General features: G+C 35.8%; 1 long non-coding RNA gene across 1 annotated transcript; it reads left to right on the top strand.

Moving 5' to 3' along the window:
- The first annotated feature begins 30,459 nt into the window (after positions 1–30,459).
- Positions 30,460–48,782, top strand: LOC140511390 (uncharacterized). The gene is made up of 3 exons (XR_011969539.1): positions 30,460–30,587; positions 47,652–47,851; positions 48,281–48,782. It is a non-coding gene; the product is annotated as an uncharacterized lncRNA (long non-coding RNA).
- Positions 48,783–72,089: the final 23,307 nt, after the last annotated feature.

Below are 72,089 nucleotides of genomic sequence, written 5' to 3'. Positions count from 1 at the left end.
TTCAGATGTTAGGTGAATAGAAAGGCACAGAAGTAGTGGGAAATTTGTAGATGGAAGGATACCAAGCACTAGGGGTTCTTTGATTGTATTACAAGGTTGTATAACAATGCTAGGGGTATGGAGGGCATAGAAATAGGGCAGAGGATAAGACCTAAACAATGCAGGGCACATTGGCAGAACAAATGGAAAGCACCAATAGTTCTCCATCTCACTGGTTGGTGACTACCATCTCATTGAAGCCATGTAAGTAGACAGATAGTTTTTGAGAAGCCCAAGTCAAGGGACAATGGGAGGAAGGGCAGGCAGGGGTCAGCAGAGAAGGGTACTCCTAATGGAAGCAAGTCTTCCCTCTGTATGGCTAGCCCAGATTATACAAAATATATATACAAATAATACGTACAAAATATCTATGTATATACATAAACATAAAGATTTCATTGCTTCAGACATATGCCTATAATGTGTGTGTATATATGTATATATGTGTATATATGTATATACATACATGTATATACATATATGTACATATACATATACATATACATGTAGATGTAGACATAGATGTACAAGCATTAGATAAACTCCACATAGCAAGAACCTAAGAGGATTCCTTAGGGAAAACAGACCCTAATCTAAGGAAAAGTTCAAAGACTTGTGTTTTATCTTTCAGAAGGGAGCTGAGAAGATGACAAATTCTGTGGCACTGCTACATGGATTTATTTTTCAAATATAATTCCAAAGAGTTTTGACCAAATTATTTAAATGGTCTAAATGTGAGCCATTGAATTCAGCTGGCAAAGCTCTAGGTACTTTGCTTCTTCTAGGATCTGTTCCCTCAATCCTTAGGTCTGAGGATAAAGGGAAAAAACAAAGATGACAAAAAGCAAAGAGTCTTTATTAAGCATCTAGCAAGTTCCAGCCACTGCGTTTGATGCTCAAAATAACTCTATGAGCTAGGCACTATTATTATTCCTATTTCATATACCTATTATTATTCCTATTACAAGTATTTTATAGTTGAGGAATTTTGGGACATATTTTAAATGTCTTTTCCAGGGTCACATAGTTACTGTCTACGGACAGATATGAACCCAGGGCTTTCTGACACCAAACCCAGTATCTATGACCTACCTGCCTCATCTTTCCAGGCCTCAACAAATATTCCCCTTTCCATCTCCTCCCCAAAGGAGCTCTTCTTCACCATCTGAACTAGCCTAGAGAGGATACTATCTTTACTTCCTTGCTACATTAATAATAATGATCCTTCCCTTTGGAGCTTGCCCCACATTTTGCTCCCTAGAATATCATTCTTGTGCCTGAAATCATCAGTGCCTCCCTTAGTACCTAGAAATCACAAAAATTAAAGCTAAAAGAAATGTTAAAGGGTATCTTGCTCCTTTTGCTTGTTCTATAGGTAAGGAAACTTAATGAAGTTAAATTACTCATTCAGGAATAATGACTAGTGAGTGTTAGGATTGTCATTTTCCTATCACCATTTGTTAACCAAGCAGCAGATGCCCAAGTTATCAAGATTAAGGTACCCATCAAACAAAGTGACAATTGAGTAATGAGAAATAGTTCTTATGTACTTTTAAATGCCCTTGACCTCGTTAAAAAGACGGGAACCAATAGAATTGCTAGTCAGATGTTACAAACCCTGCAGGAAATATACAATGCTCTGACACTTCAAATGTCACCTGTAACATAATTTTCGTACATGGTGAAATGGACACAGTGCTGACCTTTGAGAGTCAGAAAGGCTCATCGTCCTGAGTTCAAATCTGACTTAAGCCACTTATTAGCTGAGTGACCATAGGAAAGACACTTAACCATGTTGGCTTCAGTTTCATCTGTAAAATGAACCAGAAATGGCAAACCACTCCAATATCTTAGTCAAAAATCCCTCACATGATCACAAAGAATTAGAAGTGACTAAAACACCTGAATCACAACAACTTTGCGCTCTCAGTTACCTAGGGGGCACTTTCTGTGTCTCCTCAGTTAGGAAAATTTGGGGCTCCAAAATTTTGTACTTTCTCATTTCTTCTTTCAATCACCAGATAATTTTTTGTTCTTTTGAATAATATTTTATTTTTTCCTATTTACATGCAAAAATAATTTTTTACATTTTTACATTCTCTCCCTCTCTTTCTCACTTCCCCCCTTCTTGATATGATAAACAATTTTATATAGGTCATACATGTTCAATCATGCAAAACATATTTCAATATTAGTCATTTTATGAAAGAAAAAACATTCCAAACATACACACAAATAAAGCAAACAATAGTATGCTTCAGTCTGCATTCAGACTCCATCAGCTCTTTCTCTGGAGGTTCATAGGTCATTGGGAGGACTTTGGACCATTGTCTTGCTGAGGATAACTAAACCATTCATAGGTGATCATCGAACAATATTGCCACTACTATGTGCAATGTACTCCTGTTTCTTTGCACTTTACTTTGCATCAGTTCATGTAAGTCTTTCCAGGTTTTCTGAAACCATCCTGCTTATCATTTCTTATAGCACCATAGCATTTCACTGCAATCATATACTACAACTTGTCCAACCATTACCCATTTGATGGACATCTGCTCAGTTTCCAGTTTTTTACCACCACAGAAAGAACTGCTGTACATATTTTTGTACAAAGAGATCCTTTCTCTCCCCGTTCTCCTACTTTTTAAAAAATTTCTTTAACCACTAGATAATGTTGTAGAAAGAGTCTGCTTTATCTTTTATCCAGTGGGGGAAATATGGACTTCAACCAAAAAAGTATTTATTACATGCTACCTATATGCTAAACACCCAGGTTAATAAGAGAGAGAGAGAGAGAGAGTTCCTTCTCTCAAAGAACTCATGCCCTAATTAAGGGATCATATTAAAAAAAAAATCAGATGAGATGGCTAGAAAGACCCTGAAGCACTGAGTGTACCAGCAGATTTGGCAAGGTCGGGGGTCCTTAGGTCATATCAGCAGGTCAAATGGTAGAGAGTAATCTGCAAAGCATAGTGGTAAAGCGTATGATAAGGCCTAAACCCTTGGGCATAAAGTGGCAAGGTAGATGGATAGGAAGGCATGATGGTCTTCTACCTCAACACAAGGAATATAGTTGTTGGTTATTCTCATACATCATCCTTGCCCTCCAGAAACTTTCAACCTAGATGAGAAAGAAAATTGTGTAAAGTTTCGTTCAATAACAGGAGGGTTCAGCAGGATAAGAAATTACACAAAGCTGTGTGTGATTAACTATCAAATGACTGACACCTCTAAGAGTTCAAAGGAGAAAGAAGGATTGCTGTGAGGACACTAGTGAAAGACAACTAGCAAAGGAGGGAATTAGCTACACTTTAAATAATGGATAGGTTTCACATAAGCAGACAGGAAGGAAAGGGCTTCTAATTTAAAAACACTTGCTATAAATAAAGCAACATTGTGTCAAGAGAAAAACACTGTATATCTTGAAGTCAGATGACGTGGCTTTATAGTACAACTCTACTATGTACTAGCTGTGTGTGTGTTTGTCCTTTGTTGCCAAAGAAGACCATGCCATCAGAGAAATGATGACATGACTTGCACTTGACTTCATTTTGAATGCGAGAGGGCTGTGCAGGTCACCAGCCTCACTTCCCCTCCAGAGCCATCTGAATCCAGTGACTAGATGTTCATCAGGATGACTGGAGATGACCCAGGATGAGGCAATTGGGGTTAAGTGTCTTGCCCAAGGTCATATAACTAGTGAGTATCAAGTGTCTGAGGTGAGGTTTGAACTCAGGTCCTCCTGACTCCTGCACTGGTGTTTTATCCACTGCACCACCTAGCTGCCCCGTACTAGCTGTATGACATTTGGCAAGTCACTTAACTTGTCTGCATTTAATTGTCCTATAAATGATAATAGTTCCCTCACAAGATGTTCATGAAGATTAAATGAGCTAATATATATGGAACATGAATTGGAAATTAGCAAAACTATAAAATATGTGAAATGATTATTTCATTGTAAGCTGGGGGAGCAGTGAGTAGGTGGTCAGGCTCAAGAAGAAGACTCCTTTCGGGAATAGAAAAACAAAATTAAAATGAAAATTCATGTAAGAATGTAGAGGGCCTTTTCTGGCTAAAGTGTTTCAAATTTAGATTAAGGATAAAAGAAGTCACTGAAGAGTAGAGAAATGAAAACTGTGTTTTGAAAATATTTGGGGATTCTTTGTTTTTTCCCCCGTGCTACATTGGCACTAAGTTTGAAAGGTAAGAATGCAAATAGTTGACAAGCGTCTGCAGCCAAGGGCAGGGCTGAGCTAGAGTGTAATTTCTGAACTAGACACTAGGTGATGCTGGAGACCCTGAGCTATCAGCCTGAGTCCTTTTGTTTGAGTGCAAATATAACTTGCTTGGCTTCCCCAGCTCCCAGAATTCCTTTAGTCAGGTCCACATTCTTTGTATAGGGTATAAAAATTCTAAAATGTCATAATTTATCAAAATGACTTGCTTCTCCCTATTTCTTACTGTTTTCTTATATCATTCTTAACCTTATATGACCCCAAAGGACTACACACTCACAATATAGAATACATTTATTGAATGAAATCAAAGTAAAAGAAACATTAAAAATCCCAAGTGACTGAGTCAGCCTCTCCTAGAAAGGTCTGAAATTTCACCTTCCCCAGAGCTGGAACTGCTCCTGTTAAGATCTGAGTTGTCTGCTTTATTTTCACCAAGGGAACTGATATGCCAGAGTCCTTTTGTGGAAGAAGGCTATGGAGCTTGTCCTGTCCTCAGTCACGCAAAGTCAGTGGAGGTGGGAGAGACCCCTCTCAGCTGTTGGTCTCAGGCAATTTTTCATCTGGACTTCTGTGGAGACAGCATTCTCTTCTTGGTAAATGACCTGGGGAAGAAAGAGTGAAAGCCAGGAGCGATTCTCAGGTTCCCTGTGGTTTTCCCCCAATGTCACAGCCATCATCCCAAGAACCTATACTGCAAGCTCTGTCCAGGCAGCATCTCTGTGTCGTGAATAGCTGTTTCCCCTGTGTCTTCTAGTTTCTTCTAGAATGTTTTCCCTAAAGCAAGAAACTCTTTATTTTAAATGTCCCAATGCAACACAACATTAAACAGACGACCAGTTTTTTTTATGTCAAAAGACCTGGGCAATTCAATTCCCATTCCATCTTCTCTTTGATGCCTAGAAATTGCAAGAAAATGAAGGGCAAAACAGAGCACCTGTGGCTCACAAAGGATTGCCACATTAGGTAATAACAAAAACAACAAGAATTCTAATATTTATATAATATATAAGAATTATGATATGTTATTATTATTATTACAACAGACCCTAATGATTTGAAAGGGACAGCTAGGTGGTTCAGGGGATAAAATGTCAGGCCTTGAAGTTAGGAGTTCAAATCAGGCTTCAGACAATCAGCTGCCTGTGTTGACCCAAGACATGTCTCTTAACCCTGCTTGCCTCAGTTTTCTCCTCTGTAAAATGAACTGGAGAAGAATAAAGAAAACTGCTCCATAGTATCTTTGCTAAGAAAATCCAAAAATGGGTCATTAAGAGTGGGACACAACTGAAAACAACTGAACAGCAACCATGCTTTGAAAAGAAACTAAATACGAGGAGAGCAGTTAAGCAACTATTAAAATAAGCCAGGAATTAATGGATGAGTCTAGACTAATCTAATAGGGGTAACAATGGAAAGGAAGTGGAAGATAAAAGAAAGTTTTAAGTATTTTGTTTTGTTTTGAAGCCTAGGTGACTGGAATAATTGTTCACAATCTTATCAGCTCTTTGGACTCTTCCAGCCTCAAAACTGGATTCCTGGTTTTCCTTAATCCGTCTTCTACAAAGGTGCCAATATCATCGTCCTTAAGCCAGGGTTGTTTGTATCACTCCCGGTCCATGAACTTTCAGCGATTTCTTTTTATCTCTAAGGTACAACAGTAGAAACAGTTCAAGTTCTCACATAAATTCCTTCACAATCTGGCTCCCACTTACCTTTACCAACCTATTACAATTTATTTACCTTTGCCTATTGTTTTTTCAGACAATATGGTTTACTTGCCTCTCCCTGTACTTAGCCTTAACTTCTTTCACGTCCATGCCTTTGCAAGGAATATATTCCACATGCCTGGAACACATTGATTCCTCATATCTACTCTTAGAATCCTTAGATTTCTACAGGATCCACTCATGCTTTCTTTTCTGGAAAGTCTTTCCTTATTGTTTTAGTTTTTAATGCCTTCTCTGTACCAAAATTATCATAAAAGTGCTAATCTGCTTGTTTAATGTTAGGTAAGCTCTTTGAGGAAAAGGACTTTAAAAAAAATTGGTCTTGTAATATAGTGCCTAGCAGATAGAGGTGCTTAATTAATGTGTGTGTGCATGCGTTTTTTTTTTTTTGATTTGATGTTCATATGATTATCAATTTTCTTTTTTTTATTTTTATTTTTTAATGTTTAACAATCACTGCCATACAATTGCGATTTTATCACCCCTCACCTACTCCCCACTCCCCCCCTCCCTCCCCACAACTGCATACAATTCTGTATAGATTCTACATATACTTTCCTATTGAGTATATTTTCACTATAGTCATGCTATGTAGTCAGACTAAGATAAATGAAAGAAATCGTATAACAAGTCAGAACATGATACACAAACACATACACATACACAAACATGATCTGCTACATTATGTGAGTGACTTCCATATTTCTCTCTCTGAGGGTGGAAGGCATTTTGCCTTGAGATCCACCATTGGGATTTTTTTTTTTTTTTGTAAGAAGTTCTTGTGTTATTACAAAAATCTAAGTCTACCAGAAAAAACTCTCACACACTGTGGTCGTTGCTGTGCATAAAGTTCTCCTGGTTCTGCTCCTTTCACTCAGCATCAGGTCATATAAGTCCTTCCAGGCCTCTCTGAAGTCTTCTTGTTCATCATTTCTTATGGCACAATAGTACTCCATTACATTCATATACCATAATTTATTCAGCCATTCCCCAATTGATGGACATCCCCTTGACTTCCAGTTTTGGGCAACTACATAGAGTGCTGCTACAAATATTTTTGTACATGTGGGACCCTTTCCCATTTTTATGATCTCTTGAGGATATAGTCCTAGTAGCGATATTGCTGGGTCAAAGGGTATGCACATTTTTGTAGCCCTTTGGGCGTAGTTCCAAATTGCTCTCCAGAATGGTTGGATGCACTTGCAGCTCCACCAACAATGAATTAGTGTTCCAACTCTCCCACATCCTCTCCAGCATTTATCATTTTCTTGTTCTGTCATGTTTGCCAATCTTATAGGTGTGATGTGGTACCTCAGAGTTGTTTTGATTTGCATCTCTCTAACCAATAGTGATTTAGAGCATTTTTTCATATGATTATAGATAGCTTTAATTTCTTCCTCTGAAAATTGCCTGTTCATATCCTTTGACCATTTATCAATTGGGGAATGACTTGTATGATTATACATTTGGGTCAGTTCTCTGTATATCCTAGAAATGAGGCCTTTATCCCCGAGCTTAGCTGTAAAAATTCTTTCCCAATTTACTATATCCCTCTGGATTTTGGTTGCATTGGGTTTGGTTGTGCAAAAACTTCTCAGTTTAATGTAATCAAAGTTATCCATTTTGCATTTCATAATGCTTTCTATCTCTCCTTTAGTAAAAAATTCTTCCCTTCTCCATAGATCTGATAAATACACTATTCCTTGCTTCTCCAGTTTATTCATGGTATCAATCTTTATACCTAAATCATGTACCCATTTGGACTTTATTCTTGTGTACGGTGTCAGGTATGGGTCTATGCCTAATTTCCGCCACACTGTTATCCAGTTTTCCCAGCAATTTTTGTCAAACAGTGAGTTCTTATCCCAGAAGCTGGGGTCCTTGGGTTTATCAAACAGAAGGTTGCTATATTCCTTGCCTACTGCGTCTTGAGTGCCAAGTCTATTCCACTTGTCTACCTCTCTGTTTCTTAGCCAATACCAAGTGGTTTTGATAATTGCTGCTTTATAGTACAGTTTGAGGTCTGGTAGCGCTAGGCCACCTTCCCAAGCATTTCTTTTCATTAGTCCCTTTGATATTCTGGACCTTTTGTTTTTCCAAATGAATTTTGATATTATTTTATCCAGCTCTAGAAAGTAATTGTCTGATAGTTTAATTGGTATGGCACTAAATAAGTATATTAACTTGGGTAGAATTGTCATTTTTATTGTATTAGCATGGCCTACCCATGAGCAACTAATGTTTTTCCACTTACTTAATCTGACTTTATTTGTGCAAAAAGTGTCTTGTAATTGTGTTCATATAATCCCTGGGTTTGTTTTGGCAGGTAGACTCCTAAGTATTTTATACTGTCTACCCTAGCTTTAAATGGGATTTCTCTTTCTATCTCTTGCTGTTGGACTTTGTTGCTAATATATAGGAATGCAGAAGATTTGTGTGGGTTTATTTTGTACCCTGCAACTTTGCCAAAGTTGTTTATTAATTCAAGTAATTTTTTACTTGAATCTCTGGGATTCTCTAGGTAAATCATCATATCATCTGCAAAGAGTGATAACTTAGTTTCTTCTTTGGCTATTCTTATTCCTTGAATATCTTTATCTTGTCTAATTGCTACAGCTAACATTTCTAGTACCATATTGAATAATAGTGGTGATAATGGACAACCTTGTTTCACCCCTGATCTTATTGGGAATGCATCTAGCTTATCCCCATTGCATATAATGCTTGCTGAAGGTTTTAGATAGATACTGCTTATTATTTTATGGAAAGTTCCCTTTATTCCTACGTTCTGCAGTGTTTTTAGTAGGAATGGGTGTTGTATTTTGTCAAAAGCTTTTTCTGCATCTATTGAGATAATCATGTGGTTTTTGTTAGCTTTGTTGTTGATGTGATTGATAATGCTAATAGTTTTCCTAATATTGAACCAGCCCTGTAATCCTGGTATGAATCCTACCTGATCATAATGTATTAATCTTGTGATAAGATGCTGTATTCGTTTTGCTAAAATCTTATTTAAAATTTTTGCATCTATATTCATTAGGGAAATTGGTCTATAATTTTCTTTCTCTGTTTTGTCTCTTCCTGGTTTGGGTATCAAAACCATATTTGTATCATAGAAAGAATTTGGGAGGACTCCTTCTTCCCCAATTTTCAAAAATAGTGTATGTAGTATTGGAATTAACTGTTCTTTAAATGTTTGATAGAATTCACTTGTGAATCCATCTGGCCCTGGAGATTTTTTCCTAGGGAGTTCATTGATGGCTTGTTCAATTTCTTTTTCTGAGATGGGGTTGTTTAAGTATTCAACTTCCTCTTCTGTTAATCTGGGCAATTTGTATTTTTTAAAATATTCATCCATCTCGTTTAGATTATCGAATTTGTGGGCATAAAGTTGGGCAAAGTAGTTTCTAATTATTGTTTTAATTTCCTCCTCATTGGAGATGAGTTCACCCCTTTCATTTTTAATATTAGTAATTTGGTTTTCTTCTTTCTTTTTTTTAATCAGATTGACCAAAGGTTTATCAATTTTATTAGTTTTTTCATAAAACCAACTATTGGTTTTATTTATTAATTCAATAGTTTTCTTAATTTCAATTTTATTAATCTCTCCTTTGGTTTTCAGTATTTATAATTTGGTATTTACTTGGGGATTTTCAATTTGTTCTTTTTCTAGCTTTTTCAACTGCAAGCCTAAGTCATTGATCTCCTCTTTCTCTATTTTATTTATGTAAACATTCAAAGATATAAAACTTCCCCTAATAACTGCTTTTGCAGTATCCCATAAGTTTTGGTATGTTGTCTCACTATTGTCATTCTCTTGAATGAAATTGTTGATTGTTTCTATGATTTCTTCTTTAACCCAAACGTTCTTTAGAATTAGATTATTTAGTTTCCAATTGATTTTTGGTTTCTCTTTCCATGGCCTTTTATTACATGTAATTTTTAATACATTATGATCTGAAAAGGATGCATTGATTATCTCTACCTTTCTGCACTGGATTGTGAGATTTTTATGTCCTAGTACATGGTCAATTTTTGTAAATGTTCCATGTACCACTGAGAAAAAGGTATATTCCTTTCTATTCCCATTTAATTTTCTCCAAAGATCTATCATATCTACCTTATCCAGAGTTTTATTTACCTCCTTAACCTCTTTCTTTTTTATTTTGAGGTTGGATTTATTGAGTTCAGAGAGGGGGAGGTTGAGGTCCCCCACTAGTATAGTTTTGCTATCAATTTCTTCCTTCAACTCCCCCAACCTCTCCTCTAAGAATTTGGATGCTATACCACTTGGAGCATACATGTTTAGTAATGATATTGCTTCATTGTCTATGGTGCCTTTTAGCAGGATATAGTTTCCATCCTTATCCCTTTTGATTAGATCTATTTCTGCTTTTGCTTTGTCTGAGATTAGGATTGCTACTCCTGCCTTTCTTATATGAGCTGAAGCACAATATATTCTGCTCCATCCTTTGACCTTTATCCTATGTGTATCCCCCCGTTTCAAATGTGTTTCTTGTAAGCAGCATATTGTTGGATTATGGCTTTTAATCCATTCTGCTATCCATTTCCACTTTATGGGAGAGTTCATTCCATTCACATTCACAGTTATGATTACAATCTGTGTATTTCCCTCCAACCTCTTTCCCACCATTTGTGCTTTTAGCTCTCCCATCTCCCTTCCCCTCCTCAATAGTATTCACTTTTCTCCCCCTCCTCCTGCAGCCTTCCCCTCCTTCTTTTAGCCCCCCTCTCTTTTACTCCCCTTTACTCTTATTGCTTCTTTCCTCCCTTTTAGCCACCCTCTCCTTTCTTCCCCCTTCCCCTCCTACTACCTATAGAGCTAGTTAGGATTATCTACTTAGGATTATTGTTCCCTCCTTTGAACAAATCAGATGAGAGTACCTCTCAAACAATGCTCATCTCCCTCCCCTCCTTCCCTCTACTATAGTTTTGTACTTCTTCCTGTGATATAATTTGCCATTTTCTGCTTCCCCCTTTCCACACCTCCTATTACATTCCCTTCTCATACTTAAATCATATTTTTGACATGACATCATTTACTTTATGCCCGTTCCCTCTACATATATCCCTCTTATCATAATAGCTGCACAGTTCTCAAGATTAACAGGTATCATCTTCCCTTATAGGGAGGTAAACAGTTTGCCCTAATTGAGTAGCAAGTTTTTGTTTTTGTTTTTTCCCCTCTGTTTACCTTTTTATGATTCTCTGGAGACCTGCATTTGAAGATCAAATTGTCTATTGAGTTCTGGTGTTTTGGTCAGGAAGCTCTGGAAATCCCTTATTTCGTTGAATGACTTTCTCCTTGCCTGAAATGTTATGCTGAACTTTGCTGGGTAGTTGATCCTTGGTTGAAGTCCCAACTCCTTTGCCTTACGGAATATTGGGTTCCAATTCTTTCGATCTTTTAATGTGGAAGCTGCAAGGTCCTCTGTGATCCTGACTGTGTGTCCTTGATATTTGAATTGTTTCTTTCTGGCTGCTTGTAGTATTTTCTCCTTCACTTGATAGCTCTGGAATTTGGCAACTATATTTCTTGGGGTTTTGAGTTTGGGATCCCTTTCGGGAGGGGAACGGTGGATTCTTTCGATGACTATTTTGCCCTCTGAATCTAGTACTTCTGGGCAGTTTTCCTTGATGATTTCCTGGAAGATATTGTCCAGACTCTTTTCTTCATCATGGGTTTCTGGCAGGCCAATAATTCTTAAATTTTCTCTCCTGGATCTATTTTCCAGGTCAGTTGTTTTTCCAATTAAATATTTTACATTTTCTTCTATCTTTTCATTCTTTAGATTTTGTTTGACCAATTCTTGTTGCCTCATTGAGTCATTAGTTTCTACTTGCCCAATTCTAATCTTCATTGTATTGTTTTCTTCAGTTAGGTTTTGCATCTCCTTTTCCATCTGACCAATTTTTCCCTTTAAGGAGCTATTTTCTCCATTTAATTTTTGTACTTCTTTTTCCATTCGACCAATTTTCCCAGTTAGGTTTTGTGTTTCCTTTTCCATTTGATCAATTTTCCCAATTAGGTTTTGGGTTTCCTTTTCCATTTGATTAACTCTTCCTTTTAGGGAATTATTTTCTTAAGTTAATTTTTGAACTTCCTTTTCTATTTCTTCAATTTTCTTTTTCAGAGTGATGTTCTCATCAGTGAATTCTTTTTTTATAATTTTAAAATCATTGGCCAGTTTTTCTTTTATATCCTTCTTCAGATGTTCCAGGTAATCTAGTTGTGCTTGTGAGAAATTCATAGTCCCATCTGAGGTTTCAGATGGAAGTACAGTCTCAGCTCTGACCTCTTTGGTGTTTGTGTTTTGGTCCTTATCCCCATAGAAAGATTCTATGGTTTTTTCACTTTTCGTCTGCTTTTTCTGATTCATGATGTTGACTGAGTGTTGTAGCTTTTGGTTCTTTCAGTCAGAAGATACAGATCTTTTAAGTTGAGTTGATGTGTGTCTAAGCTAAAAGCAGGCTTTTTTTGTTGTTGTTGTTGTTTCCCAGATCAACCCTGGGGTTAGTTTGTTAGGTGTGTGGGAGGGGTGGTCTGGTCTCAGGAGATCTCCTCAGCTGACTTGAGGCAAAGGCAAGGTCAGGGGATGGTGATCCCAGCTTCCCTATTGTCTTCCCTTTTCCCCTGGAGGGCTGGGGCACGCCTAGAAGCTAATGCGTGTTCCCGCCCCTCCTGGGGCTCGTCTCCTGGCGCTGAGGCTTGCCTGGGTCTCAGTGCGAATTTTCTCTTCCCTGGGTCATCTGTCCCTCCAGATCTCCTCCGCCACAGTAGGAAGAATCCCCCCTTGCCACTTTTCCAGCCTCTGGTGTTATGAGACCACCCGCCCCCTTCTGCTGTTCCCGCTGATCCAGGATTAATCTGGCGAAGAATTTTATAGTTCCCTCACGGTCATCAGCGGGGAGGAGAGAGCACTTACTGATCACTCCGCCATCCCAGCTCCTGGAAGTTCAAGTAGTTGACCCACCGAAGTCCAGTCTTCAGGCTGAAGGTTTCAAGGGCTGCTGCGCTGATATCTGGCGCTCAGCGGCTCTCATCGGCTCGGCCTGGCTTATCTCCTGCTCCGCTGGTCTCGCCTGCCACTCTCAGGCCCCTCAGGTCCCCTCCACCCTGCCATGCCGACCACGCTGCACTGTGCGCCAGGGTCTTACCCCCATGGAACAGATCCCTCCCGTGGACCCTCCAGTCCAACCTGGGCTCCGAATCCGTCAAAGTCCGTCACCCACTGGATTCTACACCTCCAAAATCTGGTCAGACTCTCCCCTCAGAGATATCCAGAGGAGTTTTTCCAGGAGCTTAGGTGAGTCGTTTCTTTCACTCCACCATCTTGGCTCCTCCCCATGCATGTGTTTTTTAATCCAAAATGTGCTTAATAAGTACTTCTTCTTATTGCCAGGAATCCAGAAAGGCTGAAATAGATCTCAGCTGGTATACATGAAAATACAGGAAAATATTAGAAAATTCTCATTTGTGCCTAGAGTGCACAAAACTGAAGTCTTTCCAGATGTGAAGGATGGAGCTAAGCTCTCTTTATTGGTTGTGATGACAAAACCATTTGTTCTTGGCTCATGACCGCAGTACTATTATAGAATCTAAAGATGAGCAGTTTATATGCAACGGACCTATTCACTGCCATGAAGGACTCTGCTTCTAGACATCCAAAAACCAAATTAATCAGAGAACCCCTATGCTCTAGGATTATCTCTACATTTTCTATTGCTTTTGTTTTAGAATTTCACATAATTCCTCTTCCCCAACCCACCACATTCAATTTCCCTTGCCCATCTGTGTCTCTATCTTGACCAAGCTGCCATGATATGTGGCACTGAATATTTTACTACTCTGGACTGTAACTCTTTACAATAGACAAAGGGAATAATGTACAGAAAGAGACAGTGCCTCTTCTCCCCATCCACCATCCTGAGTCTTACCATAATTCATTTTGTCTGTGGCTCTATATGCAACATGGGTGTTATTACCTACAACCGTACTCCCTTCTAAAGTAAGCAAACAAACATTTTTCAATTGGCTGTCAAATCCTTGGCTGGTTTGAGTAGGGAATTATATTGTCCATAGGTAGCAACCTAAACAGCAACTGCTTCCACAGCTGTCTTGGAACACTTTAAACATAGATTATCTGCACAAGTTTAAGGTGATTGGGCAATACTGGAGTGATAGATAGAGCCTTCCTCTCCTAGATGATTTAGACAAGCATATTACTATGCTCCTTGAGAACCAAGTAGGAAAAATAAATGAAAGGAAAAAAACATTCATTGAGTACCCACTATGTGCCTGGCATTGGTCTAGATGCCAAAGGTAGGAATTATTGAAGTAAAAGAGGACCTGCCTTCAAGGAGCTAGGTTTCTAATGGGAGGCACTAACACATAGCACTACATGGTCTGCAGTGACAAGAATTGTGAGGAGATCTACGGGACAGAAACAGATCTGGCACTATTGATTTCATTGTTGCTCCCAAGGCAAGAGCAAGAAGTCCAAAGGAGCAGAAGTGGGTGTTATGTGTGGGGACAGCCAGGAAGATAGCACAATGTCTGGACAGGTCCTGCTTTCCTGACACTAGATGGGATAAGAAACACCATTTAAGGACAGCTAAACATAGTCCCTTATGTGATTTTGAATTCAATTCCCAAATATGAAAGCTCAGCCCAAAGATGGAGTTCCAAATCCCAGTGGGCTATTTGAGAACTAGGGATCTTCTCCAGAGGGTGATTTTTTCTAGGAGGGGAAGGGGATAGATGCAAAGATGATGAAGTAGACCCTGGTTTCCTATCACAGTGCATGATGGTCACAAATGCATGTATTTGTTTTTTATTCATATATATCCATACTTAAAGGCAAATAGACAAATGCAAGGACATTTGTTAGTGTGTGTGTGGGGTGTGTGTGTGTGGGTGTGTGTGTGTGTGTGTGTGTGTGTGCATGTGTGGGTGTATGTATCGTGGTGGGGGGTTATTTAGGAAAGTACTAAACAAAGTTAAGTCAGAAAACTGTTTCCTATGATTGATTTCTCCTTTTGTTTTTTATTTTGGTCATTATTTGGTACCTTTTGAAAACAAAGGGCTGTAGAAGGGAGAGATTAAAAAAAAAAAAAAACTGGAGAAGCTTTTATGTGCACTTATTGTGGGTGAGGTACAGTGGATAGAGAGCACTGAGCCTAGAACCAGGAAGACCTGAGTTCATATTTGGCCTGGGTGACCCTGGACAAGTCACTTAACCCTGTTTGCCTTAGTTTCCTCCTTTGTAAAATGAACTAGAGAAGGAAATGGCAAACCACTCCAGTATCTTTTCCAAGAAAATCCCAAATGGGGTCATGAGAAGTTAGAAAGAATTGAATAATAAGTAGGCAAGTATGCTAATTTATTTTCTTGGTCTGTAAAGTAAGAATGTTGCCATTTAAACTCATAGAGTAGTTGTAAGGAAAATATTTTGTACATGAAGTAGATAAATATGAATATCATTGTTGTTCTACCTAATGTGGGTGTAAAGTGATTTTTATAATATTGGTTTTAATTTATTCCTTTTTTTCCCTCAGTATTCACTGATACACATTCCAGTAAGTTTGTCATATATTGAAAAACTCCTGGAACATCACACATTTCAACCTTGAATCAAAGTCTAAGAATTATGTAAGAAAGAATGCATGCCTCAACAAATTTTGACAATTATTCTCCTTTTTTCTTGACTCTGTGACTTGTTAATCTTGTATGTTCTTTTTCAACACAGTTCTTTCCAGCATTGCCTCAGAATATTACAATCTATTTAGAATTTAATATAGTTTTGAGTTTTACCTGGTATTGTATGGCTTGTCATTATGGTCTATTAAGCAATAATTATTTGTTCATCTTTTGTCTCCTATGGTAATTTAAAATTAATCATGATAAATTAGTATCATTTCAATGAGATATTAGCAAGCATTTTTAAACTTACAATATGTTCTCATTTTACAAATGAAATGGGAAAACATAGCAATTGGATGAGAGTCCTAAGTAACTGTAACAAACCTTTTAAAATTTGTCCACTTAAAGGGGAAATGCTTTCTAACCAAATGTTAATGTACTAAAAACAGTACTATTCTTTTGCACTCAAATAAATCATGAGATAACATACTGATAATGCAGCTTAAAGGCAGCAGTCAGCTCCACCTTCTCTCTCTGTGCTTTTTGTAGTATTCTTATTAGGAATAGATCAATACCAAAAAGTTTAAAGAATATGACCTTTTTCCCCACCCACCTCAGGCCATCTCAATAGCTTGGAATGTATATCCAAGGTTATATTCTTTTCCATGTTTCTGTACTATTCCTACATCTTAAACAGTCCATTCTCATTCTACACTGCTTCCATGAATACTATGCAATGAGCTCAAGTCATGAAGCTAAGGATGGAACTGCCCCAATCCTCCTAAACAATGGAACTCCACCTGATTCCGGTTGGGATATATAATTATCTGGTAGATATATAATTCCAGGCCAAGTTCAGCAGATTAGTAGGTGTGATGTCTGTTTACAGTTTGTTCTTGGCCTCATGATTTTGTTAACTAATAATTATGGCCTTCATTAGGGCAACTAATTTGTGATAGGAATGGCCCAACATGTAGACACAAAGGAAAAGATATTAACTCACAATATGAAAAAAATAAAGTAGGTGGTTATGTCAAAGAAAAAGGAATGTCAATTAATCTAATTTGACTTGTATGTCTCCTCCTCACATGTTCTACACTAGTTAAATTGAATTATATGCTTTTTCCTGAACACAGTCCACAATTTTTAACCTGGTCCATATACCTTTAAGGTCCTTCACCTCTACCACTCATCACCACCTGCTGTTCTACTCATTCTTCAAGATCCAACTAGGAGCAATCATTCTCAAATGCTTAATGTTTGTCTTCTGCACATGGTCTGTATAGAAAATTTCCCATATAGACTCAAAAAGTATAGATATCAAAGGATCTTTGAGATAATTTATCCCAAATGCTTCATTTCACAGGCAAGAAAATTGAAGACCAGAAAGTGAGTTGCCCAAAGTTAAGCAGTTAATAAGTGACAGAGCTGGAATTTGAACTCAGGTCTTCTGACTCTAAGTTTGGGGCTATATTGTCAATTCAGTTGTAGACCTCTTGACTATACAGCTGTCACTCATTGTTCCTTAAATCTTTTTTGAGCATCTGGTGCAGTGCACATCATACAAGAGTTAAATATTTGTTGAAATGAGATACAATGAAATGGAATGCCTGGCTCCCTAGAGGAGAAAAAAGAGGAAAGACAAGGAGAAGGGAGAAAGTACAGAGATGGGGGGAAAGGAAGCCTCAAACAAGTATGATTTTTTCCACAACTTTTCAGAGGGTCACTTCTGCTTTTTGAACTGAAAGTTCTCTGGTCATGGTAGTGCGTTATTAGTTCATTGCCACAGCTTAGTCACAGGCATCAGAGGAACAAGGAAGATAGCTGGAAGTAGAAGTGGCAAAAAGATAAGCAATATTAATAAGAGAAGAAAAAGTAGTAAAAGGAATCAGAATAGAGAATGAAGTAATAAAATAATTTCTTTTTGCAGATGGTATAATATTATCCTTGGAAAATCCCAAAGACTCAACTAAAAAGTTAGTTGAAACAATTAATAATTTTAGCAAATTAGAAGGATATAAAGTAAATCCACATAAATTATCAGCGTTCCTTTGTATTACAAACAACACCCTGCAAGAAGAGATATTAAGAAACATCCCATTTAAAATACTGTAGACAGTGTAAAATACCTAGGAGTACACCTGCCAAAACAAACCCAGGAACTATCTAAACAAAATTACAAGAAACTTTTTATACAAATAAAATAAGATTTAAATAATTGTAGAAATACCAATTGCTCATGGGTAGGTAGGGCCAATATAATGAAAATGACAATTTTACCTAAAATAATTTATATATTCAGGGTCATCCTAATTAAATTACCAAAAATTGTTTTACTGAGTTAGAAAAAATACAGTAACAAAATTTATTTGGAAGAAAAGTCAAGAATATAAAAAGAACTAATTTTAAAAACATAAAGGAAGGAAGTTTAGCAGTACCAGATCTTAACCTATATTACAAAGCAATAATTATCACAACTCTCTGGTACTGGCTAAGACGTAGAAAGGTAGATGAGTGAAATGTAGTAGAAATGTAATTCACAACAGTAAATAAATATAGTAACATTGTATTTGATAAGTGTAACAGGTTAAATTTTGGGGATAAGAACTTGTTATTTGGTAAAATGTGCTGTCAAAACTTAAAAGCAGCCTGGCAGAAATTGGATACACACCAATATTTTATCATTTACCACGATAAGATCAAAATGAATTCATGACATAGATATAGAGAGATATTACAAGAAAATTAGCACATAGAATATATTACTTATCAGACTTATGTATAGGCAAACAATTTATGAATAAACAAGAGACAAAGGATGGTGTGAGGCATAAAATGGATAATTTTAATTATGCAAAATTATACAAATAAAACAAAGGCAGCCAAGATCAGAAGAAAAACAGAAAATTTGGGGGAAATTATAGATAGATTCTCAGATAAAGATCTTACATCTCAAATATCTCAAAAAGAAGTTTGTAAAATCTATAAGAATATCAGTCATTCCCCAATTGATAAATGGTCAAAGGATCTGAACAGGTAGTTTTCCACTGAAGAAATCAAAACAATTTATAGTCACATTAAAAAATGTTCTAAATCATTATTGACTAGAGAAGTACAAATTTAAACAACCTTGAGATATCATTTTACACCTATCAGATTAGCTAAAATGATTGAAAGGGAAAGTGACAAGTGTTGGAGGGGATATGGAAAAATTGGGACACTAATTTACTGTTTGTGAAACTGTGAACTTATCCAAACATTTTGAAAAGCCTTCTAACTTATGCCCAAAAAGTTTTTAAATTGCCTATACCCTTTGACCCAGCAGTACCACTACTAGATCTATTTCCAAAGATGATTAGGGGAAAAGAAAAAGAGCATATAGGTTCTAAAATATTTATAGCAGCTCTCTTTGTGGTGGCAAAGAACTGTGAGGATGCCCATTAACTGGAGAATGGCTGAAAAGGTTGTGGTATATTATTGTGATGGAATACTACTGTGTTATAAGAAATGATGAACTCAATGATCTTAGAAAAACATGGAAAGACTTGCACAAAATAATCAAAAGCCAAATGAGCAGAACCAGGAGAAGGTTGTATACAGTAACAACAATGCTGTTTTAAGAACTTTGAGTGACTAAGTCATTTTGGCTATTATATGTATTCGAATTACAAGGGGCATATGAAGGAAGATGCTATGTGCATCAAGAGAAAGAACTGATAAATAGAAGTATGCACAGAATGGTTTTACATACACATATAAAAATAAAGAAAATTACATGATAACTATAATATATTTAAAAGGAATAGAAAGCTGTACATGGTAGATTTGTAGTTTCATTTATAATCATCTTTGTTTTTATTCTATTATATTATAGAAATGATCATTTTATTTCTTAAGTTCACAATAACGTAAAGAAAATAAAATAAAAAGGTAAAGAGATCAAGATGGAACACTCAGTTTCTATAGGATAAGTGGAATTCTTCTTAAAATCTGTTTATGATAATCCATTAATTCCTTAATTTGGAAAATAAATTTAAATTCACTTCTTCTAAGGGACATATTTTATATTGAACTGCATTAAACTCAAAAATTTTGAGTTAATGTAGAAAGGTTGGCTGAATACATAATGGATAGAGAACACTGGCCTTGAACTGATTTTTAAATCTAATCTCTGACATGAATTTCTGTTTAACCTAAGACAAATAATTTCCCTTCTCTAGGTATCAATTTCCTCATCTTTAGGTAAAAAGGTTAGACTGAAGGACCTCTAAAGTACCTTCCAGATGACTTTCAGTGCCTCACATATGTATTACAAAGATGACAAACATGTATCATTTATAAAGATGGACTAGCTAAGTAGCACAGTGAAAGAGTGCCAGCTCCTTGTTCAGGAGGACCTAAGATCAAATCCAGCCTTAGTCACTTACTAGCTGTTTGACTTAGAGCAAGTCACTTAACCCTGTTTGATTAAGTTCCTCAGCTGTAAAATGAGGTGAAGAAAGAAAGGACAAATAACTACTGTATTTTTGTCAAGAAAATCCCAATAACATCCCAAAGAGGCTGACATGACTAATGGACTAAACAATAATAAACATAAAGATGTTTTCTTCATAGAGCACTTTATGGCTCTTAAAGCACTTCAACAGTCATTTCACTTGATCTTCAAAACAACAACCCTCTTAAATGGACTATCCATGGTTAACATCTCTATTTTATAGACAAGGAAATAGAGACTTAGAAAACCTAGGTGATTTGCCCAAGGTTCCATAGTTAGTAAGCTTGTACAGATCTACTACTAGATTTCAGATAATTATACTCATAGGTAACTGGAATATAAATGCAGCAGAAATGTATTACAAAGAAGATAACATTGGGATACACAAAAAAACAAAAAAGTGTTCTCTCTCTGTCTCTTTCTCTGTCCTTCTGTGTGTGCCTGTCTTTCTGTCTCTATATCTTTCTGTCTATATCTCTCTTTCTCTGTCTCTCTCTCTCCCTCTCTCTCTATATATATATATATATTTGCATACATATACATGTATATAGCATATATGTGTAGATAGCATATGGTATATGATAGTATAATAACATATAATCTTTATTGTATAGGTTATTTTTTCCAAAATTAGATAATATACATAAAGCTTTTTGCAATCCAAAAGCATTATACAAGTACGAATTTTGTTGTTCTTCTTTTTTAATCAATCCAGAAAGCTTTCAGTGAGGAACTTTCCCTGACAATAGAGACTGGAAACTTTTTGTTATATGTACTTTTCAAGTGTGTCCTCATACGTTGAAAAATTATACAATTAAGGTATGAAAAGGAGCAATTTGAACTCCACTCTTCCTGACTCTAAAGCCTGCTCTCCATCTGCTACTACATTGCTGCTTCTCAAAGAAATGCATACATGTGTCTATGTATGTGTGAATATATATATATATATATATATATATACATATATATATATATATATACACATACATAAAACATATACTCAAACTTATGGTAGAGATGATTATACAATTTAAAACATGTATTTGAGTACTATATATATTTATTGTTCATTTCCATGACATGATATAATGATAAAATATAAGAAATTTCATTCCATTTTGTCTTTTCCCATCTCCAAATTCTCTATGAAACTGTCCTTCAGTCTTGTAAAAATCTGTACATTGTGCCAAACAGCATGGCACATGAGAATGTTAGTGGGCTTTGATTAGGAGCCAAGATATAGTCAGTTTGCCTCTGATGCATCCCTATAGCAGGGAGACTTAAAATGAGTGCACACTGGTATCTGATCTGAAAACAACATAGCGTAATAAGCAGAGGTCATCTTGCTGACAACGTGTAGCAGCAGGAACCGTAGCTTCCAATGAGAAATCTGACAGAGAGGCAGTCATGGCCGATAGGCTGCAAGCTGAGAACTTCTTTTGGTTAAGTGTACTACAGTAGATTTGACCTTGCCTCTGGGTACCAAAAAATTCATATTTTCCATGAGCTATTCTGTCTTAACAACCGACCTCAATAGTTCTCACTGCTCTGTTTCTGTATCTTCACATCTTTTTACGGTACAGTTTCCTTACAGCATGTGATTATGTCATCACAGTAATCATTTAGAATATTCTGCAGAATAGGGAGCACAGGTATAGTTCTCTTTATCCCCAGGTAGTGTCTTCTTTACTTGCAAATTCCTCATGACCTTAAATACCCATCGCTTTTCATTTTATCTCAGTGCTATTGTAAAGGAATGCTGAATGGTTTTGCCAGTGTGTAAAAGGGCAAAGTATCAGAGTACTTACTCAAGCTTCAGTCTTTTAGTTTAGTCATGTAGACTACAGTTTTAGTAATTCAAATATGTAAGATACTAGGATGCAGTGAATACAGAGCTGGCCTTATTCTCAGAAAGACCTAGGTTCGGATCCTGCTTCGTAGGATATCGTGGAAAATATTGTAGAAAACCATTTAATCTCTTAGAGTCTCTATACAACTCCTGAAAACTGTTAGTTGCCAAACAGATGCTGATCTGTGGTGCTTTAAGAAGGGTTTTGTCTGGGTTTCTGTTTAGGAATTTGAAGGTCTCACTGCAAAGTATAGGGAAGTGAACTTGAATTCAATTCCTATCAAAATCTAGACCAGATTGTTAACAAGAGTTAAGAGTTAACAGGTTCCTAATCAAAGCCCACTAACATTCTCATGCTGTTTGATACAATGTACAGATTTTTACCACTCTGAAGTATAACTTCACAAACAACTTTAGAGATGTGAAAAGATAGAATGTAATATAATTTCTTATACTTTATTATTATATCCTGTTAACATATTTGTGGAAAATATAAAAGAGGAAAAAGGGAATGCTGATCACAAAGCCTGCATGCCCTCACACAGAACAGGTCATATCAGAATTACTTCATTTTTGCTTTTGTCAGTAGGATGAAAGGAATGTTATAGACAAGTTGATCTAATTTAAAGCAAATTATTTCACCAAGATTCTCATGCATTGATTTTACACAACACAAAGATGTCTGGGCATGATAATAGTACAATGCTGACATAATTACATGAATATCTCAATCATTTTCAGTTGTGTCTGATTCTTTGTGACCCCAACTAGGGCTTTTTTTTTTTTTGGCAAATTGTGGAGTGGTTGTCATTTCCTTCTCCAGCTCACGTTACAGATGAAGAAACTGAGGCAAATAGGGTTAAATTACTTGCCCAACGTCACACAGCTAATAAGTCTGAGGCCAGATCTGATGAACTGACACAAAAAAAGGGTGGTTGTTAATGAGCTGATATAAACTTGGAAGAACAAGTAGTATGTCATAAAGATCTGCCCTTGGCCCTTTGCAATGTATTACTGATCTGAACATAGGCATTATCTATCTTTCCTAGGCTGGAACATCAGTGATCTCTCACAGGCTTGATTTCACTACTGAAAAGCAGAGGAGTTTTGACCTGCTCCATTTCTGACATAAGCTGATTTACTTTCCCTAGACAATCAGAGGGTCCCCACTTTCAGAGGCTTACCAAATTGCAATAGGATTTAATGAAAACACTGGAAGGGCTAAGTTTGCTGCAGCTCACAGCTCCTGAGTTCAAGTGATCCACCCATCTCAGACTCCCTGGTAGCAGGGATTTCAGTATACTCCGTGTGATGGCAAGCAAAGTAAGATCTTTTACTGTTTTTGTTTTTATCTAATCAAGAGCCTCTGATTGAATAATATGATTAAAGAAGATCTAAATGGGCCTGGGAAGATTTGTAGGAAGATTCACATCTTTTGTTAATGAGGCACTGGTTCTCAAGGGTTGTGGTGCCATCTGGCTCTGAAAAATGTATAAATACTCTGAAGATGAGATTTTACTTTGGGGCTTACTGACTGGAAGTGTTTGTTTGGCCAAATGAGACTCTGGGAAGTCACTAAGGAGCCCCCTTGGCTTTGAAAACCCAGATGGTGCCTCCCTCTCTGGTAACTATGGTCAGACAACTGGATCTATCTGTTGATCTGTCAGATATTTGGAAGCTCTGTCTGTTGATTTAGATTTCTCTGTATTTTCTCTGAAGTTCAGGGTGCTGACTTTTTCCCCTGAACTAAGTGAATGATACAAGTGCTTGATGAAAGTGATTATTGACCCCTTCAAAAGTTGCCTTTCCTTTTATAAATGCAGATCTAAGAACCTGTCATAGCAGCCCCCCACGCTTTGTATGTTGGTGTGCTTACTGTCACACCCAACCATGACTTGTCTGATCACTTTTCTTAATGTATCCTCAAATGACATTCACTTTTACAGCTACCTTGTCTCACTATTGATTCTTACTGAACTGACAACCCTTTAAAATTCTGATGTCTTCTTTACATCTTACACTTCTGTAGTTATCTGCTGTTATTTTAACCTCCAACACTGCATTTCTCTTTCTTCAGTCCCCTACTGGTGTTTTATGACACAGAAGACAACCACCCTGTTGCATTCTGAGCTGGTCATCCTACATGTACAGGCCCATGTTCCATTCTGATGCCACAATCTAAAAAAGACATTGTTAAACTTGAGAGTGTCCAAAGGAGTGCACAGTGAAGGACTCAAAACTACAACAACCCCAACAAGTGGTAGGAGAAGTTGAGGGCCTTTAAAATAAAGAAGGGAGGCTTTGTGGAGAGAAAGAGGAAGCATTTTATAACTCATCGAGTTTTTGTAAGAGCTGTCATGGGGAGGAGGCATTAGATTTGTTTTCCGTGTCTTGTACTTATATCTACTTGGGATAACAGATACAACATAGCAGTACAAGAAACAAAGGGGAGATGTCACAGGAGATAGATTTGGAATTGACTATAAGGAAAAATTTATTATTGTTGCTGTTCAGTCATTTTTTCAGTTGTATACAAATTTTCATGACTCTATTTGGGGTTTCCTTGGCAAAGATCAATATTTTTTTTTTTAAACTGCTTTGTCATTTCCTTCTATGGCTCAGTTTTTTTTTAATTTTTATTTTTTTACAAATGAGGAACTGGAGCAGAGTTAAGTGACTTGCCCAGGGTCACACAGTTAATAAGGATCTGTGGCAGAATTTGAACTCAGGAAGATGAGTCTTTCTCACTATACTATCTAGAACTGTCCAAAAGTGGAATAAACTGCCTTAGAAGGTAATTGGTTCCTCTCTACTGAGTCTTCAGTGGGGCACAAGATGAAGTATGATATTTGACTACCTATAGACCTGTCATAGAAATGATACCTGCTTAGCCATATGTTGTTCTATATCAGGGCTGGGGAATCTGTGGCCTCAAGGTCATATTTGACCTTCTAGGACCTTGGGCGTGGCATCCTTTTGATGAAGTCCAAGTTTTACAGAACAAATCCTTTTATTTTTTAAAATTTTAATTAATAACTTATTTGTTTTCAGTTTTCAACAATCACTTCCATAAGTATTAAATTTTCTCCCCCTTCCTCCTCAAGAGGAAGAAATTAAAGCTATCTATAGTCATATGAAAAAATGTTCTAAATCACTATTGATCAGAGAGATGCAAATCAAAACAACTCTGAGGTACCACATCACACCTATCAGATTGGCTAACATGATAAAACAGGAACATGATCATGTTAGAGAAGATATGGGAGAGTTGCAATGCTCATTCAATGTGGTGGAGTTGTGAACTGATCCAACCATTCCAGAGAGCAATTTGGAACTACGCCCAAAGGGATGCAAAAATGTACAAACCTGTTGAGCCAGCAATATTGCTTCTAGGCTTATATCCCAAAGAGATCATAAAAATAGAAAAAGCTTCCACATGTACAAAAATATTTATAGCAGCTCTCTTTGTGGTGGTCAAGAACTGGAAATGGAGGGGATGTTCATCAATTGGGGAATGGCTGAACAAATTGTGGTATAAGAATATAATGGAGTACTACTATGCTATAAGAAATGATGAACAGGAGGACTTCAGAGTGACCTGGATGGACATATGTGAACTTATGCTGAGTGAAATGAGCAGAACCAGGAGAACACTGTACACAGTAACAGCCACAGTGTGCGAGGACTGTTTCTGATAGACTTAGCCCTTTACAGCATGCAAGGACTTAAAACGTTCCCAAAGGACTCTTGAGGCAAAATGCTATCCACATCCAGATAAAGAACTATGGAATCAGAATGCAGAATGAAGCAGACTATTTTCTCTTGTGTTATGTTTTATTTTGTTTTGTTTTTTCTCAAGGTTTCTCCCATTCATTTTAATTCTTCTGTGCAACATAACTACTGTGAAAATGTGTTTAATGAGAGTGTATGTGTAGAACCCATATAACAAATTCTTCTATTAAGGGGATTTTTTCTGTGGCATTTGGATACCATTAAAGGCCTGCACTTGAGGACCTAGATGGCCACATGTATCCTGGAGGCTGCAGGTTTCCCATCCCTAGTCTAGATGTTTTTGAGATTCCTTCCAATTTTCTAATTTTGTTATATTTGTCAAATAAACCCAAAACAGACTATTTTTCTGTGAGACCTCTTTGACCTTGCAAAAAGACAAACCTTTTTGAAAACAAAGGAATAAAAACTTAGTGAATTCAACTATTTTTAAAGCAACTTTAAAAGTACTTTTATTTTCCCCTCCCCCTCAAACAAAACAAAACAAAAAGCCACTGTTATTGCTGTATATAGATATAGTCATTACTTGGTGAGTTCCCTGTCACCAATAGAAAATAGCAAGTTCTTTTATAGATTTAGTCTTATTCAAAATGTTATGCAACAGTATTTGAAGGGCATAGGCATGAATGACCTGGTAACTGAAAATACTCTTGGAATATCTTTCAACTCACTTGGACATAAATATCAAAGAAGCTGTAGAAAATAGCATGGAGGAGATATTTCATGATTGTGACCATATTCTCCCTCAGTCATTAGTACAATTCAGAATATACCAGGCAGTTGTTCCATTTATGATATATGAATTAATATTATTAATTCAAAGATCCCAAATTACATGGAGTTATTGATCATCTGGAAAAGTCAAAAAGAAACTATGGATGCAATTAAATTGGAATTTTTTCATTTTATTTCATTCATTATAGGTAATGCCACACTACTTAAAATAAGAAAGCAATACCACTAAATAACAATACCAACAAAGATGAGTAATAAATAAAACACAGTCTCTTTTTATGATGAACATGAGTTTTATCCTCAGTTTTACTAAATATTATGTGCTTTATCCCTGTCTTTTTAAAAATTGTACCATCATGTTTGAGAGTAAGAGGGGCATTTAGAGTTCTGGGCCTGTCAATTTTTTTTGGTATGGGGATCTCCCAGCAAGATGACTCCCTCTATCAGTGTAGATAAGCACCTGCTCTGCAACTTATTGTCTTAGGAAGGTGGTAATTACTAAATATGAATACATTTTAATATTAAAGTTTTTCTTTAGAAAAAGAAAACTTCCATTGATGTATTTTAGACCAAACTTTTCATCTTAATCTAGTTATTTGTCAAGTGCCATTATGAGTACTTATAGTCTATGAAGATGGTGGATCACTTAAGTTTGGGATTTCTGAGATGCAGTAGAGCTAAGACGATGTCTGCAATTAGTTCAGAACTGGTACGATGAGCCACTGGGAACAGAAAGCCACCATCAGGATTATGTTGCTGAATGTTTAACAATCAGCTCTTTGGGAAAGAAAAAATGTATGCAGAACACAATTCTAAGTTTAATATAAATTATTAACATTTTCATCATCACTTAAGAAAGTCAAGAAAATCAACAAGACAAAATATCAAGCCCTAATCTGTAGCATTTGCCTATTTCTGACCTATACATGCACACTAAAATTTTAATAATCATCACTAAGCCTGGTAGAGCTGATTTCATCATGCCCCCAGTCAAGCTAGCTAGAGAGTGGCAAGCTAATTCAAGGGGGTAAATTGGAGCATGTGAAGCGTCTCCATGTAGCTGAGAAGTGAGTTTGGGTCCTGCTACCCTGCTTCCAGTTTGGGAGACTTAGTGTAAGATAGATAGGTGGATAGGTAGATAGATAGATAGATAGATAGATAGATAGATAGATAGATAGATAGATAGATAGATAGATAGATAGATGATAGATAGATAGATAGATAGATAGATGATAGATAGATAGATAGATAGATAGATAGATAGATAGATAGATAGATAGATAGACAGAGATAGAAAGACACACATATATACATATATATACACATATTGTCACGTATTGTGTATATGTATGTATATTTGCACTGATTTGTCACACAGTTGGCTGAACAATAGATAGAAAATACAATCTAACTGTACTTATTGTTTGTTTACTAAAAAATGACATTTGATCCAAAAGGGGAAAACACTTCAAGCGCTGACCTCCAATACATGCTAAGTTCCTTAATAGAAACAGTTCCTTAATACAAATGTTCAAGTCAAGCGTAAAATATGAAATTTTATGCCTGCCCAAGATGTTGACATCTCTCATGAAAAAAGTCTAGCACAAAACAAAAAGGAGAGATATTCCCTATGGAAAGGGTAGTTCTCCATATGTGCATATATGAACTACTGTTATAGCTTACTAATTGGTAAGCTATTTTCTGACTCAAATTTTGTCTTTCACTGATCTGTGACACAGCTACCAAAGTGAAATTCTCAAAACATATATTTCATCATGTCACTCTCCTGCTCAATAAGCTCCAGTGGCTCCCTATTGCGTATACAATCAAATATAAATTTTTGTTTCACATGTAAAGCCCTTCACAACCTAGCTACCACCTATACTTCTAATCACATTATTCATTACTTCATGCTTTGTACAATCCAGAAAAACTGGTGTTCTTAATATTCCTCACAGAAACCATTCCTAATTTCAGTTAGGTTACCCCCAAATCTCAAAAGAACTCCCTCAATCCCTTCATCTCTTAGAATTCCTAGCTTTCTTTATGGCTTCACCCAAGTACTACCTCCTACATGAGGCCTTTTCAGACCCATTGACCTCATAGTGGCTCATTTTGAATTTATTTCAGTACATTTGCATTTCCCCCTCAAAAATAATGTATATTTCTTGAAGCTATTTCATTTTTGTCTGTGTATGTTCAGTACGCAGACATGGTGCCTAGCATCGTCCTACTTGGCATATGATTCGGAACTTAATAAATATCCATTTGTGGACTAATAGAAGAAACCTATTATTCAAAAGAAGACCAGAAGGAAAGATTCATAAGAAGGTTAATAGAATAGTGGACAAGCAATCATTTAGATACAAGATGCAAACTTTTAATTGCATATTTTAATGAAAGATATAAACAAGGTATTATAGTTACATTATTAACCACTTAAAAGATAGAACAATGTCCAAGTCTTTGCATATCTTAGTCATCCCACCTTTCCCCACCAGATTGAGCCACTCTGGGAATTGGGATAAGAATCGAGGAATGAATATGCTAACCATAGTAAAGAAGACAGAACTCTTGATCTATGGGGGAATAACTGTTATAACTGCCAATAGCTCTAAGAGAAAAAAAGCTCTTTGTTATTTCAGTTATGTTTAACTCTTCATGACTGCAGTTTTCTCAGCAAAGATACTAAAGGTGCTTGCCATTTCCTTCTCTAGCTGATTTAACAGATGAGGAAACCGAGGTAAACAGGGTTGTGTGATTTTTGCAGGGTCACATAGCTAGTAAGTATCTGAGGTCAGATTTGAACTCAGAAAGAGGTGTCACCAGGTCCAGCATCCTATCCACTACCCCAACTAGCAATTTTTCCCAACAGGAGAAGGAAGGAAAGGCAGAATTCATGTGCCAAACAGGCCCTATATATTTTAATTGCATAGCTGTTTTTCTTTATAGGAAAAAAGAGGCAAGAGAAGTAAGTGAGATTTCTTTATGGGAGAGTAGTTATTCTAAGGGTCTGGGTACCATAAATGACTTTTTATGTATGTTTGTGTTCCTCCGTATCTTGTATGTGCCTTAGAAAGTTTGCTTTTGGACCCTTCAGCTATCTTCCCCAGCTCACAGATAGAGTTTGGATAATGACAATTCAGCGTCACAAAACTTGTCAATGGTAACACCTGAAAAACACCTTTTGAACTTTCCTATATGCTTGAAATGACTATAAAAGGGATGAGACATTGAGTTTGAGAATCTTTCCTGGAGGAAAAAAGACAGGTTGATAGGAATCAAAATTTAGATCCATCCTATATCTGGCAGGATATCTAATCATATTAAACAAGTAGGAAAAGGTTGCAGTATGTATGTTAATAATAGCAACAGTGAATTATAATACACCATCTAGCATTTGTTTAGGGGCAGAGAGGTGACATGGTGGATAGAGCACCAGACCTGGAGTCAGGAAGACCTGAGTTCAAGTCTGACCTCAGATGCTTACAAGTTGTGTAACCCCTGGGCAAGTCATTTAAGCCTGTTTGCCTCAATGTCCTAGTCTGTAAAATGAGCTGGAGAAGAAAAATGGCAGAACACTCCAGTGCCTTTGCGAGGAAAACCCAAGCTGGGGTCGCAAAGCGCTGGACATGACTGAAACTGAATGATATTTGCGTACTGTTTCAGCTTGCACAGTGCTTTACCTCTGAGGTAAGTTCATGCATTCCTCTATTGCCACATGTATGACCCTGGGATAATTTAAATCCTCGTAAAATGTAATTCAAAATATTTTTAAAATCAAGAACTGCCTATACATTTCCAGAAAAAAATTAAGCACATATACATTATATATATATATATTCACTTTCACTTACCTGTACCTAAAGTTTTACATATAGAATCACTTGTTGTTCATTCTTTGTTTTCCAAGAGACCCAGTGACACCATCAGGTGATGTCTTGACTTGTGGATGAAACGGATTTAAGTGAGGCAGAGTTACAAAAATTTGTCAGCCTCATTCTCTCATCTGAAGTCATTGAAGTCCAGTGGCAAAACAAAGGTCACAGTAAGTAGCAATGGCCCAGGATGCAGTGTCACTGAGTTGTAAAGCACAAAACACATACACACACACACATTCACATACACACACACAGACACCAAAAAAACTCTAAGGATATCTGTGGAAACATCTGCTAATTCTCAAAGGTGTAATTATGACACATGCCACATGTCGCCAGTGACTATATCCCACCAACACTGAAAATTAAGAGAACTAGAAGACATCCATATGTCAGCTTAAATAAAGGTAGTTAGTCTTGAGCCATTAGAAAGTTTCTCTAATATAATTCCATTTCAATCCCAGATTGTAAAATGACCTGTTTTAGCATACTTATTAATATTTGTCCAGATGAAAACAAAGGAAGCAATGCCAGAATTTCTATGTATTACTTAAATTAAAACATTGTATTAAAGCAAAAGCAATTGTAAATAAATTTGACATGAAAATATACATTAGCAAACTGGAGAGAACACTAGTCTTAGGAGTAAAGAAATCAGAATTCTAAAACAGGATCCATGTCTCAAAAACTTTAGCAAGTCTCTCTCCTTTGTGACTCATCTTCCTCATCTATAAAATGAATAGTTGGATAGCTGGACTAGGTTTTCAGCACTGAAATTATATTATAAACGTATGACCTCTTTTATGCACGTTCAGTTGGAAAAGGTCCTGGAATAGATTGAGAGGAACTTGGATTTTTATCCTGGCTGTCACTAACTAAATCTGTAATGTTAAGCAAGTCACTTGCCTCCCATACTTCAGTTCCCTCATCTATGGAGTGCAGAAAATATCAGAAATCTGACTCCTTGCTAACTGTAACCAGTTTCTCAATTCTTTGTTGTTCCCATAAATGTGATTCAATGTGAGTATACTTTGAAAAATTGGAATTTACTTCATTTAGCTTGAACCCCTATCTAGTTTCCTGGGAATGTTTAAAAGTCATATAAAATCCACTTGCATTTTACTAACTGACCAGGCAGGAGGCATCCATTCAAATACTACAATATTTAGTTGAGTAAAAGTTGCAGGGTAAAATACTAAAATACATGTAAGTATATGTATACATGTATATACATATTTGCATGTATACACATGTATGTATATACGGATGTATTTTAAAAACTCATCCTTTATCCTACCAGAAGATCCTGAAAAAGCAGATTTTCCAAGACTCATGCCTTTGAAATGAAGGACTATCTCTCATCAAAATCTCTTTTTCTGGTTATAAAATGAGGCAGAGAGGAGCCAAAAATGCAGGCGTGCTTGGTGTTGCTGCTTGATTGAATACTGCACCTACAGTATATTTTTGTTTTCTACTCTTGGGAGATCAATTCTGCATCTTTGAGAGTTCTCAGGAATATTCTGTGGCTCCTGAACTCCTGTGCATAGCAATTATAACCTTAAAAAATGCTCATTCAGACTGCATTTAGCACTTTCTCCTTTTTCCAGAATCCTCTCATGGTATTCCTAGTTTTCAATCACCTAGGGCTTCAGGCATTCCATCTTATGGAGTCTTTGGGACATTTTCCAATAAAAAATCACTCTCTTGGGCCCAGGAATACTGAAATACATTCTGCTCCCCACATCTAACAGCTATGTCTGCTACATAATGTTGGCAGGATTTTCTTTATTGATTAGCATCTTGTTATATACAAGACTATATATACTCCCTACCTCTCCCCCCCAACCATAAGCTTCATTCATTGCACTACATCTTAGAAAATGTTATGGTTCATGTGACTAGACTCTGAAGGGGAATTTCTTTTTTTAATAGGGTTTCATTTTCCTAGTTCAAGACTGACTTTGACCTTAAAAGACCTTACAAAGGAGGAGTGGCAAATCACTCCGGTTTCTTTGCCAAGAAAACAACAAATGGAGTCACAAAAAGTCAGATTCAGCTGAACAAGAAACATCCAATAGCTCTCACTTCTTGTGAAAAGCTGAAATGCACTAGAATTTCCCCTTCAAAGATCTGAGAATCAAGCTATAGAGACTCTAGCAAGAAAGAAGATAATTACAAATGACATGACTAGACAAAACATGATGGGAGGAAAGTGGGAAGACACACATAGATCTTCTTACTTTCTTTTGGAAGGTAATCTTAAAACTTACTCTTTCAGGTTAGCCTAATAGCAAGCCACAGCTAGAGTCACATCACTCCTTCCTTTCAAGTTCTTTGTCAGAGGTATAGTGGAAACAGCACCGAACCTGGATTCACAAGACCCAAGTTTCAAACCTAACTCTGTTAGTCACCATCTATGTGACCTTGGACAAATAACATAAACTCATTAGGCCTCAGTTTCCTCATCTGTAAAATGAGGGGGATTTGACTACATAGATTCTGAGATACCTTCTAACTTAAATCTTTTGTTATTAAGATACTATATTTATATGGAGCTAGACATTTCCTTGAATGTCCATATGTTTACAGATCTTCACTGAATATTCTACCATTCCTCACCAAAAAAAAAAAAGTTATATCTATTTTATTAAGTGGATAAGTGTCCTTTTGCTAAAAGATACCCAGAGTCATTGGTGGGGAGATGTGCAGAGGGTTGGGAGTGGGTATGGAGGAAAGGGGTGGAATTTGTGTCTTTATGTTGTTTCCTAGAATGGCGTTCATAGCAGATGACAGAGTAGAAAATAGAATGCCAGCATAGAACTTTAGAAGGTGGGAGTATTAGAAATAGGGCTAGACTAGATGACTTATGAGGACTTGCATACTCCTATAATAATGTTATAGGAAGAAGAGATTTTTTCCTGACATTCAGTTCACTCCACAGTCTCCTCCGTCCTTCATTCTCTCCCAGTTTCCTGCTTATTTAGTGCAACTGTATAGAAATTCATGTTCTTATTTCATATATATGATATCTGTTTCTCCTTGTCTTTTCCTATGTGTTATAATTTAACACATAAAGGATTATAATTTAATCTTTTCAAAAAGAGTTATCAGAGGCAAAAGGACCTTAGTGGCCATCTCATAGAATCTCTCATTTTAGAAATCAGAGAAATACATTAGGTAAAGTAGCTAATTTATTTTTTTCCATATAGATAGTATCCATAGATAGTAAAAAACAGAGTTAGGATTAGAACTTGGTTTCTCAGGAATCCAAACCCAGTTTTCCTCCATTATGCTATGATGCTGCTCATTCCCTCTCTTCTGTTTATAACTCACATAGCCCTCTATACATACAGTGAACATTCGTCAAATACTTATTATGTTATTATATCACATAAGCATAAAAGAAGGAACAATTAATTTGTAGTTAGAGGACTTAGCCTTGAAATCTTACCTGTCTCTTAATACATAATAATTTTACAACCTTGGCAAAGTTATTTAACCTTTCTAGGCTTCAATTTCTTCATCTGATCAATGAATGAGAAGAATAGATGACTTCTAATTTCCCTTCCACTTCTAAATACTATGATCTTTTGGTTATATTCTAAAGTTTATTCAATTAACTTTAAAAGGATACAGGTACAAAAATTATAAATCACCATTATTCTGCAAAATGCCATATTAACTCTTCATTAATCTTTAGTAAAACTAAAATTGTATCCTTCAGCTTGAGCCAGAATTTCTATAGGTTTACCATATCAATTAGCTAATCAAGCTAATACTCTATCCAACACATAGCCAATATTCCCATAGAGAAATAAATGTATTAGATATTTCCATTTGTGAATTGGTAATGAAATAAAGCATGTACAAACATTATATATTGCTAAGTCATTTCGTTTATGTCATTTTTTATTAATGAACTAGTCTCCTATAGTCAATAAATAGCTTTTAATAATATGGGATTTAGTTATAACAATCATTAATTTAACAACTCCACTAGAAATAAAAGCAGAAAAAAATGAGTTATGAGACACAATATTACATAGTGTTTTTATCCCCTATGATTGAATGAATGAACTAAAAAGCATTATATAATGCTTACTATGTACATAACGCTGTTAAAGATGTTAACATAAGCTAGCAAGCATACATTTTAATAGGGGAAGATAATACAGACAGCGAAGTGGTGGCCAAGGAGAAGAATTTTTAACAGGGATTTCTGAGGGAATAGCTGTTGGAGGCAAGACAAATGATTGCTATGACATGTCCACAAATCTTGGTGGTGATTTGACTACTATTCTCAGAACTAGAATTGGACAGTAGAGAGGGGTAGGAGTGGTAGTTTGACATGGAGATGGATAGGAAGAGTTATGGTGGATCTGAGACTGGGTAAATAAAGTGAGTACTTGCCAATCAGGGTCCAGGTGAAGAAAGTTCCCTCAATACAGTTGAGCAACTAACTGCTCTATAACTTAAACTTTTAGATAAGTGCTTGAGAAAATGAAATGTTAAGGGACTTGCCTAGCACCATGAAGTCAGTAGGTGCCAGTGGGTAGAACTGAACTCAGGTATTTCTGATTTTTTTTTTCTCTCTGGACATTATCAGAAAGTTATAGAATTATAGCATTTATTTAGAAGCAAACAAAAGACGCCACTATTAATTTATACTAATATTCAGTCTTTAACAGTGATGCCCTGGTATTCATGTGGTCATAGGATGGTTGGATTGGAGAGAGTAGTTTTCTTCTAAGAGATATCTCTATTTCAAGAGGCTAATGAGATTAGATAGTGAGCTCCCTTAATAATCAGTCATGTATCTCTTTTCCATAAATTTATCTAAACTTTTCTTGACTCTGTTCATATATTTTGCCTTTGCCATTTTTAAGCATAAGTTCCATATGGCTTCACTGACTAAATCAATTATCATAGCTTATTCATTGAAAACATTTACAAGTCATCAGTTTCATCTCTACTGTATTAACCTCAAAATAAAATAGCAAATTTGTTGCAGCTCCTTGTTCTTGTAACATAAATGACATTCCTTGTAAAATGGTGTATGTATTCACAGGAAAACATACTCACATTCACATTTCAAACTGCAGAACACCGCAGTTTTCAGCCCTTCAAACACACATTTATTAATTTCTCCTGAAAATAATCTCTCTCTGGTTGACGAGTTCTGCTTCTTTTGATGCCACTAATAAGAAATGATTCAATAATGTTTGTTGTGTTATTGTGTTAAAAGTGAAACTAAGTCATTAGGTAGACAGTTTTGTGATGAGTAAAAATAACACCTCAGCAACACCATCTGGATGCTTTTAATTAAACATAACCTTCAACTAACTTAGTTCATTTTCAACATTCAATACTTCTGCAATTCTCACTTGCTTTTCAATAGTTCAACTCTTTTTCTCTCTCACATTTCATAAGGGGGAAAAAACACAGATCTCTGAAATAGTGCCTATTTTACAAGTCTAATTATGATAGCTTGCGTTTATATGCTTTAAAGTTTATAAAGATTTCCTCACAACCACACTTAAGATAGTTCATGTTTATATGGCTTTGTCATTTGCAGAGTACTTTCTTTTTTCTTAATGTTGAATTTTTTAATTTTGCATTCCAAATTCTCTCCCTCTCTTCACCTCCCTTACTCATTGAGAAGACAAGAAACATGCCTATTATACATGTGAAGTCAGGCAAAATACATCTGTATATTTGCCATGTTTTGTAAGAGCAAGAAAAATAAAGTGAAAATCAATATGCTTTAATTTACATTCAGAGTTCATTAGCTCTCTCTCTGAAGATGGATAATAATTTTTCATCATGAGTCCTTTGGAATTGTCTGGGATCATTGTGATGGTCATAGTAGTTAAGTCTTTCATAGTGGATCATCATTACAATATTGTTCTGTGTAATATTTTCTTCTGACTGCTCATTTCACTTTGCATCTGTTCATATAAGTCCCAGTTTTTTTCTGAAACCTTTTCCTTCATTATTTCTAACACAGTAATATTCCATCACATTCATTATATCACATATGTTCAGCCATCCCTTAATTCATAGGCATTCCCTCGATTTTCATTTCTTTGCCACCATAGAAAGAGCTGCTATAAATATTTTTGTACAGATAGGTTCTTTCACTTCTTTCTTTTATCTCTATAGCACTTTTGAAAACTTTAAATTTAAGGAATAAAATTAGGAACAGGGAATATATTTGACAGAAAGCTTAACAATTGGCTTAAGTTTTTAATTTAGGTGGCATATTCCCTAAAATAAACAGTTTCTTCTACTGTTATTCTCAACTTTGGGTTGGCAATTTCTTATCAACAAGTTATTTTATTTTATCCCTCTGATACTTTTTCTGCCCTTAGAGAGTACTCCCAGGAGGTAGTAGTAATTACCTTAATCAGATGTTCCACCATATAAGGCATCTTTTTTGTCTAAGTTCCAAAAGGTACTTTCGGTTTAAAGAGAGAATTTTTTATGGATCTATAATTTTAAAATGATCTACCATAAGACAACTCTTTATTCAAATAAAATACCAATTCTTATAAATCAAAAATTTTAAGTCAATCAAATCCTAGACATTCCAATTATTTGTAATTTTTACTCATTATAGCTTAATTAAACTTTGTGCTCCTCTACTTTGACTAGATTGTACTCATGCCTGATGCTATCTTCTAAAGTCAAATACCTCTCAGTGGTTGTGTATTATCTGGGTAAGTGGAGGGAATGGTTGGTGCATCATTTTCTGTTTGCAGATGATTGCACACTCAACGCAGTCTCTGAAGCTGAGAAGCAACAAAGTATGGATCAATTCTCTGCTATCTGTGCTAATTTTGGCCTAACAATTGACATCAAGAAAACATGGGTGCTCCATCAGCCACCACCACACCATCCATATGTGGAACCACCGATTACAACAAATGGAGAAGTTTTGAATGCTGTGGATAAGTTCACTAACCTTGGTCATGTCCTTTTCCAGAGATGTGCATATTGACAATGAGGTTGATGCACACATCGCGAGAGCTAACTCAGTGTTTGGGAGGCTCCCAAGGAAAGTCTGAGAGAGAAGAGATATTAAACTGACTACCAAACTGAAGGTCCACAGAGAAGTTGTGCTGACCTCATTGTTGCATGCCTGTGAATCATGGACAGTCTACCAGCGCCATGCCAGGAAACTGAATCACTTCCATTTGAACTGTCTTAGGAAGATTCTGAAGATGACCTGGCAGGATAAGTTACCAGACACTGAGGTCCTCACTCGAGCTAAACTGTCAATCATTCAAACTGTGCTTCAGAGAGTGCAACTCTGATGGACTGGCCATGTTGTTAGAATGCAAAACACATGCTTACCAAAAAGACTTTTATGGACAACTTGCATGGGGCAGGTGATCAATCACATGGTGGTCAGAAGAGGCGATACAAGGACACTCTCATGGTCTCTCAAGAACTTTGAAATTGATTATGTGACATGGGAGATAGTGGCACAGGACTGCTCAGCATAGCATGCCCACATCAGAAAAGGTTCTGTCCTCTATGAGCAAGCGGAATTGAAACAGCTCAAAGGAAACATGTGATGTGCAAATTTAGAGTATCTTCTCCAAATGTTCACATGGACTATCTGTGCTCAGTCTGTGGTAGAACATTCCAGCCACAGTATGACACACTGAAACTTGACTTTATCATAGTGATGTCATTTTGATCCTCTTCGAGAACAAAGGACAAAAACCAACCAACCAAAATCTTTGTATTTTCTTTTAGCATCTAGTCATATTATCTTTAGCTTAGGGAAGCATCCTAATTTATGCCTCCCAACTTACTTCGATTGCTGCTAATTTAACTTCCTTCCTCGAGGTTGGCTCCATTCTTTCTGAGCTCCTCATCTCTCCTGTGGCAAAACATAATTTTATTTAAATATTATCTCTTGTTTAAGGGATAGATTTAAGGTCTAGATTTGTGATTTTATTAATGTTGTTAACTCCCTCTACCCATGCAGATTTGTACCTTCTTTGCAACTTACACTCTTAGAGAATTATGTAAAACAGTGAAGGGTTGAAATGACTTCTCAGAGTAAAACAGCAAGTAAGGGTCAGGGGGAGGACCTTACCTTAGGTCTTCCATCCTCCAAGGCCTGCTTTCTATCTACTATTCAATTATGCCTCTAGCTTACAAGATTTGATTTTTTTAAAAGCCTCCATGTTGTGAAATCTATCTGATTCTCTTAAGGAAGAGGCATATCTCTGGCCTCATGGCTTTGAAGAGATTCAGGTATATGGACACCTGAATAGCTTTACATCTCTCTTCTGCCCTCTCTGGAATGGGAAACTGGACAACTTTCACAGGTTCCATCACTCTTTCCAACTCCTTGCCCTCAATGCAGTCTTCTCCCTAGTTCTTTCCTATAGCTTTGAGATTCCATCCAATCCTTCCTCTCTCATATTTTCTGCTTGCTTAAGTCCCCCTTTTGGTTTTATTCTCCCACCTTCCTGACAACCAGAGATGTCCAAAAGCAGAGCATTTGCCTAAGGCAAGAAATCAACAGCAGCAGCTATAACAACATAGCAGCAGCTGCAACAACAATAGCCACAATGAGAACCTCTGGCTTCAGCTTTTTTGTATTAGTCAAAGAATAAGTTTCCCTGAGCTATTTAGGCTAAGGAGGGCTTTTAAATTTGAAGTAATCGGTGAGTAAAACTAACAAAAACAAAGAGCTGAAGATTCTTGGAATTTGTGGGGATGTGTATGGCTTAATAGAGCCATGGATCATTTTTGTGAGATGCTAGAAAGAAAGAAAAAACAAAGAGATTAAGTAGAAAAGGGTTGCATTTTATCATTAGAATCTTCATCCTTCATGACTTTACTCACTGATTTGACCAAATAAACTGAGTTATTAGACTAGGAGAAGCTGGCTAATCCTATGGACAAAGACAAGGGCATATTATTTTAGAGTTACATATGTGGGAAGAAGAGTCCTGAAATATGACTGCAGCGAAAGAGAACAGGCTTGATAGGAATACCATGTGCCTCAGATCAAATTGGATCAGTCTGGGTACCTGGGACTAAAACTCTTCTGGAGAAGAGTTCATATGGCCTGGGACAATGGGACCACTGGAGAAAGGGAGATGAAGAAGGAAGCAATGCTACCAGGTCGCTTTCTCTCTCACCTAAAGATTTTTGCAAAATGGGTACCAACAGCACTGGTTTCTATGCTGTTGAAAAGTGCTCTTAGTGCAAGACTCAAATGCAGATCTTCCCAATTCTAAGACCATGAGGCATCTTCCTTACAACAAAATGATAAAGTAATGTATATTACTTGTAAAAATTCAGATGCTATTAGTAGACAAAATAAGCCTATATTTTATGAAATGCTCTCTAATTTGTTCTGTACATATCCTGCTTGTGTATGGTTGTTTACGTGTTGTCTTTCCATAGAACTGTGAGCTTCTTGAAGGCAGAGCCTGTTTTAGTGTTTCTCTGTATCTCCAGACTTAGCACAATACTGGAACATAGGAGGAGTCTTTAATGAAGGCCTGTGAATTGTTCTATTGAGACAGATGCAAACTGTCAGAAGGAGTCTAAGATATGAGGTATTAATCTCCTTATGGGGCAGCATAAATAACAAAGCAAGAGCCCCAAATGATCGGTAGGAAGCCATCAGAAACTAGCCATAGTAAGAGAAAAAGGTATTTCAAAGGCAACAAAAACACTTTGAGAAATGAATTTAATACCAAAGACTAGCAGCAAGAATAACTCAAGATACAGACAGTAGAAGAAATGGACTTCAAGTCAGAGACACCTGAACTCAAATTGTGTCTAAGACATTTGCTAACTGTGTGATAGTGGTCACATGATCTCTCTCAATCTCAGTTTCCCAATATGTACAATGAGGCATTTAGGCTCAGTGGCCTCTAAAGTGTGTCACCTCTAAAATCTATGATTCTTTGATGACTGGTAAAAGTCTGAAAACCACTGAGAAAATCTTTTATCTGAACTCACTGGGTTCATGATTAGTTTCAGTGTATGAAGCAGGATTTATTTTTAAAAGAGACATTACATAGATCTACAAATCAGGGTCAGAAGAATAAAGTAACAATAAGGTAGTTATAAAATGTACTTTTCCAAAATGTTTCCTACTATTCTTCTATAATAGAAATTCTAGAGTGGGGGCAGGGGAATTGAGGGACCTTTCTTTTAGTCTAGTGAAACTGATGGACCTCTTTTAAGAATAATGATTTTAAACGAATAAAATAAAGTCTATAGAACTACAAAGGAAATCAAAGATTGGTGAAAGTGAAGATTTTATAAGATATCCAATTTCACAGAACTCCTGACGTATATCCACATAGGGTACATGAATCCTAGTTTAAGAACTCTGGCACTACGTTAAGCTTTAGCTCCAGTCAAACTGATCTACTCATTGTTCCTCAACCATATCATATTCATTGCTTACTGCAATCAATCAACCACATTTCTTATTGAAGGAAATGTCTTTGTATAATATGACCTTGCCTAAGCTTTGCAGCTCCTCACCACTGATACACCTAAAGCAAATACCAGAAAAGTCATCATTCATTAAGAGGTACTCTAAAATTTAAACCCTAAGTTTGAGATTGCTAACATTCCTGGAATTTTCCAATGCTTCTTCGTAGATTTCCACACACATTATGATGTTACCTGGATCATGAGGAGCAACAGAGGACAAACTTTTAAAGTATCTAAGTAAAAGATGAGAAAAAAATAGAATAAAAGCTTCTTGTGTGACCCATTTAGACTACTAAAGTAATGAGCCTCTAGTTAGACCATGTGAGGAAAGGTATATATCCTTTATGACTGTATGATTATCTGATGATCCTAGAACAAGGAAAGAGATTCAGATTTTCCTTGAACTATTCTATTTCTATCACAAAAGGAACCCACTTTATTGCCTAATGAGGTAAAGGCACTCCTTGACATTGGAACTGATGCCATGACAAAGCTTTCCCAGAATGCCACACGTTATTAACTGCTGAGTTTGTGCTAGCACATTGCTATGAACATAAACTACTGCTTGTTACCATTGGTACTTCAACTAATGATGCTGAAAGTGTACTTAGGCACAAAATGCCAGATGGCAGTTGGGCACCAATTCAATTCAGGTTGACAAATATTTATTAAGCATATACTGGGGTAAGGTGCTACAGCAGGCTCAAAATACCACATTGAAAAGAAAAGACAAAAGTCCTTCACTCTCAAGAAATTTTCAATATGATATGAAAATTAAGACATCAATTAGTTAATCAATCAACATGATTTTAAAGTACCTACTATTCCCCTCATGGTCTTGCTCCTGATTTCCATATTTCAAAACCATGCCACTCTGTTACATTCTGGAAATTTCTTGGGGCTTCTCATCCTGAAACATCCAACACCTATGTGTCCTATTCAGTTTTCAATATCCTTCTGCAAATTTCATCTCCTTCCATTGATGAATTCTTCCTTGGATCTCCATTTTATTGAGTGGTCTAAGCCAGTCTTCATTTCTCTCCTTGACTTCCAGACTTATAAGCCATGCCTCCATGTTAAGAAGCTGTAAACCCTCCCACTCTCCTTTTTATTTCCCTTTTTCATGTTGTCTTCCCTCATTAAGATGTAAGTTGTTTGAGGGTAAAGGTTGTTCTTTTTTTTTCACCTTATATTTGTAACTCCATTGTATAGCACAGTGACCAGCTCATAGTTAGTTTCTCATAAATGCTTGTTTCCATCCTTCCTAATATGTATCAGGCATTGTGCTAAGCAAATGGGGGCATGGAGACAAAAAAAAAAAAAAATGAAGGTCACTATTCTCAAGGTACTGTAATGGTTAGAGTTGTGGGATTATAGTCAGAAAAATCTGAATTCAGATCCTGCCTCACACACTTGCTACCTAGGAGACCCTGAGCAAGTCACTTAAACGCTATGTCATTTACCTCCTCTGTAAAATTAGGGAACTGTGTTTGTGATCATCTTTGAGTTCCCTTTTAGCTCTAAATCTGTAATCCTAAGGTGTTTACAAATTATTGGGGGAGACATGATATAAATTAAATTGCACTAACACTTTTGGGACAGTCTGTACAGGCCCAACCAAAATAAACAGCATAAATAAAAGGGTGTTTTTAATGGGAGAGGGGCTGGCAGTTCAAGGAATTAAGAAAGGTTTCATTCTGGAGGTGATTCTTAAATCATGTTTTGAAGAAATCTAAGAATTCTAAGGATGAAGAGAGGAAAATGCATTCTAGGCATAGTGAACAAACATTACAAAAACAGACTGGTAGAAGATAGAATGTTCTATATGAAGAATAATACGGTTAATTCGACTGGACAACAGAATATGCACATGCAAATAGCTGTAATACAAAATTGAATGTGACAAAGGGAGAGGCTTATCTGAGTTTCTAAGAAAACCTGAGAAGGGAGAAAAATACCTTTCAGCTGGGAGGATCACAGGGTTGTTGTGTTCATCCCTCATTGCTGGAGAAGACCACGCCACCAGATAAATGAAGATATGACTTGTACTTGACTTTGTTTTGAGTGAGGGAGGGCTGTGCGGGTCACCAGCCTCACTTCTCCTCCAGAGCCATCTGAATCCAGTGACCTGATATTCCTTAGGATGAATGGAGATGACCCAGGATGCACGGGGAGATATTGGCCACTTTAGGTCGAGGTCTTTGCAGGTAGTCACTTAAGAGTGTGATAACACCCATTCATTGAATAGGCCTAATTAAGAAGTAGTCAGGGCATGGCCTGTTTAATGAGGCAAAGAAAAGATCACAGGACCCTTAATGAAGGAGGTGCCATCTTAGTTGTTCTTTGATGAAAAAAGAAAATTTCTATACATTGAGGATATGAAAAGAATGCATTGTGGGAAAGGAGGGCTTGTGAAAAGGCAAAGAAAATGGCAATTTCAACAGAGTAAGTGGCTAGAAGTCCAATTTGATTAGATAGGGGTCAGCCAAAATAGCCTAAGAACCAAATCCAGCCTGAGACCTGTTTTTGTACTTTTTAGGAACTTAGAATGGTATTTTCATTTCATATAGAATAAAACTTTATTTTAAAAAATTCTTAATTTGTTTGGACAAAAAAAAAAAAAGTGGCAGTCCATATTTATCCTGGGAGCCATAGTTTTCTAACCCCCAGACCAGAACTGGATTAGAATATATGAAGGGGAGTGGTATGGAATATTGCTTCAGAGATAGGTGAGAACAAAGAATTGATGGAAGGCCTAGAATGTTAAACTAAGGAGTTGATCTTAGAGATAATAAGAAGAAACTGACACTTTTGGACATGAAGGGTAACATAATCAGCTCTGTGAATTAGGAAGGTGACTTCTAGCAGTTTTGTAAAGAATGAATTGAAAAGGAGAAAGCCTGGAAGCAGGAAGACCAACTGAAAGGCTATTAAAGGCATCAGAATGGTGAACACTTGAAATAGGATACTGGAAGTCAGATGAGAGAGAAGAGAAAAATGTCACATGTTTTGGAAGCAGAATATTCAAGAATATGAAGAGACAGAAAAGAGTCAACTGTGATAATAGTGCTTCATAACTGGGTGAAAGGAATGCTATAGCATCTCTTAAAGTCAAGATTATAAAATCATAAATTTAGCCATCTCCTTCTCTCCATACAGAAGAGCAATATCTTAAATCCAGTGCTCATCAACTCTTACTTGGACATCAGTCCCTCCTTTCTCGAGTCCAAACTTAACATAGCTAGGACTTTAATATTCCTAAAGTCTAAGTCTGATCCCAGTTACTCTTTTGCTCAAAAATCTTCAGTGACTCCCTGGTATCTACCAGATTAACATATAAATCTCTTCACAATATATGGCCAACCCACTAGACTTGCTCCCATTCATATATTATATATTTAAGCCAATCTGAATACTCAGTACTCCCCAAGCTCAACATTTCATCCTCTGTCTCAATACATTTGCACCAGCCATAATCTAGACCTGGGATGTACTCCCTCTGCCTTTCAGAATTTTCCTTTGAATCTTTTTGCAAAATTCACTTCAGATAACTCTGGCCCCTTGAAACCTTTCCCAATTCACCCAACTATTAGCACTTTCCATTCTCGTCTAGTCTTGGAGCCCTTGGGCTTATCTCCTCCTTTGTCCCTTTAACTTACTATTCTATTTTTTTTTTTATGCATAGATATGTTGTAGCAGACTAGTATAGTGTAAACCCTGTGAAGCTAAAGGTTGTTTCATCTGTTGCTATTGTATATTTAGAGCCATACATCATGTAGACTTTCAATAACTATATTACTTTCAATAAATATGAAATTCACTATTTGAACAGATTCTTTAAGGTGGTATTTTGCTTTATGAATCAAAAGTTTTTAATAAAATAAACAATAAACATATCTAATATTTTTATATGACCTCTCCATTCTAAGATGGAAAAGATGTGGTCTACTATGGAATGGCATTTGTGAAAGCCTGTCTCTTCTCTATTAATACCAGCATAAAAATGCTAAATCAAGATTTATATTATTCTCACAAAATGTATATAGGTAGAAAAATAGGCATATAAGTTGATAGTTATTGATTTCCTCTCAGTCACCTTTTCCTTGGTCAATAAAGATCTATATTTGGGGGGTCATTTTCCCCTCCTTCAAATACATGAGGGATAAAACACTCAATACCCCAAAATTGTAGCATCTCCAGTAAGAACATTTTGATGTCAACTTAGTCTAATCCACGTACATTTCCTGTTTATAATGCATTTCTATCTCTTCTATAAACACATCTAGAACTATCATATAGAAATCCAACTAAGGTAACTCTGCTCTTTATGATGATTAAAACACTTTGTTATAAAAATTTTGCTCTCTCTTTTTCATCTTCTATTTGTCCTCTTTCCATCTTCATCTTGAAATGCTCTTAAAATAATTTTTATTAATTAGATCTCTCTCTGAGCTTGCTTCAAATTGGGTTTACTTGTTACTATTTGTCTTTACAAAAAAATTAATAAGTAAAATCCTAATAATATTTCACCATCTTTCCCTGAAAGATTTTACAAATGAGCTTACATTTTTAAATTGTTATTTTAAGCTGTCATTTCTTTGTATTTGGCAAATAAATCAAATATGTGCTAAGGTGCTTTTAAGTCTCTTTTGAACTCCTCATTATGGAAACAATACTACAGAAGTGGCATTAACATCTGCCTTGACTTTGCACCCTAAGAACCATGGGATTTTTCTATCTGACTTGCAGCTGAAATGTTCCATTTGTGTCATTTTCCGCATTAGAATGAGAAGTCCTTGAGAGCAACAACTGCGTTTCTTTTCTCTTTGTTTTCCCAACACTTAAGAGAGTGCTTTGCATATAGTAAGTTGTTAATGCATGTTTTATTTACTCATTAAGCCATTCAAATGGATTTATTTTGTTGAATATTTGTATGAAATTAATGTAACTCATATGTATGCCATTTCTTCCATTCATTTACAATTTTCAATGCTAACAATTTTTTTGTATGTCAGTTTTGAATTGTTTGAATTACATGTCATATCTGTTACTTTTATTCTTGCTTCTAACTTTCTACTGAATTTGATTTTTTGTTCTGATCTGACTATACATGGATAGCTCATTCAGAAATGGTTTTCAGATCAGTAACCAGTGATTTCTATCTGTTAAAATATGATCATTTATATTTTTGTGATATCATTCAGTGCTTACTATGTCCAGTGACTTCAGATACTTTCCTTGAAGAAATAATTTATGAGATGTAGATATGTGTCTTCAGTGAAATCTGAAAGATCTTGACATCTTTCATTCCTTATTCTTGGCATAGCTTCCCCATATTCATCAACCTTTGCATTGAAGTATTCCAGCACTGTTTTATATATTACAACATGTTCTTAACAATTTCTTCTTAAGATTTCTTTATCTTTTCACTTTCTACAATAGATTTCAGTACATAAGCTTCATTTGCAGGATGGTCTGTTCAGCAAATACTTAGTGTTTTAATATAAGATAATAGTCCCATGAAACATTATTTTTATTGTATTGGTTACAAGATAAATTCAATTCTGTCAACTTCTTTATTTTTTCCTCAAAGGAGAATCTATGAGCCCTCCTTTTACTTACCTGAAACTTCTTTCTCTTTTCATATATACTGAAAATACCAAGAATGGTATAATTCAGTCTCTCCAGCTATTGGCCAGGGTACCACTAATTAAGGTAGTTTTAGGTGGTTTAAAACATTTTTTTTTGTACAATGGAAACCTTTAATAGTCTGCTTAAGCTTATGCCTTCATTTTTAAGAATGTTATTTGTTTTTCAACGCATAAAATTAAATAGAGTTAAGAAACCATGCTATGAAAATAAAGGTGTCAAAACGGGTTAGGAAATAGAGTGGTGGAGCAGTGCAATATTAGGTATACAATACACAGTAGTAAATGGTCATCGTAATTTAGTGTTTGATAAACATAGGGACCCAATTTGGGAGGCAAAAACTTACCATTTGACAAATATTTCTGGGAAAATTAGGAAATCATCTGGAATAAACTAGAGATAGACCAACATCTTACATATACCAAGATAAAGTGAAAATGGATAAATGATCTAGACATGAAGAATGATATCATAAGTAAATTAGGGGAGCATTGAAAAAATGTACCTGTCAAGAACAAAAGCTTTTGCACAAACAGGACTAATACAGTCAAAATTAGATGGAAAGGAGGAAGCTGAGAAAAAAATTGCAGCAAGTTTCTCTGATAAAGGTCTCATTTCTCGATTGTTATCATATTTGATCTTTCCAACAACCCTAGGAGGTAGGTATTGCTATCATCTCCCTTTTATAGATGAGAAAACTGAGGCAAACAGAAGTTAAGTGAGTTGCTTAGGGTCAGGCAATTAGTAAGTGTCTGAGGCTGGATTGGAAATCAATTCTTTGTAACTACACATCCAGTGCTCTATCAAAAAAAAAAAATCATTTTGAAAGGTATATTTTTTAAAATGCAGTTTACTTATGTCATTAAATACTTCCCAATTACATGTAAAATATTTTTAACATTCTTTTTTAAAACAACTGAGTTCTAAACTGTTCTCTCCCTCCCACTCCTCTCCTTGAGAAGTCAAGCAATTTGATATCAATTGTATATGTGAAGTAATGCAAAACATATTCCTATATTAGACAGATTACAAAAGAAAACATTCTTGGAATGTTCACTTATCCTCATCCATCTCCCTCTCATCTTCTTCCTCCGAAGCTTCCTCATCTTTGGAACGTAGATTCAGCACTATTTCAGACTATTATCAAATGCTTGCAAGCTCAGTAGAGCTCTGGTCCTACTAAGAATCCAGATCACCTCTTTGACATGATGGGGCTGGTAATGTTGGAACCTTACTCTCATCTGGGTTGAAGAATGTAAACTGAAAAGATTTAAAAGTCTTCTCAACTTCGAGAGAGGTGAGAAAATGGGATGGGGGGTTGGGGGGGAGGGACTTTTCAAAGGGTGTATAGAATAAGATTAGGAGGGTGGGGAAGAAGATAAGGGAAGGAACTTTAATGAGTAAAATAAGGAATAATAGGGGAAGGGGAAAAGATAAGGTAACAGGAACAGAGCTACGAGAGAGGATAAGAAGAAAAATGGTGAGCAAAAATGAGAACAGGACTTTGTAAAGGTATTAAACTGCTCATCCTTCCCCCTTCCCCCAAAACAAAACAAAACAAAACACCTAATTCGTTTTTCATCAACTAAGATGTCATTTCCCATTTAAAACAAAGTGAAAAGAGGTCCTTTGTGTCATTTTTCTACCTGAGAGTTTGGGGTTGGTTCTTTGTTTGTTTTTAAGTTTTTAGATATAGTAGTATTTATCTTAGTACTGTGATCAACAGAATAAAGGAGCCAAACATACAGTGGTCACACATTGTATAACAAGAGAGAATAAAGCACAGACCTGGAATATTTTCATGGGGAATAAGCAAGAGGAAAACATTTGGAGAATGGTGTGATACTCTAGTAAGACAGCCCTGTCACTGTAGCAGTGGAGTGTGACACCTAGAGGCCAAGCAGAAAGGGGAGATACAAAGCCATGGTTCTGAAGCTCTTTGTGGTAAGGACAGACGTATTTTTCATCTTTATTCCTTTACTGGCAAAACAGTATGTACTTAATAAAAGTGTGTTGAATTTAAATGCTTCAGGCTACGAATGGAACAGATATCTATTGTTGAAAACACTCAATGAGCAGAGATTTAAAGACAGAGGGAAACCTGGTTCACATTACAATTTGCAACTATAAAACTGTGAAATCTGAGTTTCAGTTTCCCCATTTATAAAATAATAAAATTGTTGTGAGGATGAAAAAAGCTAATGAATGCATTTTGCCAACTTTGAAAGTACTGTGTACTAAACAGTCCACTTGATCCACCCTCCCACCCCCAGAAAAAGGCTTGTTACAACCACTTCCATGTGAAATTAACTAATCTGCTCTGACAGCAGGCTAAGCTGATGAGGTAGATCATAGAAACTGCTTAATCGGCTTCCCTCTAGCTATGCAAAAGACTGAAAGGAATGATACTTAAAAAGGGAAATGTGAGCTGAGGAAGGCTTTTAACTAGTGACCACTTTGGCCCCAAAAGGAAAAGAAAATGCAGTAGGAGTGTTTCTCTCTCTCTCTCTCTCTCTCTCTCTCTCTCTCTCTCTCTCTCTCTCTCTCTCTCTCTCTCTCTTTCTCTCTCTCTCTCTCTCTCTGTCTCTCTCTCTCTCTCTCTTTCTCTCTCTCTCCTCCCCCTCCCTCTTTCTCCTCTCCCTCTCCTTCCCTCCCTTCTTCCCTCTCTCCCACATTTATATAGATAGATGTTTGTGTATATGTATGTATGTATGTACACACATATATACACACATACACTATATATGTTTGTATACACACACACACTATATATATATATATTTAGTGAAAAATCCCAGACACAGAATTTCTGGGTAATTAATAATTAATTTATTAATTAAGCTACCTGATAATCAATATATTGATGGTCCATGATTTCTCTCAGCAATCAAAGACACCTAATGGAGACAATGATTGCCTTAATTTTTTTTTTTGAGAGATACTGGACTATACATATGGAAAATATAAAAAAAATTATTCATTTATATTATTCAGCTGTAGTTTTCTTTCTTGCAGTATTGTCAGTCTCCCTGGAACAGCAAACAAAAGGAGAACGAGCATTAATACCAACTGAATAATGACTAAGAATAGTAGTTCAGAATGTCCAAGAAAACTCAGTTTAATTCCTTCCTCAGATCTCTTTACTTGATCTCAGCATAACACCTGACCCATATCCAGTGATAAAATTGACATTGCCATCAAACTTCTTTCATTACATGTTACCTTTCTTAATGGTCTCGTGCAAAGCATCCATGTAAACATGCTGCCACTCCCTATGGCATAAATAGCTTCTTGAAATTTTACCTTTGTCACATCTGTAATAATTCAAAATATTTCAAAGGAAAATTTGTCATTATATATTATCACAAATTTCCCCAAACCCCATAGAATGGCAATTTTAAATACTTTTCTTGAATTTGCATTTCTCTGTAAAGATTATTTCTATAATTAGATTGCATTACATTTCTATAATGCTCTGCAGTCTATAAATCAATATCACCCTATCTCATTTTGTTCTCACAAAACTTACGAGTTTGGAAGTGCACATATTATGACCCTCTTTTTTTTTTATAAATAAGGAACCTAAATCTGTTTCTAAAACTATGAGAAACTTTTAAAGAAGAACTCTCCGTGAATGTGGATGAGGGGCTCAAAGTCACACAGCTAGTAAGTGGCATTTATCTAATTACTTATTGCGCCAGGGCCTCTGCTTCAGTGGCTTCACAACTCAGAAAAAAAAAAAAAACTCCTGTCAACTTGCATATATTTTGCACAAATTTATGTGTCCATGCTGATTCTTCCAAAAGAATATCAGCTCCTTAAGGAAGGACTATTTATGATATATTTTTTTCTTTTCTCTTTTCTGTATTTGTGTTCTGGTGTTTGAGTCTAAAATAAAATTTTTAAAAAGGAAGGACTATCTTTGGGTTTTTGTTTTATGGTTTTAATCTTTGTGTTCTCAGTACCTGGCCAAATAACTTGCATATAGTTGGCACTTAATAACTGCTTGTTGTGGGGAGCTATGTGGAGTCAGGAAGAACTGACTTCAGACATGGAATAGGTGTAGGTCCCTGGACAAGTCACTTCACCTTGTTTGCCTCAATTTCCTCATCTATAAAATGAACTGAAAAAGGAAATGACAAACCATTCTAGTATATTTGCCAAGAAAACCTCAAATGGGCTCAGAAAGAGTCAGATATAACTAAAATGACCAAACGAAAACTGCATGTTGAATTATCGAACCTCTCTGGACCCAAATTCCTTCCTATGTAATATAAGAAAAGGGTATATTATATCATTTCTAAGGACCTTTCCAGCTTTAAATCCTACAAGACTACGACTTGAGAATTAAATTCAAATTTTTTTGACCTGAATATTCATCCCATGATACCATACTGAGAAGAGACATATTAATCCAGATTTGAAATACACAGTAATTGAGGTCTTTGCTTCCTGTGTCTTCCATCTGTGTTTATCCTAAACATAGTTGCCAAATCAATATAGCTAAAACACATTAACCATTTTACCTGCCTCTACCGACACTTTTTAGCCTACCCAAAACCGTTCCATGGCTCCCTGCTGCCTCTATGATAAAATCTTCAACTGAGGTCTGGTATCACCTAACCCTCTAATCATGTCATATTATTCTTCTCCTATGGTTTCAGATATTCTGTAGCTATTTCCTGTATACATCATCCCAACTCTTGACACTATGTTTTTGTCCAAGTATTCCAGCATTCTAGAAATACATTTTCTCCTCATTTCTACCTAATGTAGTCCCTAGCTAACTGTGAAAGACAGATTGGGTGCCATTTCCTTATATAAGGCTTTTTAAGGATCCCTGACTATTAGCCAAGACAGACAGAGACAGATGGAGAAGACAGTTGGAGAGGGAGAGAGTGACACACAGAGAGAGAGACAGAGACAGACAGACAGACAGACAGAGAGACAGAGAGAGAGACAAAGAGACAGGGAAAGAGTGAGAGAGAGATACAGAGACAGAGAGAGACAAAGACAGAGAGAGACAGAGACATAAAGAGAGACAGAGAAAGACAGAGAAAGAAACAGAGAGAGAAAGAGGAGAAAAGGTGGGAAACAACAGAAAAATAAAAAAAGTTCCCTCACCAATTTCATTAGGATTCAAGTGCCAAGTAGTATCCAAGTCTGTACACTTCTCTCTTCCACTTAGGCACCTGGCAGTGCTGGCTCTTAATGCTCTTATATATTTGGCAGTTGGCTGGTTGCCTAGGTTCCTCTTCTTTTCTTTTGGCAAAAGAGGTTCAAAAAGCCAATGAGGAGAAAAATGCTTTAAAAAGCAGAATTAACCAAATGGAAAAGGAGGTTCAAAAGCTCACTGAAGAAAATAATTCTTTAAAAATTAGAATGAAACAGATGGAAACTAATGACTTCATGAGAAACCAAGAAATCACAAAACAAAACCAAAAGAATTAAAAAATGGAAGATAATGTGAAATATCTCATTGGAAAAACAATTGACCTGGAAAATAGATTGAGGAGAGACAATTTAAAAATTATGGGACTACCTGAAAGCCATCATCAAAAAAAGAGCCTAGACATCATCTTTCATGAAATTATCAAGGAAAACTGCCCTGATATTCTAGAACCAGGGGACAAAATAAATATTGAAAGAATCCACTGATCACCTCCTGAAAGAGATCCAAAAAAAAGAAACTCCTAGGAACACTGTGGCCAAATTCCAGAGTTCCCAGGTCAAAGAGAAAATATTTCAAGCAGCTAGAAAAAAACAATTTGAGTATTGTGGAAATAGAATCAGGATAACACAAGATTTAGCAGCTTCTACATTAAGGGATCAAAGGGCATGGAATATCATATTCCAGAATTCAAAGGAACTAGGACCGAAACCAAGAATCACCTACCCAGCAAAACTGAGTATAATACTTCAGGAGAAAAATGGTCTTTCAATGAAATAGAAGACTTTCAAGCATTCTTGATGAAAAGACCAGAGCTGAAAAGAAAATTTGACTTTCAAACACAGGAATCAAAAGAAGCATGAAAAGGTAAACAGTAAAGAGAAATCATAAGAGACTTACTAAAGTTGAACTGTTTATATTCCTACTTGAAAAGACAATATTTGTAACTCTTGAAACTTTTTTCAGTATCTGAGTAGTTGGTGGGATTACACACACACACACACACACACACACACACAGCACAGGGTGAGTTGAATAGGAAGGGATCATATCTTAAATGAAATTAAGGGATGAGAGAGAAATATATTAGGAGGAGAAAGGGAGAAATGGAATGGGGCAAATTATCTGTCATACAAGAGGCAAGTAAAAGACTTTTCAGTGGAGGGAAAAAGTGGGGAGGTGCGAGAAAAAATATGAAGCTTACTCTCACCACATTCCATTAATTAACTCGCATTTTGGTATGAAAACCTATCTTATAATACAGGAAAGTGGGGAAGAAGGGGATAAGTGGGGGGGGGGGATGATGGAAGGGAGGGTAATGGCAGAAGGGAGCAATTAGAAGTCAACACTCTTGGGGAGGGACAGGGTCAAAGAGAGAGTAGAAGAAATGGGGGGAAGGATAGGACAGAGGGAAATATAGTCTTACACAACACGACTATTATGGAAGTCATTGCAAAACTACAAGATATGACTTATATTGAATTACTTGCTTTCCCAAAGGGGATGGGTGCGGAGGGAGGGAGGAAGAGAAGTTGGAACTCAAAGTTTTAGGAACAACTGTTGAATATTGTTCTTGCGTACAACTAGGAAATGAGAAATACAGGTAATGGGGTATAGAAAGTTATCTGGTCCTACAGGACAAAAGAGAAATGGGGATAAGGGAAGGGAAAGATGTTAGAAGGGAGGGCAGATTGGTGATAGGGGTAATTAGAATGCTTGGCATTTTGGGGTTGGGGAAGTGGAGAGATGGAGAGAAAATTTGGAACTCAAAATTTTGTGGAAATGAATGTTGAAAGCATAAATTTTAAAAAAAAAAAAAAAGGTATAGGTACAAAAAGAAAAAAAAGGAGAAAGGAGGATCATGCCAAAGGTATGAGGATGGAGTTTAGAGGGGGAATAATTACAAAAATTTGTTTGCCAGGATTCCCAGAGACTAAACAGTATTCACACAAACAGGCATCTAATATAGGTCAGATATATTAATGTCACATTCTTCTATATATATGCATATATATTTTCTATGATTGATCAAAATATATAACTATAATTTCTTGGCAATAATAGTTGTTTTTTAAATACTAGACAAAATTGCAATATCCATCAATAATTCCCAGTCCTACCAGATATCTCTGACAGTTAAGACACTCAGAAAGCAAGACAGCTTCAGGTCAGAATAGTCAGTATCTTAAGATATTAGCATTTAATCCCTGGACAAGTCATATAGACTTGGGATGCAACTTCTTTAGAGAATCAAGAATCCAAAAAGACTCTTTTTAACTTAGCTCTGCCTCAGAGCGTAAACTCCATCAGTCACATCCAGTCAACCAAACTATTTGAAGGGTTAAGGGAAGCAAATTACATAATTGTGTGCTCTCTCTCCTCTCATTCTGCCTTTTTCCTATTCCCCTGTTTGATGACCTGCTTGCCTTCTGTCTCTCTTAGTCTTTTGTTATGCTACGTGGTTTTATCTTGTGGCTTATTAAACCCTTTTTTCCACCACTGCTCTGTAAGTGCTGGAGGAGAGACAGCACTAAAAAGTAGAAGAAATTAAAAAAAAAAAGATTTCCATTAAGGAACCTACAATCTAGAAGTAAAACAGAAAACATCCACAGGAATAAAGAGAATACAAATTCAAATGTGATCAATACATAAAAGTTTAAAGTGCCATGATATTAGATAAAGGAACAACTTTCCAGCAGGGACTCTTGTGGAAGGATTACGTAGGAGTCCTCATTAATCTGGGTCTTCTTAAAGGCTAAGTGGAATATCATCATGCAGAGATGGGAGGAGGCATTTCACGTAGATTCTACAAAGTTATCATTGCTAAAAGAAAATCAGATGCAATTGAGGAATGAAAAGTGATCTACATTATAAAGTACCATAGAGAAGAAAGAGTAGTGGGTTGTAAGATTGTTAAGATGCATTCGCACTAAATTGTGGGTGACCTATTCCATTCTTCTCTACATAATGGTGATAATTGGAGACATGGGGGGATGAGAGTGGAGGAGATCATACAGTGACAGTCCAAGAAAGAGTAGAATGTGAAGTTATAGGCAATTCTTAGCGCAGAGGATAAAGCATTGGACCTGGAGTCAAGAAGACATAATTTGGAATTCTACCTCAGACACTTACTTGCTGTGTGATCATGGAGAAGTCACTTAACTTATGTTTATCTTAATTTCCTCAACTGTAAATAGGAGTAATAATATCACTTAAGGTAGCTAGGTGGGTGCAGCAGTATCCCAGGCCTGGAGTCAGGAAGTATTATGTAACTGAGTTCAAATCCAACCTCAGACACTTACTAGCTGTGTGACCATGGGCAAGTCATTTAGCCTTGTATGCTTCAGTTTTCTCATCTGTAAAATGAGTTGGTGAAGAAATGATAAACTACCTCCAGTATCTTTGCCAAGAAAACTTCTAATGGGGTCACAAAGAGTCAGACACAACTGAAAAATGAGATAATATTTGCAAAATGCACTTAGCACGGTACCTGGCACCTAGTAGATACCAGTGTATAACTGCTCATTCGCTACCTTTCCCCTTCAAGTCAAGATTTATTAAGATTATGATTTATTTAGGAATTTATTTGGCATACATCATTTTTTGGCACATTGAATATCCACATACAGTGTGAAGGAAGCCATTGTTTCCTATAATATATTTTTTCAGAGATGTCAACCAGCCCCAAGGATTTACACTCAAAATAAGATGTCAAAAAAGTATTAAAAATGGACCCAGCTCTTTCATTAATAAGAAGATTCATAGTCCCTACTCATGATATGCCTATATTAGGAAATGATAAACCCAGTGAAGGTAAAAGAAGATAAACTCAAGTAAAACATATGTAAGATGTGGCAGGATATTAACATACAACCCAATTATCCATAACAATGGTCATTAAAATAACTATCAACACTGCAAATCAATTCTCCAGCATGGATATGGTGAATGACTTCTTGCAATTAGCATAAGACCTCAGATCCAGTCATTTGCCTAGAATTGTCATTTCTAACTCCATAACTTCTCTTACATCTTCTCCCTTATCTCCACTCCAGTGACAAACATTTTACATCAGGTTCTTATCACCTCTAGCCTCAACTATTGCCATTTCATATGAAAAAAATAAGATCATAGAATTACCTATGATTTAGAACCATCCTCCAAATTTTACAAATTAGAAAACTGGAAGAACAGAGTGCTTGAATGACCTCCAAAGAGTCACATAGATAGTAAGTGTCTGTTGTTGGATTTGGACTCAGAACTATCTGACTACAAGTCCAATGCCCTGTTTACTATGCCATGCCTTCTAATTGGTTTACTTCCATCCTGTCTTTCCCCTCTCCATTTCATCCTCCACAAAGCCACCACAAAGGAAACTTAAGTGTAAGTTGACCATGTCACTGCTGGGTCACAAAGTTTCAGTGTCTATGCATTGATTCTACGATAAAAGACTAAATTCTCTATTTGACCAGTGCAAAGACCTTCATAATATGTGTCCAGCTTACCTTTAGATTTAGTATACATTACATACCTTTGCATAACAAATTCCTTAAAAGACCTATGTGCAAATGAATCATTGAAAATATTTTAAAGAATTTCATTATGAAAGAGAGATTAGACTTATTCTTCTTTGCCTTGAGGAACAGAAGAAAGACCAGTTGGTGAAGTCACAAATGAACAACTTTTGGCTCACAAAAAAAGAGAAAATCCTTTGTAATGAATTAGCATTGCCCTCAAGTAGAATGGGGTGCTTATGAATTCTCTCTCATTGGTGGTCTTAAAGTAAAGGTGAGATGATCACTTATTGTGGGGTTGTCCAAGAGGAGCACTGAGATCTATTCCACCTCTAAGCTTCTATGACCCTATGAAGTCAAAACAGGCTTTACAATTCTGATTTGTTTTTTAGATCAAGCAGTTGGGTCAGTTAGTTAATCAATTTTCATCTGGATAAAGAATTCCTTACTTTCTAAATGTTCCATATATCCTTTCCCTCCTAACACCATTTTTTCTCTGTAACCCAACTCAGCCCCAAGTATGAAATTTCACTATACAATGAAGACAGTATATGAGCTCCTTGTTTTGATAATCAATTAATCGATCAATCAATATTTATTAAGCACCCAATAAGTGTCAGTCATATACTAAGTATGAGGACAGGAATTCTTTTATTTTTGTCTTTGTATCCTTAGTTTCTAGCACAGTGAATGGTACATAACAGATGTTTAATAAATGCTTCTTAAATTTAATAAAAACCAATGGAATTGAAATCATTATCCCCTGGATTTCCCTCACTCCTTGGACACTGTACAGTGCATGTCCAAGAAAGTTCTAAAGGCCAGATTTTCAATACTACAGTGTAGAGGGTACTGGTCTGATGGTCCAGAGGACTGGGTTCGAGATGTAAAATGAGAGTGATGAGTCAAACTACATGATCTCTAAGTTCTCTTGAGGTCTCTCACACCTCTAAAAATTCTAATTCTTTCGTTCACTTCAAAATAGGAGGAACTTGTGTGCAAAACTTGATAATCCTCAGTTTTTTTTCTTTCTTTCCATGATAGACTTAATTAATTCCAATCTTGAATTCAAGCAGATGTAGAAAAAATAAAGGAAATAAGACTATAAAAGCCACTTTTAGCACTTATTCTCTTAGATTGCAAAACTAAAGATACAACCCCTGCTCTCAACTAGATACTGTTGTTGTGACTACTATATGTTTATATTTCAAACAGTCTTTGTTCAAATTCAAGGCTATACTGATTTTTTTCTAAAGGATGTCTTTTACTAGGGGATAAATTATAGAGGTGCTCAGAGAAAGGCAAGAAAAAAGTTTTCCTCAGATAATCTATAATGTGACCTCTGCAATCTGAACTGTGCTTTTCATCAAGCCCACTGTGGCCTTGAGTAGACACACGAAATGTAAACAAGGTGTTTGCAGAACAAGAAAGCCATCCTTAGCTGAAAAAGAAAATTGAACTCCAGCACTGTAGCTTAGAGACATAGAGATATAAAATTCCATGCTATTTCTTTTTAAATGTGGAAGGTTACGACTCTCTTTGCTGTGGAAAAGTAGAGACAAAATAAGGCAAGACATCCTGTTCTCTCCCATTTTTTTTCAGAACACATTTACTAATTAAAAGTGTAAGTTACTATAATTGGAGAAAATGTATGCTTACTTTTAAGTGGGTATAAAATCTTATCTTTGGAGGAAATATGCTCAGTGTAGAGGCAATGACCCTCCCCACTTCATTCTTGGCAGCAGGATCAGCCCTAGGCAAATTTGTGGATCAGGTAAAAATGTTCTTTGGCACCATTCTGCCCTAGAAATATATTTTAGTGACTCTCATTCCCTTTTATCTTATCCCCTTAAACAGAATTTTGCATCAAGAATATTGTCAAAAGAATATTGCATCTGGTGCCAGAGCGCTTGGATCAAATCCTCCTTCTGACATTTAGCTAACAGTGTGATCTTGGGCAAATTATTTTTACTCATTTAAGCCTCAACTTTTCTGAAATGTAAAATATGGGAGTGGACTATATATGAGGTAGATATTCATTGCAAAGTTTTATTTTGACCAGTAGAACAAAGAACTTACACAATGGTAAACATCATTTACAATAGCCACTGAAGCCTATACTGGCATTTCCTTTGGTCCTTCAGAAAATATATGGAATTAAAAAACAACTTCTTGTTGTGGAGTCATTTTAGAACAACTCCTTGGGATTTTTTTGGCCAGGACTCTGGGTTGGTTTGCCATTTCCTTCTCCAGCTAATTTTACAGATGAAGAACTGGGGCAAACAAGGTTAAGTGACTTGCTCAGGAGCACATAGCTAGTAAGTGTCTGAGGCCTAATTTGAACTCATGAAGATGTATCTTCTTGTTTCATAAAGTTCTCCAAATAGAAATGTCATTATCCAGCAATGTATCTGAACCAAAAGAATCTATTTATGCTATATGAATTGTCTAGATTCCAGACCAAGCATTAGGAGAAGCTTTCAAAATAAGACAAGTGGAACAAATGTATTTTGGCAAACTCTCTTTTTCACATCCATTAAAAAGTCATTCAATTCTTTGAAATGCACAGATGAGAAAGACTAATGATGGGTTAGATAAAAAAAATCTTTGCACAAGATGCATTTTTATATTTATTATCTACATTTAAGGCACTGAAAAGCACCATGAGATAATCTTGAAAATTACCTATTATATGTGATATTCTATTATCTTAGGTTCATTACAACTTGTTAGAAACTTTTTATTGATTCCAAAAGTCAGTGCCACATGATATAAACAAACCAAATGTTCCTGAGCTTCTTTATAGATGATAGTTATAGATATAAATAAGGATATATACATATATATGTAGATATAGAAAGATGATTTAGGCGTGTGTTTGTTACTGCTTTATTTGACCATACTTAAAATGATGTAATTTATTGTATCTATGATAAAAGATTTCTAAGCAATCTCAAAATGATCAACAAATGATATATTGTAGCATACAATAGTTAGCTAATTTTCTTTCAAGTGAAAATGGAAGTACTGCTTTGAAATAGTGTGATTAAACTAATTGGCAGATCCCATATATTTTCTTTAATGGGGAGCAACAAGGTTGTTCACAATAAATGCCCAATTGATTTATCAATATTTCATTCTTTAAATGTTTGGTAGAATTCATTTGTGAATCCATTTGGTCCTGGGGATTTTTTCTTAGGAAGTTCATTGATGACTTGGTCAATTTCTTTTTTGTAATATTAGGTTATTTAAGTATTTATTTCTTCTTCTGAAACATCTTATTCAAAGCACCTTAAGAACAATTTAATGGGAAAAACAGTGAAAATCAGCAACTGATACTAAACATTTGGATCAAATATTGATGAATGTTTTCAATTTCATTTTAATTTCCTGTTTTTTTCCCCTCTACTCTAAAGGTATTTCCAGAAGCACATTCAGGAAAGAAGGAACATAAATTTCACATGACAAAAAGAAATACCAGCTGAAGATTGATCTAAAATTGGTAGGAACATCAGAAAATAACATTAGTTCTGAGTGATGCTACAAGGTTACAGGGAGTATAGGAACCCATGGACTTGCATTCCATGCATAAATGCAAAGAGATAAAAAATAAGATGACACTGTAAGAATAACACAGAGGAGAGAAAAGTAACTCAAGTCCATTTTCAACTTTGACTAGGTTCTCCATTCATTCTCCCAAACGGGGATGTGGCTTGCTATCAAGGATGTTACTGAAATGAAAATGACCATAAAATTTTAGTTTATATCTTTTTCTTTAGACTAAAATATGCTAAACCATTTTTGAAATATAATTATCTATCATATTGTTAAAAATCCCACTGGGGAAGGAGATTCTACAACCTCCCTTGATAGTCCATTAGAAACTCTATCATCCCCTTCAGTCAGCAAATTCTCCATCCTTTTTCAATTAATGTCTCACTCTTTATGATCAGCTCTACTCAGGACAGAAAACTACACACCACTATTCTCCAAATAATACTTTTTTGGCCACCACTAGCCAAATCCCATTACACTGGGCTTCAAAACAGTACAAAATTTTGTTGTGCTGGGAATTACTGTACTAAATGTTGTTTGAAATAACTCTTGTTTACATGGTGCTTTACAAATTGTTCTTCTTACAATACATCTGTGAGGGACAAAGCAAATGATACTCTCCATTTGACAAATGAAGAAATAGATTCACAGTGACTTAGTACTTCATGAGCAGAAAAGACCTCAGAAGACATTTTTGTCTGACATAAATCTGAATCCCTTTTACACTATTTTCAATAAATGATCTGGATGGTCAACATCTAGCCAAATGAAAACTTGCTAACATGCTAATACATTATGCTTTTTTGAAAGTTTTTGTTTTCTTTATTAAATAAAAAAAAAGAAAAAAACCATCTCTGCAATTTCTACCCACTGATCCTCATTCGGTCTGTTGCAGCCAAGAAAAAAATAAGCCGTATCTATTCTTTTTTCAATATAATACTTTGCCAGATCATTGATGACAGTTATTTTCTCCTTAGTGAAGTCTTCTTTAGAAAAAGATACCTCCAGTTCCTTCAATTGATTCTCATAAGGCATCACTTTAATTTCTCATCATTCTGAATGATCCTTTGGATACACTTTAGCTTATCAAGGTCATACTTGAAATAAAAGTAGCATCCCAGCTGGGCTCACAGATGAGTCCAATTCCCCACTGTACAAGCAGGTTAAGTTCCCAGAGAGCAGTGATTAGTTTTCAGCTCTAGATTCAACCCATTGAGGACAATTAGCTTTTTACAAAATGTGTATTTATCGAAGAAATTGCTAGATAGGTAGATACACATTTGTTCAGCAATTTCAATCATGTCCAAGTCTTCACGACCCTATTTGGGGTTTTCTTGGAAGGATACTGGAGTAGTTTGCCATTTCCTTTTACAATCATTTCACAAATGATGAACTGAAGCAAACAAGGTTAAATGACTTGCCCAGGGTAAGACAGCTAGTAAGTGTTATTCCAGTTTTGTACTGAAGTCTTCCTGACTTTCTGACTGATAGATAATCTATCTAACTACCTGCCACCTAGCTAGACATAACATATTATATGTGTGTATATATATATATATATATATATATACTAGATATAATATATGTATAGAGAGATACCTATACACATAAATCTATAGCTGTAGATACTATGTGTGTGTGTGTGTGTGTGTGTGTGTGTGTGTGTGGTTATTTAACTATACATGCATATGTGGATTAATAAATAGATAGCAAGGACCAAAGTTATAAAACATTTCCAAGGACAGGGTCATACTCTCCCCTCTGAACAAACACTATACCTTGGAAGAATAAGTCCTTACCTCCATGATAAATTCGTTTAGGCATACATGTAGGGGCCTAGGAGCACCTCATTTTGACAATGAAATTTCTTTTATTTCTTTGAGCGTTCCCAGGCTTGATTTGGGGAAAAGAATTAGCAATTGACAAATTGTTTCATTGCTGAGCTGTGCTTACTATCTTCAGAGTAAAGTGTCTCAACTGATGACTCAATCCACTGGAGGATTAGATCAAGCACTAGGCTGCCTTGCTTTCTCCTCAGCTGATTCAGGTATTTGCTGCTGTTTCCAGTACTACTTGGCAGTGAGACCTCTGAAGGCTTTGATGTATGTCCTGGCTTCACAGCTCACCTGGATTTTTTTTTTTCATAATACTCTTTCATCTAAGATCAAGGAAAAATAAATATAAAAGAAACAAAAGTGCCATGCATTAACAGATATGTGGTGGACAAATGGGAGATAGTGCAGCAACAACCTTTCTGGTACTGGGCAGCTTCTAAAAGTTCTTTCTTCACTCTTTGACAGGAAGGGAAAGCACAAAAGGGTCAAGGGAGGGGTTGATCAATCCTTTTGTATGTGAGTTCTGGCTCAGTGCCCCTTTAGTCATAAGTCTTTCTGTTTCTTCTGCCAAGCGGAAGATTCATCATCACCCCACAGTGCCATCCCTAAAGTGACTTATGGACACCAATCCCCTACATATTGATTAGAATCATGCAGAGAATATTTAATATACTCTGTATGACCACCTTGGGAAGAGCAAGTTTGAGTATGCTTTAAAGATGGGGTCCTCATTGGCCAGTACAGCATTATATATGACAAGCAACTGAAAACAATGGTGTAGAAGAGTTCTTACCTTATTGAAGTATTGCAGAAATATTGCCTCTCTGCTTGAAGACCAAGAACACATTAGCTTTTTTGACTGCCCCATAAAACTACTGATTTATATTGAATTTGAAGTCCACTGAAACTCCCAGGTCTTTAACAAACAAACTCTTGTCTCTCTTATCAGGATTTTGTTGTGTTGATTTTTTTCTTTAATGGGGAACTTTACATCTACTTTTGTTGAACTTTTGTTGAACTTTTTCTTTTTCTTATTCATTTTGATCTATCATTCTAAACTATCAACAATATTTTTTCACCCTGACTCTCTTATTTGACATGTTTGTTTCTGGCTTTATATTATTTACAAAATTTGCTAATATTTCACCTATGAAATTATCTAAATAATTGATTAAAATGTTTAATAGAATGGTCAAATACAGATTAGTCCATTTAAGGTGTCCCTCAAGGTTAATATTATCATATTAATCATTATTTTTAGGACTGATCACATATCATGTTCTAAATGCATCTAACTGTATTAATAGCTTCACCAAAATAATTGTTATAACAAAGAGTCCAATCCCTTGCTAAAATCCAAATATATTTTGGTGTGGCATTCTGCTATTTTACTAGTGCAGCAACCCTCTAAGTTGACGAAATGAGGTTAATTTTATATGGTTTGATTTTGATGACTTGACAATCATATTTTTTTCAGTGTTGATAAAGCATTCTTTGAATAATACATGTTAACTTTTTTCCTATGAATCAACTTAACTTGTCCCTGGTAACATATACAGTAAAAGTCAGACATGAAATTTGTACCTGGGGCTTTCTGACTCCAGATTCAATAATTTTCTTCTGATTATACAATGCTACCTATTTAAGATGCCAAATAAGGAGGCCATATGTTGGATTGCAGAAATGCTTTTGCTACCCTGAAATATTAATTAGATTACTATTACAAAATAAGCTAAGAAAATCCATATTCAATTATGTCTTCTTTAATATATATTTCTAAGACCAATTAATCTTCAAAAAGAAGTCTTAGGAATTAAATCTTTTATAAGAATTACATGTATTTATTTTAAAGTTCTTTGATGGTTAATTTTATTAAGATCTAAAATCCAACCAGAAACATGAAGCATTTTATGTTTTGGCTTTTTATATATATACATATGGCTGAAAAGCACATTCATTAAAATGTAATACAAACTGAATAGCAATTCCAAAAGCATAGTAGCTACACATAATTATGCATACATGCAATATATGTATATACATTGCATGTATGTACATATATGTATATATATATTGATTTGTGTATCTGTGTGTATAAAATCCTGTATGTTCCAGGAAGGATAGGGATGATGGATCTCTTGAACTTGAAAAAGTTCTAAGAAGCAGCAGGGCTAAAGCAATCAGGTGTTCTTACTGAGTGGCACCACTGAACTCAGAAAAGGGGGACCATCAGGCTGCGTAAAGAGGAGTAACAAATTGGAAACAGTAAGTCAAAGTTCTCATGCTAATCTGTGAATTTTGAGCCTTGAAATAATGAGAACCAATCTAAAATAAATTAAATACCTTGAAGTTATTAATATTATCAGTCTTTGTTAGGCTAATATTGTGGCTTTTATTCCACAGTATGTAGAATAATACAGCAAGTATTTGTGATGCCTATAAAACTAAATTTGCAAACTTCTCTGAATCTTCTTCAAGTTTTCCAAAAGCTTTATTTTTTTTTTAGGTTATGTCATTCATTCTACATTGGTGCTATAACTGACTCTCATAAACATACTTCCTATTTTATTATATTGTTTTATGCTTCATAGACAATGGTCATCTCTTTGTAACTTCAGTTACATCTTTCTGTTTTCCATTCCAAATACAAATTTAAATGCTATCTATAGATACTGAAGAAAGTAAAAATCATATGTCAATAAAAATGTATTTTCAACAGTAAAATATATTCGGCAGGAACTTTTATAAAACTGGAGGCTGCAGATGGTAGTAACACTGTGCAATGACTTTTCATGTTACATGGACAAATATGATATGTATATCATACATTATTAAGAATAGAGGAACAAAATTTAAAATGAATAATAATTTAATTTGAATTTGAAGGGATAATATATAATTAGGTTTTTCCCATTCCTATATAAAATTCATTCTTCTTAAAATTCATTCTTCTTCCTTGCATTCATATAGTCTATGATAAAAAATATAATCACTGGTTCAACATGATCTTAGGTTTACAGAATTGAATCTGATTTTACATGTGGAAATGTACACTTCTGTGATGTTTACTTTCCAAGTGTATGACTGATGGCAGCTTAAGAATATTTTTTCTTTGTAAAATAGAATACACCTTCAAATCAACATTCAAAGAACAAATAGCTTTCTTTATCTTTCTAGGTGGTTTACTTTGTATTTTTAATATAATTCAATTGTCAACAAAATATTAAAAGAAACAGATGTAATTCTAGTAAAGAATTCCGTTTCCAACACATTACTGGTTTGCCTGCTCTTAGAAATATATATTATGGAAGACTTGGTTCAATGTAGGTTTTCACAGCTGTTTCATTTTTTTATTAGAAAAACAGAACTAATCCAACTCATGAATATGAATGAGAGTCATACACCACAAGAGAAGCTAAAGAATCAGTGAGCGGTGTTTTTCTGCAATTCTTTAGAGCTCATAACCTAAATATATGAGAGTAAGATTCTTAGCTGGGATGTGTGTGTATGTGTTTTTTTTTTCCCTTGCCCTCTCCCTGAGATTAAAGTTTCAGCATTTTCTACACCTAAGCACTATTAGAAAAACGTGTATAATGTCCAATAAAATTGTCCTGCATTAGTGATTCTGAGAAGTATTCAATAAATGGTTTTAATATTAAGCATATTAAACGAATATGCATAAAATTGTATTAAAACCGAATTACTCACAGAACATTCATTTTCTAAATTTAAGGATGGTATATTAAGGCCATAATATTGGCACACACCTACATACACCATCCTTTCCCTACCCCATCCCACACTACTCTCCACCAATTGGTTAATTCAGCACCAAGAGAGGGAAGATAAGCTGTATGACTCTATTAATTCAGGGAAATGACAATTTAAAAATCCATTCAAACTATGAATCAAAAACCACTACTTACTTACTACATCACAAAAAGAAGTTTACCTTGCTAAGTGGGGCTATCACCACTTTTTAAAAATAGAGAAAAATCCCAGGTTACTCACCTTTTCTATTTTAATAGGCATGATATTTTTCATCAGTAATTTGTTAAAATGACACAGTCAGCAAATTATTACAACATACCTACTGTGTATGTCCAGCAGTATTATAGGAGTTTCATTTTTGAGATAAAATCTATATAATTTGCTGCTTGAAAAGATTTATAGTTTCACTGAAATAGGTACTTCAGTTTACTACTACAAATGGCAACTCCTCTATTTCTTGTTACATGATTTAATGAATTATTATAAACAAAAAGTAATCATTTGATAGCCAACTTTCTGATGACAAGCATTTCTAAAAATCATCACTCTAGTACTCAGATGATAGACAATAGTGCATTGTTTAGAAATCTTTTTAATTTGATGGTATCTGCCAGAAATTGTTCAGTGCAGGCATATCCTTCAAGAGCTCAGGGTCACTTCCAGTGGAAATAGCACTTGGATGTTTGATAACTAATATTAAATGTATTCACCCATGAAATTTAAAGGGTCTATTTGCAGAAATATAAAGGGATGGCTGAATGCAAAAGACTTTTTTTAGGATGATAGGCATATATATGTCCTAACCCAGAACTGAAAGTTGAGCTAATGAAAGGAAATTATATTTTGCAACAAAAATGGCACAAATAATAATTTGAAGATATAGTTGGCATAATTGTCAGATTACAGTAATGCTGGATAAAAATCAGGATTTTAAAAAATCTCAATAGGATAGAATCATGAGTTAAATATAGTTTGTTGAAATTTAAATAGATAAATGTAATCCCTTATTCTTGACTCCAACAAAATCAACTTCAGTATTATAGGATGAGAAGCACGATTAACTAGTACAAATGATTGGGGGATTCCAGTTAAGTGAGGTTTTAAGATGACATGACAGTCAAAAAAAGTAATTATATTGTAAAAAAAGTAATTATATTGTAGATCCTATTAAACAACATATGCTCTGGGGACATGTTTAGTTTTTAGGTGCCACATTTTAGAAGGCTTAGGAGGTCCACTGACAAGTGTGCCAGGAGGAGAAAAATTAGGCTAGTGAGACAACTAGAGAATATCTGGCAAAGGGATGATACTGATAACCAGGTGGGTGGAAGAATGTTGTAGAAAGTTTACTTCTTATGCATATGTCCAGAATTTAAACTTGGGATCAGTAGATAAATTGGAAGATTATTTTACTAAATACAGGATTCTGTCTTGGATGCTCTTCTCTTTTCCATCTATATTACTTCACTTGGTGATCTCATCAACTCCTATGGATTTAATTACCCTGTTTATGTTGATTATTCTCAAATCTGCTTACTCTGTCCTAAACTCTCCGTTGATCTCCAGTGTTGCATCTCCAGCTGTCTTTTAGGCATCTCAAACTGAATGTCCAGTAGACATCTTAAACCAAATATGTCCAAAATGAAACTCATTATCTTTCCCCAAACCCATCATCACATCCTACCTTCCCTATTATTGTGAAGGGTAACAACATCCCCCAGTCCCAAACTGAATTTCTAAATATTTCTTAATCTTGAATTGTTCTCTTCCATCTTTATGTATTTCTATAGTCCCCAAACTACATCATAATACTACCTCGTGATCTCTGTCTATTAACATTCTTCGTTTCCTTCCAGTTCTAAATCTGGGATGTGATGAGCCTTCAGAAAACCTCCCCTGGACCCACCCACATCACCTATCCTCTCCACTAAAAAAAAAAAATTGTGTTATCTAAAACAAAGCTTTCTTGTACACAAGAAAAGTTTTAAGATTTAAAGAGAAATAGGATACTGGACTCAAAAAGTTCAGTGGTAGAAGAAGACAGAAGAAAAGAGAAACATAATGATATATACCTTTTCTTTGCTCCCTTTCTTTTTTATGAACATTTTATATTCATCTATTTTGGCTCTAAGTTTCCAAAAGATTTTTGTACATTCACAAAAATATGTAGACTTCCTTGTATGTAAGTGCCAATATTAAATTGTCTTTAATTGATTGCGGAAGGCCAAAATGGCCAGTTGATCTATTCAATTTGGTTTAGCAACCATTAAACTGAACAAAAAAAAAATAGTCATATGACAATTTTTTAAAATTTATTACAATAAAAGAGTTGATTTTTTCCCCCACGTCTTTCCCTAAGGAGAAAAACCATGCTAGGTACGATCTGAAATCTATTCAGTTCAACATCCTCCCTCTCTTTGTGGATTATAGAGATACTTTAATGACTGAGGGTCATAATTGTCCTACTTGAAATTAATAGTGCTTGTTTTGAGATGTTCTAATGATTTCATTCCAAATCAGTTTTAAAATCTTTGCAGAATGTTGCATAAAATGTAACTGTAAACATACAATATACACCAATCACACAATAGTTAACAGATTCCCAAAGTATCCTAGAAACAGAATAATAGTGGGTAATGTATTAAACATTCCCAAATTCCCCTCAGAAAGCCATTATATAGTATAATTCATTAATTTATCTGAAAATTTTATCTTTCTACTTTCAGCTTATGTAAACCCTCATGGTTATAAAAATAAAAAGTTCACCATGTTTACTACTTCTATTATTTGTCCAAAAATATTTTTCCCAACACGCCTCATTACTGTATCTTTATCACGCTTTTCTTGTCGCTAAGGCATTCCAGTATTTTTCTTCTACTCCTCACTATTCATGAAGGCCAGTACAAACCATTATTTTCTGCCACTTACATTTTAATAATGGCTATCCATATTCAATGTTCAACTGTCTCTCTGTGAACTGATTTTTTTTTTTTGGGTAATACACTTGAAAAGTGCAGTCTACTACATTGAGAGGCAGACAGGCAGATGGACGGACAGACAGACAGATAGACAGACAGAGAGACAAACAGATAGATAGATAGATAGATAGATAGATAGATAGATAGATAGATAGATAGATAGATAGATAGATAGATAGATAGATAGATAGATAGATGGATAGATGGATGGATGGATGGATGGATGGATGGATGGATGGATGGATGGATGGATGGATGGATAGATGGATGGATGGATGGATGCATAGATAGACCAGACATTTATTCAGTATGTTCTATGTGCCATGCAAAATACAAAAGAAAAATAAAAACAAAAAAAAATAGTCCTTAACTACCAAAGAGTTTATATTCTAATAGGATAAAACAAAATATAAAGGGAGATGAAAGGGGGTGAAAATAGTAAGAAATAAGAGTACTCATATCAGGGGAAGGCAGCTAGCTGGGAGATGAAAAAGTCTGTACAGTAAGCTGAGCTCAAAGTGAAATGAGCAGTATACTGGGGCTCCCTCAAGAAATGATCCTGCCAATGACTCAGCAACTCAGAGAATAATTATCTTATTGCACACTGGTAAGACGGACTTCACAGGGTGATCTTGTGGTTGTTATTGTTTCAAGTCAAAACAATTTTTTAAGCCATTCTCAGTAAAATAAGCAAAAATAAATAAGCACATTTGTGCATGTAGACACAACCTCAGGTTATTGAAAAAAGAGAGATTTATTGATCCATCATAATGTTTTAGAAAATAATATTTTGAAATTGCTTTGTTGCAGCTTTATCATTAGAAATGGACAATTCTTCAAATTTGTATTAAATTTTTCATCAGTAATTGTTTTGCCTTTCTTTTACTGCTAATATGTCTCTCCAGCTTTCCTTTAGGTCTTAGTGTGTAGAGTCATGATCTTGGAGTCAGGATCTGTACTGGAATCTCACTATCTTTGCCATTTACTGACTGATGATCCTATACAACTAACTTAACTTTCTCAGCTTCAGTTGTTTCATTTGTAAAATAAGGATAATATGAGCACAGGCTTCCAAGGATTGTTGTGAGGAACAAATAAAGTAATATGTATAAAGTGCTTCATAAACCTTAAAAATATGTTAAAATGTTAGTTATTACCTTGGAACACACTAATCTACACTTGTCATCCCCACCTGATTCCCTGCTAGTAAGTTCTTCCACTTTTTTCCATATTGTCATTCCTATCAATCTCCATTATATGCTTCTCTACATTCTTTTCTCTATATTAACTCATTCTTCTGCGTTCTGTGGAACCTCTATTTTTGTCTTAGTGAAATCTCCTCTTGTTCAGCCAGGTCCAACTCTCCATGACCTCATGACTCAGAACATGCCAATACTGTCCATGGAGTTTTCTTGACAATAATAGTAGAGAGGTTGCCATTTCTTTTTATGGTGGATTAAGGGAAACAGAGGTTCAGTGACTTGCCCAGGGTCACACAGCTAGTAAATGTCAGAAATTAGATATGAAATCAGGTTTTCCAGACTTCAGACCCAGCACTCTATCCACTGAGCCACCTAGCTGCTTCCAAACTCTCCTATACACATATTTTATCAATATTGTAACAATAATAATATCGCTAGTCTTTGCAACTTAATCCTCCATACCGATTAGAGATCTTATAGCTCAATATCAAAACCTCTTCCCTCTTTTCCCTCTCCCATTCATTACCTTTTCTTCAGTCCATGTTGGTTTATCTGTAACAAGGACATATTGTTTTTTTAGAACTACTCTACTTCTAATATTTCTGATTCAAGCTCCTCCTTTCTAAACACAACTAAGTTAACACTACGAACTGAGGTAATCCATTCCACTTCTGAGGACTGTCCCTCAGTAAAAGTGTCTAAGCAAAGAATGAAAGAGCAGTCATTGGAAATAGTTTAAAGGGAATTCTTACAAATGTAGGATTTTGTCTGAATGGTCTCTGATGTCCCTAATACCCCAATGGTCCCAAGATTCTCTGATCACTTTCCAATAAAAGTCATTCCTTTTTTCCATTTCTCCTGACTTATTAGGTGAAGAAAAGAAGTGTGCTTATTAATTAATCCCTAGTATCATTTATGGGTTATTTAATTTTAAAATTAACATGAGGGAAATAATTCTTAATAATTAGCAGTATCCATAGAATGCCTTTGGAGGGCAGTGGTTAATTCACTTACTGACTTACTGGTTACTTATTGATTGCCTGAATGAATGACCTTTCCCTGGAAATCTTCAGGCAAAGGTTGGTTCACCAACTATTGAGAATACAACCAGGGAGTTAGTCAGAGTTGGAATAGATGAACTTTGAGATCCCTTCCAACTCTGTGATTCTGTAATCCTGTCATTAAACCTCAGTAGCTCCACTTTCAAAGTCCAAATGTCTTATTACACCCTCCATATTTTTAACAAATTATATACTTACCACAGTTCAATTGAAGACTTACTTTACCAACTCTCCCAGAGTTTCCTCTCTACACCGTCTCCTGCTGTCAACCTTGGCAACCTCAACATACAACATTAGTTTCTCAAAGGGAGCCTCAGAGCTCTTTTCTCCTCAGGACATTCAATCTTGCAACATTTCAGCTAGTTTGTCAGCAACATGACCAAAACCCCTGAGATTTAAATTTCAAGGGACTTAACCTCTTATTACATTATAAAGACTGAAGCTTATAGAATAACTTAACTCCTTGCCTCTGATTCAAAACTTAGTATGACCATTAGTCATCCTCTTCTTTTCTTTCTGTCTCAGAGGAGGGATACTTGCTATGAATGGTCCCTCAGCCTTCATATTTGATTTGGTGCACTCCTCCCTCTAATATCTCACTAGAACTAGCGTTCTTTTCCTTAGATATTCAATTTCTCACACTAACTTCATCTCACCTTCACACAGAAATGTTCAGTTCACCTGTTTTTAAAAAGCTTTACTTTAACTTTATGCTACAATCCAGGTGATTTTTCTCTTTCCCTCCACTGCCAAGGTTCTTGAGAAGATCTACTCATAAGAGCTCTGAACATCTTAATGATCGATCAAGATTCCAAAAGATCCTTTACCTGCCTTGACAGAAAAATTAGAATAAGATAAAGATTTTTTGAATTAAATCAATAAGGAGGTGTGTTTTGCTTGACTTCACATACAAGATTTTGTATGTCTTTCTTTTTCAGGGACAGAAGATAAATGCATGATAATTGAAAAAGAGAATTAAAAAAAGTCTACCCTTATGTCTTTGTGTCAACACCACCCATTATCTCCTCAGTCTCTTGTAAATGGATTTCAGTCATCATTTTACTCACACTGCTGCCAGCATTCACCAATGGCTTTCCAGTTTACAAATCCAATGGAATTTATTTCAATCTTCACCCTCACTGACTTTTCTGAAGCCTTTAACATTGCTAACTAACTTCCCCTACTTTCCTTAGCTTTAGCAACATCAGACACATGATGGTATTAAGGAGAAAGCCCTGAACTTGGAAGACTTGAATTCCACCCCAGACATTGGTTAGACGTGTAACCCTAGCCAAGCCACTCAAACTCTCTAGGCCTCATCAATAAAGTAAGGAGGTTGAATTCATTGACCTTCAAAGTCCTCCCAGCTCTTAATCTATGAGTCTGTGACCATGCTCTCCTAGTTCTGCTGGTCCTAGTGGTCCTCCATAGTTTCCTCATTTTCTTCCA

Source organism: Notamacropus eugenii, chromosome 6 (genome assembly GCF_028372415.1).
Source record: "Notamacropus eugenii isolate mMacEug1 chromosome 6, mMacEug1.pri_v2, whole genome shotgun sequence".
Classification (NCBI taxonomy): Eukaryota; Metazoa; Chordata; class Mammalia; order Diprotodontia; family Macropodidae; genus Notamacropus; species Notamacropus eugenii.
Note: the sequence above shows the minus strand (reverse complement) of the source record. Positions and strands in the feature narration are given on the sequence as shown.